The sequence below is a fragment of the Cervus elaphus genome, chromosome 27 (assembly GCF_910594005.1).
Source record: "Cervus elaphus chromosome 27, mCerEla1.1, whole genome shotgun sequence".
In the NCBI taxonomy this organism is placed as follows: Eukaryota; Metazoa; Chordata; class Mammalia; order Artiodactyla; family Cervidae; genus Cervus; species Cervus elaphus.
Window position 1 is genome coordinate 10,467,785 of NC_057841.1, and position 72,089 is coordinate 10,539,873.

The following is a 72,089-nucleotide window of genomic DNA, read 5'->3' on the forward strand; positions in this document are numbered from 1 at the left end:
TTAAAAGAGATGGTGATGTTGGAAAGAGAAGGCAATACTAATACAGCAAGAAGAGGAGAGAATATAACAGGAAGAAAGAGAAGCAAGTACTGCTACCTGAGATGATTATAATAAGTGAAACTCAAACATGAGATACAAACAGTGTGAGAAGATCCTTAAAATCATGCTAAGAAGTTTGTATTGAATACAACAAAGGCCCTTGAATGAGTTTTAAGAAAGAATGACACAGATGGCCTGTTTTTGCTCTAGAATTGTCACTCTGGTAGCAGAATGGAAAAATAAATCTACAGGAGTCAGTTTTAGAGGTGTGGATAACCATTATAAGACCAAAGCAAAAATCAAACCAAGGGGTCAAAACTTTGTGTAGAAAGGGTTTTTGCTCAGTTATCAACCACCAAATGCTTTAAATTCAAGACTACCTGGCGTGACTACAGTTCTGAATCCACTCCTCTCCCGTGAGTTAAATATCCCTTACTGCCATTCACTTCTCTTCCTTTCTGAACAATTTAGTCCAGTGGCACCTAGCGGGACAGAGTGGGTAGACACACTCTCTGCTGTTGGTTGGAGGGTTCCGTGATGTCGGTTAAATCCAATCAGTTGGTAATGTTGTACTAGCCTTGTAATCCTTAACGGCTTTTCTGCCTTCTACTTCTATGAAACATTTAGAGAATAATGTTGGTACAGATGAACTTATTTAAAAAACAGAAACAGACTCACAGATTTAGAGAAGGAACTTACGGTCACCTTGGGGAAGGTTGTGGGGAAGGGTGAGTTAGGGAGTTGGGATGGACATGTACACACTTCTCTATTGAAAATGGATCACCAACAAGGCCCTGCTGTGGGGCCCAGGGAACTCTGCTCAATGCCATGCGGCAGCCTGGATGGGAGGGCAGCTTGGGGGAGAATGGACATTGTTAGTCAGCTATACCCCATTACAATTTTCTTTTTTTTAAAGAGAATGGTGTTGAGGGCATAAATAATAATCAAAGACTTGCCTATTTTTTCTTGTACTTCTATGAGCATCTGCTTCATGTATATTAAAGCTTTTTTTACTAGAAGCCCAAACATTGAGGCTTGCCATGTCCTACAGATGAAATGGCAGCTCTATCATTAGGGAATGGTTTTCTTTGTCTCCTGTGATGCTCTTTGCTCTGAAATACATTTTGTCTAATGTTACTCTGGCCACACTTGCCTTCTTTAAATTAGAGCTAGCATGGTGTATCTTTTCTCATTCTTTGGTCATGTTTGTAAAACTGTGTTTAAATTCCTGTAAGTAGTATGTAGTGCAGTCTTAAATTTTTATTCAATTAGGCAATCTCTGCATTTCTACTTGGGGTAGTTTAATCATATTCACATTTAATATGATGTTTTATACTGCTGGATTTAAATCTACCATTTGAGTGTGTTTTTTCCTATGTCTCAACTGTTGTTTCTTTTGCCCATTTGTTTCATCAGTTGATTATTTTTGTTCATGATTCTATATTATCTTCATTGCTGACTTTTTTGTCTAGTTTCTAGCTAGCCAGCTCCCTATCGTCTAGCTATCTACTGATATGTCTATGTTAGTGATGTTTGCTGGTATAGTTTTGTTGTTTTAGTTGTTGTTTTAAACATCTCAGTTGATGATCATTTATTGTACGGCAATAATAAGTTAATGCAGTGGAGAAGGACATGGAAACCCACTCCAGTACCCTTGCCTGGAGAATCCCATCAACAGAGGGGCCTGGGGGGCTACAGGCCACGGGGTCCCAAAGAGTCAGGCATGGCTGAGCGACTGACACTTTCATGCAAGTCCAACTTCTCCCAGAAAGCATCCCCTGCTCACTCCAGCCAATTCAATCACTGATTTCCCAAGTTTACATACTATGTGCTATGAATGGGAATGATACATTCCCAATTTCAGGTTGCTCACAGCTGGAGGAGACAGGAGGTGATTAAAAAAAGAAAAGTTAATACAGTGACACCAGAGTAGGACCTTTTAAAATACCATTACATCCAGCATCTTCACTCCTGGGTATTTTTCTGAAGAAAATAAAAACACTAGTTTAAGAAGCTACATGCATCCCCACATTCATTTCATTATTATTTTTAATAGCAATATTATTGGATACAAATAGCAAACTAATTGTTGTCCCACATGTGAAAGTCAGACCATAAGAAGGCTGAATGCTGAAGAATTGATGCTTTCGAACTGCAGTGCTGGAGAAGATGCTTCAGAGTCCCATGGACAATAAGGTGATCAAGCCAGTCAATCCTAAAGGAGATTAACCCTGAATATATATTGAAAAGACTAATGCTGAAGCTGAAGCTCCAATACTTTGGACAGCTGATGAGAAGAGCTGACTCATTGAAAAAGACTCTGATGCTGGGAAAGATTGAGGGCAGGAGGAGAAGGGGGCAGTGGAGGATGAGATGGTTGGATGACATCAGCAATTCAACGGACATGAGTTTGAGCAAACTCCAGGTGATGGTGGAGGACAGGGAAGGCTGGCATGCTGCAGTCCACGGGGTTGCAAAGAGATGGACATGACTTAGTGACTGAAAAACAACGCCACAGTAAAATCCCATGGGCTGCAAAGCCTGGTGCAGTCAAATAAATATATAATTTTTTAAAGGTAATGTGTGTTGTGTGTGCACACTCAGTCATGTCCGACTCTTTGCAACCCCATGGACTATAGCCCACCAGGCTCCTCTGTCCATGGGATTCTCCAGACAAGAATACTGGAGTGTGTTGCCATTCCTTTCTCCAGGGGATTTTCCTGACCCAGGGATCAAACCTGTGTTTCTGACTTGGCAGGAAGATTCTTTACCATTGAGCACCTGGGAAGGTGTGAGGTAATGAATGCTAATTAGTTTGAATGTGGTGATCAGCTCACAATGTTTATTTCTATGAAATCATCATGTTGTATACCTCTAAATGTATGTAACTTGTCAGCTATAACTCAATAAAGCTGGAAAAATAATAAAAAATGATAAAATTTAAAATAACTATTATCATGCAAAATTATTATTACAAAAGCTATCTTAGAAAAGACTATATGTTCTACATACTGTCTTGCTTTGACTAAAAGAAAGCAATCATAATTTGTTTCAGTGAATATTCTATTTTAGATTGTTTTAATATTGTGAAAGATTAAGGTCTAATTTGTATGATTTATAATAGATCCTAGTTAAAACTAGAGTAACTCTGTTGCCTGGTGGAAAAATAATTTTTAGCCATGGGGGAAAAATAAAAACATAGTCTACAAAATGCCACACTCCCCAGGTGAGATACACCTGGGGAAAATATTATATATTCAAATATATCATAGAAACATATGGTTTCTATCTTTTGGTTTATACATATGTTGATCCATTACATTTTACCTGCAGCTAAATCTATAACATCAGAGTGTTTTGCTTATGAAATCTGGCTTTTTCTCAGCATGTTCATTTTAATAGGAGCTATAGTAATTTGTCAGTTCATATATAAATTTAGGAAAAACTGAGCCCAATTGAATAGGGAATATTCTATTTTACTGTAGCTCATTTCATCTCATTTATCCCACTAGGATTTATACATAATTTTTGGTCTTTATTTATGAAGAATATTATAAGTCATTTACTTTTGTTTGGATGATAATTAGATTGTTTTCTTTCTGCTTTTAATGACCATTCACTTTCGTATATGTGCTTGTAAGACAACAAACATAACATAAAATGCAAAAAATGTGCTTACCTATGTCTTTCAGAGGATTGCAGTATACAGTCCTGTTGTCTAAGAAGCATCTTATTTCATTATCACTTTTTTATTTCAATAAATTAATTTGACACGATCTCTAAAGTAGTAGGGCTTCCAAGGTGACTAAGTGGTAAAGAATCTTCCTGCACTGCAGGAAATGTGGGTTCTATCCGTGGGTCTGGAAGATCCCCTGGAAGAGGAAATGGCAACCCACTCCAGTATTCTTGCCTGGAGAATCTCATGGACAGAGGAGCTGGTTGGGTTACAGTCAGTGGCATCACCAAGAATCAGATATAACTGAGTTACTAAGAACTCACACTAAAGTACTAAGGCACTCTGAACTAAAGTAAGTGTCACAAAATACTAATACAATGTAGTTAAGAAATGTGGTGCTGGAGAAGACTCTTAAGAGTCCCTTAGACTGCAAGAAAATCAAATCCTAAAGGAAATCAACCCTGAATATTCATTGGAAGGACTGATGCTGAAGCTGAAGCTCCAATATTTTGGCCACCTGTTGTGAAGAACTGACTCATTTGAAATGACCCTGATGCTGTCAAAGATTGAGGTCAGGAAGAGAAGAGGATGACAGAGGATGAGGTGGTTGGATGACATCCTGGACTCAATGGACATGAGTTTGAGCAAGATCTGGGAGTTGGTGATGAACAGGGAAGACTTGCGTTCTGCAGTCCTTGAGGTTGCAAAGAGTCAGACATGACTGAGCAACTGAACCACAACAACGATGAAGTCAATGACATTGAGTAACAGAGAATTTTGATTCTCTTCAAACATACTTATAGAGATTGGAAAATCCAACCAGCAGAAGGGCAAAGTTCTGTGATTTCTGGGAATCCAACCTCACTTAAGCCCTTCAGGTAAAAAGGAAACATGCTTTCAGATCTCAGAGAGCGCCTCTCTGGGCTACCACCTCTGCTGCTATTGTGCCCCCCGGCCCCACTGTTGAGAAGAAATGAAGGTTCACCTCCTGATGATGCTGCGAGAGCCTCAGAGTTAGCAGCACTGCCTCCCTGCAGACGTGAGTTTTCCTGATGTCAGTGAGGATGCTAGAGTCATCAGTGAACCAGAGTGGCTCCTGCCTTGTCCTCGCCTGTCTCATGTGAAGATCTCACAAATCTTCGGTGGCAGAACTTGACTGGCACTCCACTATCCAGGAAAACTGGAAATGTAAGTTGGTAACTTCCAGACTGGAAAAGATTATAGAAGGGAAAACGTGGGACTGAATATCAATGGGCAATAATGGGCAGCGTGCTTCCTGCTTAGTGTACACGGAATGCCGATCACTGCTAATTAATTATGCTGCATTTGACACTTTGTTTTGTTGACACTTTCAGTGAAACTCAAGGTTACAAAACAGTAATCAAATAATCCATTTTAATAGGACTTCCAAAGCCGGTGGCAAACAGGCTCGGTGTGGTATAATGTGTTTTAGATTTGTCCTTATTATAACATTTGAAAAAGTCACCAAAAATCATAATGCCTGTTTGCATAGTAAGCCAATGTAAAACATGAAAGATAGGATTTGACTGATTCCCATCAAAGATCTAGTTTCTACCAATAAAATTCACATCATATCATTTCTCTCTTTTAAATCCCCCACTGATGCCTATTACTTTATTATAAGATCTGAAGTCATTTTCATGGCCGACAAGTGACATGATGCTAGGGTCAGTGTATAGTTTGAATCTCATACAATCCTTAACCATCGCTTTCACCAAGTCCACTGACGCGCTCCATAGAATCAACTACTTTTTAAGGGCTTTGTCATTGACTCTTCTCATAGATCTTTCCTGATCTGGGGCATGGCTGGTCCTTCTTGCATATTAAGTTTCAGCTCAAATATACCCCCTCAGAAGACCTCCCAGCCAAGCTCATTTTGATTAACCAATTCCACCAAGAGAGAGATTCTCTAGCCAATTATCTGGATTTATGTTTTGTAGCACTCAGTATTATCTGACTTACATTTTTGGCTTGTTTGCTTTTGCTCGGGAATTCATTGTCTCTCCCTCCTTGTGTGCGTGCTAAGTCGCTCCAGTCATGTCTGACTCTGTGTGACCCTATGGACTGTAGCCCGCCAGGCTCCTCTGTCCAGGGGGTTCTCCAGACAACAGTATTGGAGTTGGTCACCATGCCCTCCTCCAGGGGATCTTCCCAACCCAGAGACTGAACCTGTGTCTCCAGCATGGGAAGCAGGTTCTTAACCACTAGTGCTGCCTGGGAAGCCCCTCTCCCTCCTTACCATCATGTAGGTACCACCACGGCAATTATTTGTGTCTCTTGATCACCACAGTTGTAACTGCATCTAGATCAGTTCTTGTGGTAGGCAAACCATAAACATGGATCAAGAATGGTTAAGGAATCAGTAACCCCCCAGCATGTTTATGCATACCCAAATATTAGGCATTGTGATAGATATTGATAGCTCAATACTCAAATCCATTTTTCCTTTTCTTCCTTTCTTAAATCATCAATTAGAGTCACGATACTCCCAGTGAAATAGCACTTAATTTCCCAGACAACTTTGTAGTTAGTTTGGTCATGTTGTAGAGTCCTGATCAATGAGAGACAAGTGGACGTCTGTTTGTTTCCTCAATTTTCGATCATATGTGATGTTAACTGGGGAAGTTTCATTTCCTGGTAAAGTGCTGCTCCTTCTTTTTGTTTCTCTGGATAATCTCTCTGCTCCATTGATAGGAGACGGAAGGCTGTAATATGTGTCTGTGATATATGTCTTGATTCTCCCAAATTCTCCATGGCAGAGAGACACCTAAAACCTCTGTGGTCCCGTTTAAGAGTTCAACACATGAGCACACACATCAAGATTCAACATTTACCTGCTAGTTATCCATTTCACACATAATAAGAGGAAGGGGATATACATATATATACTTATGACCGATTTGTGTTGATGTATGGCAGAGACCACCACAACACTGTTAAGCAATTATTCTCCCACTTTAAAATTTAAAAAGAAAAAAAGAGGCAACATAACTACTCTGTTAATAGTTGTTGAATAGCAGGACTCTAAATCTTGGACTGGCACATCCTACAAACTAGGTAACCGATGATGGTTCGCTTCAGGCGAGAAAACTGTCCTCCCTCCATTTGAGTTACTAAATTTTAGCCTTCTATCACTCACATTAGAACTTAATCTTAATGGAGATACAGCTTATACTAAAAGTCAGGTAGAATGAGAGTCAAAAAATTATGACCCCAGGACCAAATTCAGCTGGCCATCTGTATTGGTAAAGTTTTAATGGAGTAAGAAACCACCAAACTGCGAGGAAGGTTAACCATGTGGAGAAAAATCAAGAAAGCCAATTGACAGTCCACATCAAGTCCTCAGAAATATGACCTCAGCAGGAACATCCTAGCGGGCTCCCAGCCATCTGAACCATCTGCCTGAGGCCTGAGGTCTAATGAAGTCGAGAGGGCTGTCCGTGAGAGAAAATAAAATGGCTGTTCTTTCAAGTTGCTAGGTTTAGGGTATAGTTAATGCAAGAACAGAGAACGAAAACCCAAGTGATTGGTTGCTTTAAAAAGCCCTTTGTTTTCTTTGGGCTTCCCAGGTGGCGCTAGTGGTAAAAATCCCTCTGCCAGTGCAGGAGACTTAAGAGATGTGGGTGCAACCCCTAGGTCAGAAAGATCCCCTGGAGAGGGGAATGGTAACCCACTCCAGTATTCTTGCCTGGAGAATCCCAGGGACAGAGGAGCCTGGTGGGCTACAGTCGCTATGGTCACACAGAGTCAGACACAACTGAAGCATGCACACGCATGACTTTCTTAAGCATAAACAAAATTGGAATGACTCTCTGACAGTTGAAATTTTACCTCTTGGAGTCTAGTTTCTTCTTCCCTCACAGCCTTCTATAGTTTATCCAAGTCTTTGTGCATTATTTAAAAAATATATTTATGTATATCCTTGATATACAAGTAAAAGTCACAAATCACCTTTGAAAAACAAGGCTAGTAAGTTCTCATGACATTACATTTGTTGACACAGTCTTCAGGGCAACACATTGCATTCATCCCAATTCATTTAACATTTCATGATGACTTATTTTAAACTTGCTCTGGGCAAAAATAAAATCCAGATGTTATGTTCTATACTTTTCTATAGCTCACAACTTGTCAGTGGAAAAAATCTTGTTTTTATATTCTTTTATTTTTTTATATTTATAATGCATTAAAGCTATGATAATAAGAACTAGAAAGTATATTGAGAATTTTCAATGCATTTTTTCCAAACATGCTTTTTCAAAAGTCCAACTCAAAAGATCTACCTTAAACTTGTGCTGAAATTCAAACCAAGTGGTCAAAGCTTTTACACTCAATGTAGACAGCCGACCCCAGGTCAAATTGATTGGATTCTCACATTTGTTAAATTTTTATTCAAACTCAGAGACTTTTGTGTATCTATTATACACTTGTAAAGGCCGTGTTTGGTCATCTGCTTTGAGACCTAGAGAAGACTGGTCTTTGAAAAGAAGGAACATGGGAAAAAGAGGCAGAAAGATTTTCAGACAAAACATCCTATGGGTCCTGAGAAAGAGAGAGGGAGAAAGGGAGAGAACGTATGCATGAGAGCTGAAGTTAGCTACCATTCCTGGTTCTGGTTCCACTTGAGGTCTGAAAACAAATCTGCAAGCCACCCCATGTCCTTCTAGCTCATGTCCCCCTTTTGCCTTAACTTGAGGAAATTCTCTTTTTCTATTCCAAATCTTATGCAAACGAACAAACAAAGAATAGATGCACAGATAATGGAGAAAAGAGGTATATTTCTTTTGGACAGCAAATCTGGGATAAAAGTAACCAAGCCCTTGAAGGTGAATGAGACCATCTAAGATGAAGAAAACTGGAGCTTGAAGAGAAGCTGAAGCAGGAACTCCACCGTATGCAACTTTGGGAAACACAGCGGTTCCTGCGTAATTGGCTGCAGGTCTGGGGCAGAGTGGCCAGAGGTGAGGCTGAAAAGTACGACTGACACAAATTTGAAGTGGATTATAAAAAACCACGCTAAAGAATCCAACAAATTTTTACTGGATCTGAGGAGCCACAGAAAACATTACAGAGAATGGAATGCCAGAGCATCTTCTGTTTTCTTGTAAGTCTAGAGTAAGGTGACTTTTGAGGTTTTATCACTGTAATTAGTACATATAAAACTCATGACATGATATGATTATGCATATATGAGCTTCTCATTGGCATTTGCATTCTGAGCTCAGAGTAGGGATATAAATAGGGTTTGGGATATAAATATTATGCAACTTCTCATGCAATATGTATAAACCAGAAATACTGCACTTTTCCACTCAAAGGTATGGCTGAAGGTCTTATTTATTTTTAAGGGACTAAAGGGATAAAGACCAATCATCTCTGATGCAATAACTTACTTATGTCAATATGCTAGGCTTCTTCAGCAATGTCTGTCTATGTTTCCTAACTGTGGATATATTTATAATGCTTAGCATTACTTTTTCTTTTATTTTAGTATTAATAGAAAGGGACAAGGGCTTACAGTCTCAAGGACAGACAGCCCCATCCCCCGATAATAACTAAGGATGTGATTTCGCTGAAGCACTTATTTGCCCATACATGAGGAGTTATTTGTCACGTACCACAACAATGCAGTAAGCCAACGTCTTGCATTTGCATATGGTTCAACACCGATGACGGATAACCTCATTCTAAACAGCAAACTGAGCTAAAAGCACCATTTATCAAATTCATCATACTTTGCATTATCTCCTTTCCCTCTTCCAGTTACTAACTTTGTAAAAGGAACAGCCTATTTTTTTTTTGTAAGTCTCAACATTAACCTCAGTATAAATGTCTTCATTAAGTGTGGAAACAAAGGCGCTGCAGAGTTCTTGAATCAAATCATGATCTAGTAATGTTGGCAATAATTCTTATACCCTTGGCCAAGGCACTCGTCTTTTTCAACTTTGTAGTAATGTCAGCAAAAGAACTGCTAACGTAGAGAGCTTAGACAGTCAGATTCATCTTCGGCTAACACCGTATGCTTAGAATTAAGATCTACTGCAGGTAGAAATAAATTTCTGCTCCTAATCAGAAGAAAACTGGAGAAGAGAATGGAAATACCCACTCCAGTAATCTTGCCTGGAGAACTGCGTGGACAGAGGAGCCTGGTGGGCTGCAGTCCATGGGGTCCCAAAGAGTCGGACACAACTGACCAGCTGGCACTTCCAATCACGTGACAAAGTTATACTTGGTTCATGTAACCCTTTAAAAGGGAAGCCAGGTCTAATTTAGTTTTCTTTACTCTGTTTTCTTCTACATTATTTTCTCTCTTGATTTTCCTATTTCCTTCACCCAACCTTTAAAATTCATCGTTTTCATAGTTGACTTTTTCTACATTTCTTTTACAGCATAGAAGTAAACTGGTTGATGATTAACTTGCTTATCTTCATTTAAGTAAGTGTGGTTAAGTAACGTGTTAATCTCTCAGTGGTGTCCGACTTGCTGACCTCATGGACTGCAGCCTGCCAGGCTCTTCTATCCATGGAATTCTCCAGACAAGAATACTGGAGTAGGTAGTCACTCCCCACTCCAGGGGAATCTTCCCAACCCAGGGATCGAATCTGGGTCTCATGCATTGCAGGTGGACTCTTTCATGTTTGAGCTACCAGGGAAGCCCTTATAAATGATTAAGTCTAACTTTAATAATATGCACTTAATATTGTATGCAAATAACAATTAGTTTGCATTTCTATATGAGCATTCAAGTATCTTGTTCCTTCTCATTTTGCCATGTTAACAAGATCATATTTCTCACAAACTATAGTCTTTACACATTTATCCAACAATTTCTATAGTAGCACATTGTGGCTATCCCTTCAATAATGTTATATGTTAAATGATATTTACTATAAGATTCCGCACTCTAGGCAAATAGTGTTAATACTGAAATTCAAAATAGCACACATTGATAAAGCTGTGTGAACATATTTTTATGATGTTGTATTGTATGATTATTTCAATCACAGTTTTTTTAAAAATTGATAATTCAAGAAGTCATTAACCTCTATTGGATCTGCAGCTGATTAGGGAAAATTTGAAAACTCTCTACAAAAATAGACTTCCTACAAAATAGAAACTGTCTGTTACATTATAGATAATATAAAAGCACTGCCCATATAAACAGCTCTAATGAATCAAATTCACAATATGCCTCAAACTCTGAAGTACAGTAAATAAGAATCTATCCATATATTTTCTTCCCAGACCTCTCTTGGGACACAATAAACACCCAGCAAAGCAAATCTAATACAGTGCTTAGGACTTATTAAAATTCTCATTGAAATTCATTGACTATCTACAAAAGAACGTATGCTATGAGAAAAGAAGGTATGTTCTAGTTAGACATTATTTGCAAAATAACGGAAAAATAAAGCAGGCGCTAATTTTAGCATTGATGGCCAAGGAACTCAGGATATTTTAATTTCAATGAAGAGGAAATGTGTTATTATTAAAGATATTTGAAGCCCCAGTTATGTAACTTTATTGCTTTACGTTATACAACAATAATACTGTGGCTGACACTGAAAAATATTATAATAATACAGGAGGTTATTATAATATCATATTAAAAAATGATAGCAATGTGTTGAACACTGAACAAAGCAAAACTTATAGGCATTTTTTTTTCTGCTGAAGGAATTTTTAGCCTACACAAAAATAGCTAAAATTTAGTTGGATAGGCCCTATTCTAAAACTTTATTTGCTTTACTTCATTTGTCACAGTAATTCATTTTTTACCATCATTTTTAAAGATTTTTATTTATCCATGTATTAATTTGACTGCACAATATGGGATCTTTATTCGTGGCATCTGAACACTTAGTGGGATCTAGTTCCCTGACCAGGCATCAGATCCGTGTCCCCTGCAGTGGTGGGAGGTCTTAGCCACTGAACCACCAGGGAAGACCCACGGTGACTCGTTTGACATGTGAAGAATCCAAGGTTCGGATCAGCGGTTTTCCTTAAATCTCATACCTAATATGTGATGCAATCTCAAATCATAACAGACTTAATTAGACAAAAGAAGATGTTTCTGCAGATACTCAAAAGAAGAAAAGACAAAACAGTAAAACCAATAAGAATTTCATTTGGTATTCAGTTTTTAACTAATCAAATTTGAAGATTCTAAATGTCTTGATGGAAAATACTCTTTGTGGAGTAAGAAAGGCAAAGAGTTACTAGATCAGAAGCTTGTGTAGGATAGAGACATTTTCATAGGAACATAGGCTAAAATGTAAATATATAGGGAAGAAATTTAAATCAAATGGGGTATAGGGTCCTAAGGGGGAAAAAAAATGAATCTTTAAACGATAATTTTGTTCATGATCATGAATGTCTAAGAGATCAACATTTTGGCTTTTTAAAACTGTTACAATTTATAATACTTATTATAAATACTTATATAGTTATAATTACATGATATATAATCTGTATATTTATATTATAATTATAAATAAAAATCTATAATATTTTTTAAAATATCAGGTGAGTAAAGTGTTTCTGAGAAACTTCTCGTGGTCCCAGGAGACAGGCCCAGTCTCATCTGGAGTTATCAGTAATGGTGGCGCCATCTTGCTGCCAGTCCAAGGATGAAGCCAGCACCCAGGGTATCGGGAAGAACCCGAGTCCTTCAGTTACGTTATCTCTGAAGATGTCTTTCCCGTGGACCAGGGCTTCCCAGCATTCTTATAATATAGATATAAAGTGGTAGTGTGTGTAAATCTCCCTGCCACTGGGGATCAGCTCAGTAGAGCCAGTCAGCCATGGTCTGCTCAGCTGCATGGTGGGCAGACAGACAACTGTCCCATCACTGCAGCTTGCAGGCCGTTTGTGTCACAATCAGAGACCACGAGATAACATGGTGCCGTCTCCCCACTTGGCATCCTCTGGTCTAGACTACGTTAAATCAGGGACAACAGATTTTATTTTTGTTTGTTTATCCACGTGGTCACAAATGGCAAGGTTTTCTCACACTGAATAATATTCCATTCTGTACCCCATCATGGGCTTCCCAAGGGGCGCTAACGGTAAAGAATCCACCTGCCAAAAAGCAGGAGACACAGGAGACGCAGGTTTGATCCCTGGGTTGGGAAGATCCGCTGGAGTAGGAAATAACAACACACTCCATTATTCTTGCCTGGAAAACCCAATGGGCAGAGGAGCTTGGCGGGCCACAGTCCACAGGGCCACACAGAGTCGGACACGACTGAGCAAATGAGCACATATCCAAAAATATCCCATCTACATTTCCTTTTGCGTCTATGGATGGACACTAAGGTCGTTTCCATGCCTTTGCTACTGCAAATAAAGCCATAATAAATATAGGAGTGCTGATGCTTCCTTAAGATACCGATTGCAATTCTTTTTGATGTACACCCAGAAATGGAATTGCTGGATCAAAGATGTCTTTAATTTTTTGAGGAACCTCTATATTGTTTCCAGAGCAGTTGTATCAATTTACATTTCAACAGACCGCAAGGGTTGCCTTTTCTCTACATTCTTGTCAACAATTGCTGTCTTTTGTCTTTTAGATAACCCCCTCCAGTATTCTCTCCTGGAGAATCCCCACAGACAGAAGAGCCTGGGGGGCTATAGTCCATAGGTTCATGCAGTGACTAGCACACACACATGTCTTTTAGATAATAGCCATCCTAACTTGTGTAAGATGCTCTTGTGGTTTTGATTTGCATTTCCCTGATGATTAGTGACACTGATCATCTTTGCATAGACCTGTTGGCCAAGAACTGAATAGACATTTCTCCAAAAAATACCCAATGGCCAACAGCTCTATGAAAAGGGGCTCAATAGTTTGTCTTTTTGAGTTCCACAGAAACTAACTTTTCTTCCATTTTTTGTAGCTGTTCCATATCTAGAGCTAAGTCTGCTGCAAAATATTGTCTCCTATTTTGTCTCTCCAATCTTACTCCATAAATGCCACACAAAATATATATCTTTCAAAAAGTCTCTATCCTGTGGAAATGTCCTTATATCCATGCATGCATTCATGCCTGCTCAGTTGCTTCATCTGTGTCTGACTCTTTGCGACCCCATGGACAGTAGCCCGCCAGGCTCCTTTGTCCTTGAGTTTCTCCAGGCAAGAATACTGGAGTGGGTTGCCAAGCCCTCCTCCAGGGGATCTTCTAGACTCAGGGTTCAAACCCACATCCCCTGTGATTCCTGCATTGCAGGTGGCGTCTTTACCTACTGAGCCACCAGGAAAGCCCCTTATATCTATACCTGCCTTCAACATGCCGCTAGGCACATCTAGACCCTCTGGTAGTCGGTTCAGAATCCACTCAACTGTGGCTCGCTTGCATACATCTAAGGAGCCCTATTATCTGTTGTTTATTAGCAAAGGGGACAAATTCCTGCTTGATTAGACTGACATATATTATACCATTATTTGAGATGTATTGTGTATATCAAGGTGCTTTCTCTGTTCAAGACGATTGTATAAATATGACATATTACTGTTAGTGAACATCTCAGTGTACAGTTTATTGGGCTTTTCTGGTCACCATGTTTGCAATAGCAGGTGCATTTTGATGGAAAAGAAAAGGCAGCACTGATATAAAATTTTCTCGACCACCTAAACGATGCGAGCCAGCTCAGGCTGCTCTGTTGGAGAGTCTGCCAGAGCCAAGCGCTCAAATTCACAGGCCTTGGCCCTGCGTGTAGGTGGGATTGTGACATTTAGGTCTTTTCTGAATAAATTTTGAAAAAAAAAAAGTCATCATAGGTTTTCCTCTGAAATACTTTTTTCACTTCATGTTGGTTGATAACTCTCCAATTCATTCCATTTTACTTTGAATAATGGGATTCAAAGATCTTCACAATTCTAAAATGAAACACATCTGAGGCTGCCTGGTATGGGGCTGAAAACATGAAAAGCCTTCTGAAACTTTTGAAATGGAAATGGAAAAAAAAAAAAAAAAAACGAGCAGATCAAAATGCATTTCATGTTCAAAATTTTTCCAAAGAAACAGACTTCCTGAAACTACTTTTCATAAGTTAGTTTTTGGTTTCAATTGGTCAGTATAGGATAATAGAATCAAACATTACAGTGTTTATTACAGTTTTCCACACACAAAAAAGGAAAGACAAAGAAGCATTATGCTTTTCCAAGCAGTTCTAAAGACTAAAATTGTTTGCAACACCATTATCTTATATTTGATGCAAAAATGCTTTTTATTGTTTAATTATTGAAAGTTAGCTCTCATTGACTGCTTTTTTTTTTTTTTAATACTTCCGGATACAACAGTCAGTAATAATGCAAACTGTAAAATAAAGTGAAATGCTGACATTGTATTATTGTGATGGCTAATGTTGCATTTCCATGTGGCTGAGTCAAGATGCCCAGAAATGTGGTTAAATGGTATTCCAGGGATGTTTCTGTGAGGGTGTTTTTCAATGAGATTAACATTTAAATTGGTGGACTTTGAGTAGAGCAGATGATCTTCCCTAATGTGGGTAAACCTCATTCAATCAGTCCAAGTCCTGAATGGAACAAAAGCCAGGCCTCCCTGGAGCAGGAAGCAGTTCCGCTAGGAGACTGCCTTTGGAGTCAGCTCCATAATTGCATGAGTCAATTGCCTAAAATAAATCTCTCTGTGTGTATGTTTTTCCTATTGGTTCTTTCTCTCTGGAAAACCCTGACTAACATAGTAATATAGGTGCTCTGTGCAAGCAAAAAAGGAGTGATTCTTAGAAATTGAATGATTTCTCATATAAAATCAGAACTTAGTTGAGTTCATTCGAAGTATCCAAAGGTACCTGAGCCAATATAAAATGTCATGCCTTAATGACGGGATGTGTAGGGCTCACACTACATAGTCACGTGTTGGTCTAGAAGGAATACTGTGCTATCCTCAGTTGCTAAGTCATGTCCAAATCTTTCGCGACCCCATGGACCGCAGTCCCGCAGGCCACTGTGTCCATGGGGTCTCCCAGCCAAGAACCTTATGTGCCAATTATTAAGTGAAAGAAGCAAAGCCACCTTACTCAGAATCACCCAAACTTGGCAGCATTGTGTCACAAAGAGAGCGACATGCCTGAACAGCTGAACAAGAATGACATTCTACACAAAGAAAACACATGAAGTCAGCAAGAGTACATCAGTGGTTGCCAGAGGTCTGGGGACGAGGATCCCGATGTAAAGCACAGGGTATTTGTAGGGCCATGAAAATACCCTGCCAAATCATGTGGAATAAAATCCATTTTATAACTTGCGAAAATCATTCAGTTCCTCTAAGCCTTAATTTTCTGACTGTGTGATAAAGGTTAAAGTGATCCTGCCCCAGCACTCCAAAGTGAAACCTGAGAGGTCAGTTTCTAGGTGTGAATTTGTCTTTTACTAATGTTTTCCATTTTATTTTATTTATTTATTTTTATTTTGGTGATAACACTCAGCATTAGATCTACTTCCTTAACAAAATTATAAGTGTACAATACGGTATTCGTAACTATAGGCTTGATGCTGCAGAGCAGACCTCTAGAACTTAATCATCTTTCATAATAGAAACTTTATACCCTTTGAGTGACACTGCCTTCACCATATTTGCATTGATGGATAAAGAAAATGTGATAAGTATACATCAATGGAATATTATTCAGCCATAAAATGAAGGAAGTCTTTGCCATTTGCAACAACATGGAAGCCCCTTGTGGGCTTTAAGCTAAGTGAAACAAACAGAGAAACACAAACATTGCATCATCTCACTTCTATGTGGAATCTAAACTACAAACAGACAAACTCACAGATGCAGAGAACAGATGGTGGTTGCCAGTGGTGGAAGCGGGAGATGGGCAAAATGCATGAGGGAGGTCAAAGGATACAAACTTCCAGTTATAAAATGACTAAGTCATGGGACAGTAATGTACCGTGTAGTGACTATAGTCAATAATATTGTATTGAATATCTGAAAATTGCTAAGTGAGTAGATCTTAAATTTTCTCATAACAGGAAAAAAATTATAACTGGTAACAGATGTTATGCACCTTAGTGTACTGATCATTTTACAAGATAGCAAACATCGAATCATTACATTGCACCCCTGAAACTAATATGATGTCATATGTCAATGGCAAGTCAATAAAACACAAAAAAATAAAAACAAAACACAACAGAAAATCAGTCTCAGTGACAAAATCTTTTCAATACCACATTGTTTCCCCCTCATTGTTCTATTTTTCTGCTCATCCTAAAGCAAACCTATTAAAATTGCTTGGTACCTATTCTTTCTAGTTTTTCTTATTGTTCATTCAAACATGTCTAACTCTTGATCTTGCTGACCAAAATTTGCATGCAGTTATTCTCAACAACAAAAACGTAAAAGGGAAAGTGTTCGTCACACAGTCGTGTTCAACTCTTTGTGACCCCTTGGACTGTAGCTCACCCAGCTCCTCTGTCCATGGGATTCTCCAGGCAAGAATACTGGAGTGGGTTACCATGCCCTCCTCCAGGGGATCTTCCAGACCCAGGGACTGAACCCAGGTCTCCAGCATTACAGGCAGATTCTTTATCATCTGAGCCACCAGGGAAGCCCTTTTCTCGATAGATCTATTTCCAAATGCAATGCCTACATTTTTCTCCTTAGGAGTAAGTCTTCCATTTCCTACCTATTTAACTACAGTTCAAAAGGCTCTGTTCTTTCTTGAAATCTCACTTTTGTTGCATTTTCTTGAATACATCCATCTCCCAGATACTTTCTCTGTTCTACATTGTCTCCATATTCTGCCTTCCTTCTGCAGACTGTGATTACTGAAGATTCTATAGGATAGGCTCCATCACAGATACTTCCTCCTTCTCTTCTCACCTCATTCTATGTAATCACACACATTCTTATGGCTTAAAACATGCCATTTATATTCTGAAAGAGAAGAACAAACTTGATAACCTAATTCCATATTGGATCTACTCCCTTTGCTCTGATTTTTGTGGTCTGTTGCTATGCTTAGTCATACTGGTTCTGCATTTTTGTGAAAGATGCTGCCTATATCCTGAAACATATGGATGTGAGAATTGGACCATAAAGGTGGCTGAGCACCAAAGAATTGATGCTTTTGGATTGTGCTAGAGAAAACTCTTGAGAGTCCCTTGGACTGTAAGGAAATCAAGCCTAAAGCAAATCAACCCTGAATATTCATTGGAAGGACTGATGCTGAAGCTGAAGCCCCAGTACTTTGGCCACCTGATATGAAGAGCTGACTCACTGGAAAAGATCCTGATGCTGGGAAAAACCGAAGGCAAATGGGGAAGGGAGCGGTAGAGGATGAGATGATTAGATAGCGTCACCCGATTCAATGGACATGAATTTGAGCAAACTCCAGGAAATAGTGCAGATGAGAGGAGCTTGCATGCTGCGGTCCATGGGGTCACAAAGAGTGAGCCACGACTTTAGAGACTGAACAACAACAGCTAAGTAGCCCTTTCTCAAGGCTCTGCCTCCCAGGCTTGACCTTTAAAGGTGTAACACTTTTTATTTATATAGAGATAAAAAGTTGCATAACAGAAAATAACATTTGTCTTGTTGGAGGTTTGTAGGAACATTGTAACCAGACCTAAGTGTTCAGCTGCCAGAACAGCGATTGCCACATCCGCATCAGGATTTGGAGGACTCCAAGAAGCTTGCAACAACCAGTCACATCCTGTCTCCCTTTAGTATAATAGAAGACTGAATTCTAACTCTGGGTAAGACGGTTCTTTGGGACACTAATTCATCTGCTGTCTTCTCAGTCTGCTGACTTTCCTAATAAAGTGGCTATTCCCTGCCCCAATACTTTGTCTCTTGATTTATTGGCCTGTAATTCTGAGAGCAGGGCTTCCTTGGGGGCTTGGATGGTAAGAAATACACCTGCCAACACAGGGGATGTAGGTTCGATCCCTGAGTGGGGAAGGCCCCCTGGGGGAGGAAAGGTAACCTATTGCAATAGTCTTGCCTGGCAGACCACAGTCCCTGGGGTCACGAGAGTCGGACACGACAGAGCAACTGAAACAGTAGCGGGACCTGCACGGGCAGCGGGAGCTCAGACTTGGCAGCACACTCTCTAGTCGGGAACTCGGCTGAGATTCAGGCCCGGGTTTGCCATTGACTCCTCATCTCTCACCCAGCCAGCCTGAAGAGCTCTGCAGGGCGTCCCAGGGGCGCTAGTGGTAAAGAACCCGCCTGCCAGTCCAGGAGACGGACAGAGGCTCAATCCCGGGTCAGGAAGGTCCCCTGGAGCAGGGCACGGCAGCCCACTCCAGTGTTCCTGCCTGGAGAACCCCGTGGACAGAGGGGCCTGGCGGGCTACAGTCCATGGGGTCACCAATAGGCGGACCCGACTGAGGGGACTTAGCACGCATCCACACACAAATATAACACACCCCACCTTCACTTCTTGATGGTTTTCCTCCATCTCCAGTGTGCTCCAACTCGATAAAATACTTTGCTTCTTGCAATTTTTATTTTTTCACTTTTTAGTTCTCTGTTTAAGTAAAAACCTTGGGAGTCCTCCTTGATTCCATTTCTCTGAACACATCCACATCCATGGCTAAAACTTGGCAAGCTGACTTTATCAATATGTATAACAATTTCCCACTTTTGTTTCCTCTCCATTACCACCACTGAGGGTCAAAATACCTGTGTTTATCACTAAGTTTATTAAGATAAACTATGTCTCTGTTTCATCTCCTGTAATGTTACAACCATACTCCATAGTGTGACCCTTTACAAATGCATAATTAATCATATTACCCTTCTCTTTGAAACTCATCAAAGGATTTCCAACTCCTGTTTAGATTTAATTCAGAATCTTCAGAGTAGCTGAGGTCCTCAATGGACTTCACTCTCAGACTTCCAAGTTCGGGTGAGGCCACGCTTCTTTTCCTGCTAGCCATAGTTGACATTTTCACTTCCCTTCTCAGAAAGGTCTCCCTCTACATAGTCTAAAGAGCCCCACTTTCCCTTAATTTCTCCTAGCTCTCCTCAGCCTCAACCTTATTGCCCTGTGTGCTGGAGAGCTTTCTTGGGAGGGACCTTCCTGGGCGTGGTTTAACCGCACACCTGCGCACTGACCACTAGAGGGCAGTAACACTCCCGCACCCCATCTCAGCGGCGCCCGCCAAAACGTCGCTGGAAATCGCCCTTGCTTTAGAACCACTGATTGATATTTTTAGCAGCATGCAGATTTTTTTTTAATCAGTTTTGCAACAGGGTTTGTTTATACTAGAATTTGATAATTTACTGTATACTGTGATGCTATGCTCCATAAAAATATAGAAAATATTTTGTTCATTTTTCATGAGATCTCACAATATCTTTATCACGATGATCTTTCACAATGTCTCACACATAAAGACACCACCTAAAATTATTTTTAGTAAATGAAAAAGATGGAAATACTATCATTCCCTGAGAATTAAAGTGGATTATAAACCCAAAATATTACAAAGCTGATCCGTGCAAACTCAACTGAGACAGAATCTACTCCCAGCAAACAAACAAAAATAGTAACAGTATTGATTTAATTAACATATATTAAAGGAAGACTGTGCGGAGCAGTTTAAGAACTGCGGAGCTAAGAGGAAAGTTAAGAAACTGAAACATTTGTATAGAATTGAATGTGTTCATGTCAAAATAATCAAACTGAAAACTGTACTTTTCTCTCTGCTGACAGCAAGAAATACATTTCAAGTGGACACAAATTTGTTTCATTTATTTCATTATGTCATTGAATTCTAAATTTAAAATATGACTAAATTGCAAAGAGCCACGTGCCTTGATGTTATTACACACTAATATGTGTTGAATATTTTGATGTATGCAAGTAAATATCATGCTACATAAACGTTTGTCTTTATATGGAAAATTACTGAGATACTAAAGAAATAGATTGCTTTACAGTATTAAAATGTTTAAAAGCATATGGCATATAAAAGAGCATCATTTTGACATATCAATATAGAATGGCTAACAATATACTAGCATTGCATTATATATAGCTTACACTGGTATTTCAATTGTTCTCAACTAAATTTCCTGTCCTAACTGCAACTGATACCCTCAGGGTAATCACTCCTTGTATTTGTGAGGTCTGTACTAAGTTGTCAAGCAGCTGGAGTCAATATAAAGAGACAAGAAGCATTTTTCTTTCTAAAGGTAAAGATACCTTTAAAAAGTTCAATATTTTCAGTTCTAGATATGATCATTCTATTTCATATTTTAATGGGATTGCAAGTTATTTTTATTCTATGAAGACAGTTCACTTGTCCATCATTTTCTATATTTTCTTCAATTAACAGAAACATATTTAATGGCTCAAATAGCCATACTTATGAATCAACCATGCAGTTTTCAGACCAAAAAGAGAATTTTAACTATTTTCCTCCATTTTATTTTTCTCAATTAAAAAGAAAAGAAGTCAAGTGAGTCAGAAAATCAAAAACCGGAGAAAAAAACTTTAGATTCACATTTGAACTTTGATGACTCTTGTGATTACAAGGGTCAACCCTCTACCTCTCAAGTAAATAATAAACGTGGTGTGTTGTAAATCTGCTTGAAATTTACAATATGAAACGTTATTGTCATAATAAGGCTATGGCAACATACTGTTTTCCAGTATATTTAGAATATGTGTGGCAAAACAGGCCTAGTTAGTATTTAATATTCTTTCTAGTATTAAATAGAATGTGGCATACATGGGTATCGATATAAATTTTAATGAATCACCTCCTCTGATATATAAGAGGAGCTGGATCTAGGAGATGGCATTAAGAGTCTAGAGCTGTCCGATTACTTCATGATTTATGACTCTGTAGGTAGATGCCTCCAGTGTTGTCTCCTCTCAGTTTTTTTCTTACCATTTCACTGTGTTTATGTCAACAATTACATGTCGGTCATTTACCTTGGAATGAGGGACCGGAAGAGTCAGCGATGGGTTTGTCCAATGGCCACTGACCCCTCCCGTGCGTCTGGGCCCTTTTGCTCCCAGACCGGATGTTCTGTGAACACGTGTCTGGACTGGAAAGGCTGGCTTATCACGGTGAAGCCTGTAGGCACAGCTCTGTCCTCAGTGCTCACAGCTCTGTACTCAGTCCTCACAAGTGCTTTCGGGAAGATACCTCTGTCTGGTCTAGAAAAGTTATTAGAAATAATTTTGAAGCCTATGCATTTATGAGGCGCAACTGTTAGGAGAATGGCCGTTAATCATGTAGAACTTGTAGGGCAAGAAAGAACAAGTGGTAAAAACAGAAATACTCCAAAACTCAGTGGTTTCCTCATATCATTCTCTACTATATACATCGCCCCTCATCACTCTGAAAAAGAGACTTGGACGCTGCAGCTGAAATATCCAGGGTATGATGCCTCACTTTTCTATACCATCATTAGTAAATGTTGTTGTTGAGTAAGACCTGTCATTTCATGTGAGTCTGTTAGACAGCATGGCCCTTTGTAGTAATGCAAAAAATAATATTTTTTATTTTTATTTTTTTAAAATAATATTTTTAAATACTAATCTAAGAACATCACTAAGAAAAGACTCAGATAGGTAAACAGACAATAGATAGAGATAAATATTTTATTTCTAGAAGCACAGGGCTTTTATTTTTAATATGCTGTAATTTTTTAAACACCATTAAAAAATAATATGGTCTCTTATGTTTCACCAAGAATAATATCTCCTTTTGGCAACTGGGAGAAGGAAAGTTAGATCTTGTTGTTTCTTTTTTTCCCCTTTTAATTTATTTATTTAATTTATGCCCTGATTTTTTTCTTTTATTTTCTTTCTTTCTCTCTTTTTTTCTGGCCACATAGTATGTGGGGTCTTAGTTCCCTGACCAGGGATTAAACTCACACCCTCTACACTGAGACAGTGGAGTCTGTGGCAGGACGTCCCTATAGCCTGACATTCTTGGTGCTCTCTAGACTTGGAGTTTATTGTCAAGCACACTGTTCCCCATCGGAATGAACAGTAGCCAATTTTAGCTCCAGTCATTAAGCTTACCCTCGACCACGATGTGCTATTAAACAGTGGGCAAGCATCTCAGAGGCAACAATAATCACATTCCAGAAGGACTGATGCTGAAGCGCCAATACTTTGGTCACCTGGTGTGAATACTTTGGTCGCTTTGGCACACCTGGTGTGACTCATTGGAAAAGACCCTGATGATGGGCAAGATTAAAGGCAGAAAGAGAGGAGGGAAAACACAGATGAGATGGTTGGATGGCATTACCAATTCAATGGACATGAACTTGGACGATCTAAGGGAGATGGTGAGGGACAGGGCGGCCAGGCGTGCTGCAGTCCATGGGGTCACAAAGAGTCAGACACCACTTGGTGTCTGAGCAACAACAACAAATAATGAAACATGAAACTACTGTTTTGCAGAGGACATAATAATGACTTTTCCAGCTGTGCTACCAGTTTTCTGTAAATTATTGAGTTTTATTTGACTTCTTAATATTCCTGAATTAAATTCTGTCATATGAACAAATAACCCTTCATCTTTAGCAATATTAAACTCAAAGAAAGAAGAGCTTATGTCTTCTGGAAAGAAAGTGTAAGTGATTTTGTTTAAGTACATAAGTATGTTCTTATATTCAAGTGTTTAAAATAGATTTTTAGAAAATATTTTATTACCTGTTGGCCCTCTTGAGCAGTTTTTCTCGGTCAATAAAAATAGTCAAGGAGATTTTGGCTAAACTGTTTGAAATTTATGAAAAAATATTAAAATGAAATTCTGTGAGGAAAAAAGAAAAAAAATGTGTTTGCAATTAGATATGGAGTCCAGCGTCCAGCTGCTGGACGTTCACAATCTGCAGTCACATTCCCCCGAAGGCCATACCCTTCCTGCGCTGTGCCCAGCTGAGAACTGACCCCGAGAGGAATGGCAGACCTGAGTCATCTGCGGCAGTAAAGGACCCCTCCAATGGGTGACCTTGGATCACGGCCTCCCCGTTGGTCTGTCCGTGGAGACCCCCCCAGGACTGCACTCCAGTCTGAGGTTCTCTCCGGCTCGTCCTCTTTCCTGCTCCTCTTTCAGGAGCCTCAGGCCATCACGGTCTGATGGCTGTCCTACTCCCCCTCCTTACAGTTCACAGACGATCCTCACCATAAATGCCTTGCCCTTCTAGTTCTTCCTTGGCATTTGCTTTCCAGACACCACAAACTAGAATAGTTGGAGCCAGGAATGGTCCAAGAATATAAAAGCCTGAGAAAAGCAGCGGCTCATAGTGGGCAAAGCAAATCCTAAAGAAAGATGATGCCAAAGTCTGGCTTCGGCGGGGGGGGGGGGGGGGTGGGGGTGGGTGATGGGATGGATATGCCATCTGAGACCAGAAGCTCTGCCCAAGGGGTGATGTTCCCCAGAAATGCACTGGGGAAGGCCCGGTGTCCGCTTTCCTCTGCCAGAAAGATGGATGGTCCCAGAGTCAGTGTGTTTATAGTAATGAGGATTATAGGGTTCCAAAGCAGTAGAGACCAGGTTATGGGTTTAACTGTCAGAAGCCAATGGTCACCATTATTTCCACATTGATCAAGGTCAAAGGAGAAGCTGGGCGCGTGGTCCAATAAGCGTTGTGGAGTGGCAGATAGACCACAGCATCACTAGAGGCAAAATAGAAAGGCAGCCAACAGAGATGGTGCTTAGAATCTACGATCAAACTAAACTAAGAATGGTGGAGACCCAGGGTGTCACTTTAATACGAAGTCTGGACCTCTTGCTCCATGCAGGAATTTGAGCCAGATCTCAAATGTGGCTCCCCTCCCTGAAGACACGGCTCTGCTTCCAAAAGAAAGAAACTTGCAGAATCACAGTAAATATATATACTGCGAAGATTCCCTATCAAGCAGTGTCAAGGAGTATGCATAATTTGATTAAGAAAAAGATGATGGATATATTTACACTTCTATCAAACTAGAAGGGTCTAGTTATAGACACCAATGTGTAAGTATGCAAATTAGTAGTGGAGCATACTAGAATCCCAAATGTACTTGGGATTAGCCAGGAACTCTTCTCAAAGGATTGGTATGGGCTTTCAAGGATAACTGTGAGTTCACTAAGTAAATATGAGGTGAGGTGAGGTCTCTAGAGGCACTGTGTGGGTGACATTTTGAATTTACAAATGGCTTCTGAAAACAATTCATTTTGGAAATACTATTTTAGTTTTGCCCATCAGGACTGAAATATATTTTGAATAAGAAAAAAATGTAGGCAACTTTATGAACACAAAACTTTACAAGATTTTTAGGTCCTATTCTCAGTTCTGTTGTTCTTTTATATACCTGATACCTACTCAACACACTTCTTGTTCAAAAGTAGCTGTTTGTTCTTGCTCAAGGGTATTGATGAAAAGTGCCATTTATGTACAAAGGAAAAACCAGCATCATATGAAATATATTCTTCATGAACTCCAAAGGTAAGCCAGAGTAAGTAGTTTAACCACTTAAAAATAGAGTGTTTCTTCTTTCTGCTACTAAGTTGTAGACAAAAACAGCTGCATGGATTCTGTGTAGAATATGAAGAAATAATATTACTGTATAGTCTTAATTTATTTTCAGATTCTCTGTTCTGCAAATGTACATCTATGAATACAATTTAAGTAAAATTAGGCTCCATTGTATTTTCCCCTGATAATGCCTCATTACATTTCTAAATATATTTTGCTAAGATTACAAATTTCAATTCTGGCTCTACTAAAGATTTTGAATTTTTACTAACCCAATACATCATTTATATTTTTTTCTGCTCATATTCTCCTCTTTGGTAGATATAAGGACTTTGCATTTATGTGAAGAATTTTCTCCAATTCTATTAAGGAATCACTTGAAAACCAGTAAAACAACATGCATAAAAAATAGGTATTATACTTAACATAGAATACAAACTGATGCTACTTATAAAACTTTCAAAGAAACAAAATGTAATAAATTTTATTTATATTTTGATTTAAATTTCTGCTTTATTCTACTTGTATATTTATGTTTTTTCTATTATAAATTATATAATACCAGCCATTAATAGGGTTGGAATATATATGAATGTATGCGTGCATATCTATATGCAGGTTAGGATGTTAAAAAGCTTATTGATAACAATACAAACAATAATTAAATGACTATAGTAATTTCTAAATATGATTTATTTCTTTGCTTCCTTGGTGCTAGTATTAAAAAAAGGAACAACCCCTGGTCTTGATGGATTTCAGGGAAAAGAAGCAAACTTTACTTTTGGCAATAAATTCCAAAAAGGATTTATTACATACATCCTTATAAAAATGAAAGTATGGCACAACCCTATTAAAATCGCAGTAAACTACTTTGTAGATATTGGCAATCTGATTCTGAAATGTACTTGGAAAGGCAAAAGCCTAGAATAGCCAACCTTATATGAAAGGTGAACAAAGTTGAAGGATTCACGCTATCTGGTTTCCAGAATTATTACAAAGCCACAGTAATCACACAGCATGATATTGGCCAAAGAATAGCACACACATCAGTGAGACGGAACAGACAGCCCAGAAACGCACCCACACAAATATAGTCAACTGACTTTTGACAAAGGGCACTGGGTACAGAAAGGACAGTCTTTTCAGCAAATGACGCTGGAACAACTGGATGTCCATATGCAAAAAATAAACCCAGACCCACACTTCACACTTTCCACAAAAGTCACTCAAAGCAAATCTGTACCTAAATGTAGCGTTATAAATTTTCCAGGAGAAAATCTATGTGACCCTGAGATTAATAACGAGTCTTTAGATAAAATACAAAAACAAAAATCATGCTACATGAAATAAAAAAGATGATTATTTGGAAGTTATTAAAGTTAAAAAGCTCAGCTTTCTGAAACACCCTGTTAAGAGAATGAAAACTCAAGGCACAGACCAGCTGACAATACTATCAAAAAATGTCTGGCAAAACATTTGTCCCAGAAATACACAAAGCACATTTAAAACTCAGCAATAAAAAACAAGCAGCCCAATTAAAAATGGGCCAAAGATCTAAACAGACATTTCACCAGAGAAGATAGAGAGATTACAGAGAACACATGAAAAGATGTTTGATAGCTTTTGTCATCAGGGAAAGCAAATAACAATGATGAGTTACTACTACATACCTCCTAGCATGGCCCCCATCCAAAAACTGACAGTACTGATCACTGGTGAGATGCAGCGTAAAAGGAACGTTCATGTATTACTGGTGGGAATGCAAACGGTATAGGAACCTGGAAGGCAGCTGGGCAGTTTCACATGAAGCCGAATTCAGTCATGGAGCACTATCCAACAGACATTCTTCTGAGTATTTACCCCACTGAAATGAAAATCTAGATCCGCACCAAAACCTATTTGCAAATGTGTACAGTAGCTTATTCTCAATTGGCAAAAAGCTGGAAGCAATCAAAATGTTCTGCAACAGATGAATGGAGAAATAAACGTTAGGATATCCCTAAAATACACCACCACTCAACAATAAAAAGGTGTGAGCTATGAAACCATGCATATATAGACATGGACTTATCTTAAATGCATGATGCTAAGGGAAAGAAGCCAGTCTGAAAAGGCTGCATGAATTTATTTATATGGCGTTCTGGAAAAGGTGAAAACATAGAGATGGTAAATAGACCTGGGTACAAGATATTCTGGGTTTGGGAGGATGCTGCAGGCTAGATAAAACACAGAATTTTTTCAAGACCAATGATGTAGTCTACTGTAAGGCATCCCAGGTGGTGCTAGTGGTAAAGAACTCACTTGCCAATGCAGGAGACATAAGAGATGTGGGTTCGATCCCTGGATCAGGAAGATCCCCTGGAAAAAGGGACAGCAACCCACTCCAGCATTCCTGCCTAGAGAATCACATGGACAGAGGGACGGTCTGGTGGGCTACAGTCCATGGGGTCACAAAGAGTTGGACACAACTGAAGCGACTTAGCACACACAGTCTACTGTAACGGTCTATACATGACATCACGCATCTCTGGAACTTAGAAAGAATGAATCTTGATGTATACAAATAATAATATATATTTTAAGAAAACCTTTAGGAAGTTGGAGAATCTCTTGATAGAAAGCAGAATGTGTCAGAACAATCTTACTGCATTAAAAATGCATGAAACAACCTCTTCACTAAATGGAGTGGGGGAAAGAACTGTTACCTAACTAACATTGTTGAATCTGTAAGACTAAATGCAAAAGAACCTTTACTCAAGCACTACATTGTAGGATGTAGTTATTTCCCCGGGGGTTCAGGTGAAAGCTGCTTATACTTCTACACATGAATCCTGAAAGTGAACCATGAACTCAGAGGTCTGCAGAAGGTGGGGGCCAGGTGTCTTACTGTTAGAGTGAGCGGTAACAGGTATTGGGGAGGGGGCATCTTTCTGTGGTAGATACAAGCAGTCTTTACATTTTTAATGGATAATAATGATAAAAAGAAGAAGAAGAACAATCATAAATAGAAGCAGCATTCCTACCAGGCTGTGTGGTCACAAAATCTAACGTATTTATTATCTGACCTTTAACAGAAAATGTTTGCAGATCTCTGACCTGAACATGTGGTTTTGTGGTTTCACTTTTCTCTTTTTATTAAATTATGACAACTCTGTCTATGAAGGCAGGATTGTGGTTTCAGGAAAACTGAAAATAAAAACAGATAGAACTAAAGTTGATAAATTGATGAGTAATACACCTTAGAAAACCACAACGTGAAAAAAATACAGTAAAAAGTCTTAATTACAATGGGGAGAGATTATGCTTGAAGCTTAGAAACTGTAAAGTTAGTCATTATCAAGAGAACTATTTAAAGAAGTATCAACTTTTGGGGAGTTATTTCCCTGACATGCCCTATAGATATATATAGATTCAAAAATGTCTTGCATCTTCCATACTTGGAAAAACACTAAAATCATAATGAGATATCCATTCTGGCAATCTGCTACTTAGATATGTGCTTGATTGCACTCACCTTTTTGCCAAAATCATATATATACTGACCCCCAACACACTTCTCCAAGGTAGGGCTCCTCAGAGCTATCTGAGAGGTGGTCTCCTGGGCTATAGTCCTCAATAAGACAGTGAAAAAGCTAACTTCAGAGCTCTTACATTGTGTTTGTTTTTATTTCTTCCCCCAAGTTGCCTTGGAGATTCCATGCCTCTATCCCTGCGGATGCAACTGCTGATGGTTAAGTCTGTTATTTATGATATGTAGGGGGGAAAAATAACCTTCACTCTATCCTTCTAAATTCTCAGCTAGACTCCTCTGTAATAAAAGAGAAATTAACAGGAGAAAAAAAAAACAAGTTTAATCACATGTTCACCTCCATTATACCTGGGAGATCACCAGGAAAACTGAGCAACACCCTGAAATGACCCAAGTCATCACCTTAAATATTGTCACCAGATATAAGAAGATGTTGGAGTGGGGCAGCCAGGGGAGTGAGGGGACCAGGAAAGGCATAATGAACACGGGCAAGGTTGTAATGCAGATTCAAATCCTTGAACTTCCCTGGTTGCTCAGATGGTAAAGCATTTGCCTACTATGTGGGAGACCCGGGTTCACTCCCTGGGTCGGGAAGATCCCCTGGAGAAGGAAATGGCAACCCACTCCAGTACTCTTGCCTGGAAAATCCCATGGACGGAGGAGCCTAGTAGGCTATAGTCCAGGGGGTCTCAAAGAGCCGGACACAACTGAGCGACTTCATTTCACTTCACTTTGCTGCATGGATTCCAGTTTCTAGAGATTTGGGCCTCTTCCTCTTCCTCTTGGTGCAGAGAGGAAGACCCCCTTCCAGATGCAATTGATAAATGTCAATTTCTCTTACAAATGGATAACTTCTGCTCTACTTTCAGAGCTTCTCTGCATTTGCTGTTTCTTAAAAAATAATGAGCCTGAAATAATCCATCTCCAGCAGAGGCGTATTTTGGGCCATCAAATTCTACTCTCCTCAGATGGCCTAATGAAAGATACTTGAATATGCCAGTTTTTAAAATAATAGATTTTCCATAAAATAGGAAAAAGTACTGTTAACACATTCTGAAGGGTTAATATGTAAAACTGAGATTTAAAAAATCTCACTTTTCTTAGTGGAGTTTGGAAATGTATTTTACAAAAATAATCATTAAAAAACATACCATATATTCTGAGGTATTGAAAATTATTTAAGGCTGTGGGGCCCCTCATGACTAATACAATAGAAAGAATAACAGTAATAAAATATTAACATGTTTCTCTATTCCTGGCAATCTTCTTGTTTTGGCTCAGATTTGGAGCCTCTGGAACATCCCTGAGCTGTAAAGGAAATGATTTTTGCATGTTTCAAGCCCATCTGAGTAATGTAGATTTCAAACCTAGAAATGAGTTTAAACTCCCAGGGGTTTGAGTTCCATTTACAGTTGGCAAAAATCTACCTTTCAAAAAAAAAGGGGGGGGGGAGCTGTGAGAAAAGCAAATTTCTACTACCTGAGCTGTTGAAAAATGTGATAACTGCTCTTTTGAAAGACCCGGAGCCTACATCAGCCACCTGCTATGCAGCCCAGCACTGCCCTGAGAAATCGGAATAAAAGAACACAGAGGCAGGAGGAGAGCTGAAAGCTGAAAACTCTCTGCAAATTGAAATCTGGATAAGAAGGATGGAAGATGTTCTCCGAGATAAAACACTCTGCTTTTATAAGAGCTAATCCCTAGTTCCGAATTACCTTCTAATTTATTTAAAGTTCAAAATTATCCCCTCTGCCCTCAGTTTATTAGCAGATTGAGGTAGGAGACACAATTTTGAAGCCAAATATTAAACCTGTGAAAATATCTTGTAAAAGTTTGAGAATAGACAAAAATGAGTTATTCGGCTTTCAAAAATGATTTCATATTCTGGAACAAGTCTAGGAGATGATGTTTAAAACACAAGAACCATGGTATCATAAAAACTTGGGACGCAAACTGAGTTTCCAATACAATTGCATTCCTGAGGTCTCATTACCTAACAAGATGATTAAAAATACTGATTTGGCTATGCTAAGGTACATCAATGAAAGCATACAGGAAAAACATGTTATAAACTCTGTGCAACTACCCTTAGGCAAGGCTGCCATTCAGCTGGGGTTCACTCTGGTCTTACCAATTGTTAATATCCACTGTCGGTTCTTTTATATATTACTGAAGTACAGTTGAGTTACGACGTTGTGTTAATTTCTGCGGTACAGCAAAGTGACTCAGCTATGCATATACATTCTTCTTCATATTCTTTTCCACCATGGTTTATCACCGGATATTGACCTTCCCCGTGCTCTGCAGTAGAACACTGTTTATCCTTTCCATGTATGCTAGTTTGCATCTGCTAATCCCAAACTCAATCCTTCCCTCCTCCACCCCGAACTGTCTGTTCTTCATTGTTGAGCCCCACATTGCTCCAGCTTTTGAACATTTTAAGTATTACCTTTGCTTAGTGGTATGTCCATTATCCCCCCTGTCTACTTGAGATTATAAAGCCCTTGATCAGCAAAAGCTTTACTTAATCACTGAGGAATCCTAGTGTGTGTGTGTTAGTCACTCAGTTGTGTCTGATTCTTCGCAACCTCATGAACTGTAGTTGGCCAGGCTCCTCTGTCCATGGGATACTTCAGGCAAGAATACTGGAATGGGTTGCCATTTCCTCCTCCAAGGAATCTTCCCAATCCATGTTTCTCTGAGCCCACGTCTCCCGCTCTGCCGGCAGATTCTTTACTGTCTGGGCCATCAGAGCAGTCCCAAGGAATCCCTACAGTACTGTGAAATGACTCAAATTGATGGGGTCTATGAACTGCTCCTAAAGCAAAAAATTTCTCACTGATTCCTATTATTACTTCCCTTAAAATACTATTAAAACATGTAGAAATGTGAAACTAGGTGCAAACGCAAACACTTATTCCTAAAATTTGTACTCAGACGTTCCTAAATGGTATCTCATAGTCCCCCCGCCCCCCATATTCCTCTCCAGGTCTCCTTCAGACCTGTAGCCTGCCCTGGAGCCTGCACCCACAGGGGGCATTGCAGAGAGGTGCCCTTGCTAGCAACACCCTTGGGGTGTCAGCTGAAGCCTATTGGGGAAGATAGGTTTTGCATAGAAGCAAAGTAGCTTACTTTTTTTACCCCCCTTCTTTTAAGGCTAGAAAGAGTTTTCACAGTATGGGAGGTGGAAAGGAGAATGGGCAGAAGGCTTGTCTCTGGAGCTTGGAGACTCCTATTCCTCATTCTGGAAGTACTCAGAGAGAGATTGACCCCAAAAATGGGATGGCTTTTTCTATAAAGCAAAGAGGATCACATCTTTGGGGGAGAAAAAAGACTTTCTCCCAGTTGTACCACAGAAGCAGTAGGGCCTTTAAACCTCACCAAAGAATAATTTCCAAATCATGATTTGTATGTCAATGATCAGAGAAGCCTTATGTTTAATAATCCCAATGGGAAGTAGTCCAAATATTTGTCACTAAGTGAATGGATTAAAGAAAAAGAACATGGTATAGTCAAACAATGAAATAGTACTCAGCAATAAAAAGGAAGTAAATAACAATTAGCACAACATGAATGAATCTCAAGATGATGATATTTTTCTCAGTCAACCATAAAAGTATTGCCATCTTTGTTCTTTCAGCACTGTGTTATATGAGTGGTAATCCAGTTTCCTTCTGCTTCCACACTTACAGCATTGTTCACTGGATTTTCATGTCCTATGAAGTTATCACTTGGATACTAAATGCAGTCCCTTGTTTCTTGATTTGCTAAGAAATAAAACATAGACTCATTTGGCTGCACACTGATCATAAACACAGGTGCAAAGAAAAGCGCTAGACTCCTATTAGCAATAAGACATTTGGTGGTCATTCTCACCATCCACAATAGGCTTATTAATCAGTTTTATACTATAATCAAAATGAAAGCATATAATTAAAAAAGAAACCTCTCAGAAAGAAAAATGAGCCAGAATATATCCTTGGAACCCAGTTTTAGAATCAGTATTACATTGGGAAGAACACACATATAATCTGAAATGCATCTGTATAAATATATAATAACTCCACAACTAAATACCTGCATAACCTTGAGAAAGTACTTAAATTCTTTGAGAACTGTTATCCTTGTCTGTTGATAAATATAGTATTACCTATCTCATCGGACTTGGTGTGAATTATATTAAACTGCATAGCCTTTAATTATATTAACTAGCTAAGCATTTCTAGATCCAAATACATTTATTAATATGCAAATTAGCACTGAATTATCATTTCCTTTCTGAAGTTAAATACCCATTTTAATAAATTATTATAGCTTGAGACGATTTAAAATGTGGGACTATGGTTCATCTAACACAAAGGCTTTTCTTGGTGTTTCCTTTTTATTTTATTTAAGAAACATTTAAGAAATAATGGAGCATTGAGTTGTAACCTCAAAAGCAGAAATTAGAATTTGCTCAATAAATTTTGGTCCTTAAGTTATAAGCAAGCTTACTTCTTCCTACCTGAGAGAATAGTGATATCGGTGTAGTGGTTTAGTCAGTAAGTCGTGTCTGATTCTTGCGACCCCACACACTGTAGCCCACCAGGCTCCTCTGTCCATGGGATTCTCCAGGCAAGAATGCTGGAGCGGGCTGCCATTTCCTTGAGCAGGGGATTCTTCCTGACTCAGGGCATGCAGTCCCTTGTTTCTTGATTTGCTAAGAAATAAAACATAGACTCATTTGGCTGCACACTGATCATAAACACAGGTGCAAAGAAAAGCGCTAGACTCCTATTAGCAATAAGACATTTGGTGGTCATTCTCACCATCCACAATAGGCTTATTAATCAGTTTTATATTATAATCAAAATGAAAGCATATAATTAAAAAAGAAACCTCTCAGAAAGAAAAATGAGCTAGAATACATCCTTGGAACCCAATTTTAGAATCAGTATTACATTGGGAAGAACTGCATTGCAGGTGAATTCTTTAATACTGAGCCACCAAGAAATCCTTCCTAGTGATATTATTAAATGTCAAATATATGTTTTATACTTTTCTAAGTTAACTTTACACAATATATAATTATAATCTAGAAGGTATGAGTATTTTTATTAAATAAAATGTTCTTTGAAACTCTTGAATAAACTAAATGAACTTAATAAAATGGAAGTAGTGTTTCACTGTTTTGTGTGTATTTGTGAAAAAAATACTGAAAATAGAATATGGAAAAAAAAAACAGAAAAAACAACCAGTTTCCAGAAAACTGACTATTTCCTGTGATTTGTCCTGTGGCATCTTGTCTTCAAATCCAACTTTGAAACGGACATTGAACAAACACTAGAGGGAAAAAGCGTCAAGGTGGAGTCAGTCAAAAAAAGCGTCAAGGTCCAGTCAGCCTCCTAGGGGAGGCTGACTGGACCAAGTGTACATTTAGTGCATCTTGTAGTTTGTTTCAATGGTTATTGAAAGTTTAATGTTTAATTTTTTCTTCAATAACGTTAATTTGTAGGAAATTATAAAAATATCCATTTGATAAACTTCATCAATGAGAAAATATTTAATGATGACAGTGCACTGAAATAAATCAAAGAGAGTTTACATGATAGTACATGAAAGTGTTAAAAATCAAAGGAGTCTTATTATTTAGGATCTTTATGAGAAGTAATGGAGTCCCATGACAGGCTTCATGAGTTCATGTGCATTATTTTCTTTTGGGTGATGACACTTTAACAGTTGGGTTATTAGGGCTGCTGGAAACAATTCTTAATGCTACTGTAATAATGGTACATTTTCATCTCAGAGGTGATATGGACACAAGTCTGCTTTGGGACACAATTCACCTGCCTACAGTTGCATTTTGTTAGTACTGGATTTAAAATACAGGAAGGATCGACTGACTTAATTGGTCCCAGATTTTCTCAATAACCATACACACTTGGAAAATTCATTCAACCTCTGTTGTTATTGTTTAGCCCCTGAGTCGTGTCCGACTCTCTGTGACCCCATGAACTGCAGCTCGCCAGGCCTCCCTGTCCTTCGCTTTCTCCTGGAGTTTGCTCAGGTTGATGTGCATTGAGCACTATCTGGTCCTCTGCAGCCTGCTTCTCCTTTTGACTTCAATCTTTCCCAGCATCAGAGTCTTTTCCAGTATGTCAGCTCTTCACATCATGTGGCCAAGTATTGGAGCAAGGTTTATTTTTTCCCATTGCTTGTGTGAAATGGAATGATCTCTTAAGATGCCTCATAGATCTAAAAATTCTAAGTTATGTAATTTTTCATGAAGTCATCCTGAATGATAAATGTATTATATTAGTCCAGGTGCCCCAACAAGCATGCACCAAGATGGAACTAAATTTGCAATAAATGTGGCAGGGGCTTGGTACCCATCTCCAAGGTGAGTTTGAGAGGAGACTGGGAGAGACCAGGAGAGCTATCAGAGGCTGCTCTGACCTGTGGGCAAGAGAAGGGCTGTAGATTGCAGCGAGGTCCAGGAAAGTCTTGGCAAGTCCAGTGGAGAGCCCTTGAGTCAAATTTCCCCATCACCGGGATCTCCTCTCTGCTGATGCGCTGTTTTATTGGCTCGGAGACTTGATCGAAAAGCAGTGCTTGCTGAATTTCAAAGCACTGTAACTGGAGTCCTTGATTGTACTCAGCATGGTAGGCACATCCTAGAGGCACATGTTATAACTGCTATAATTTCTTTTAGTAAAAATAGTACTTTAAAGCAAAATTACAACCTAAATGTACTAATGAATGCATACAGAAACTAAATAAATGCAACATAGATACCACTCTATAGTCATAGAGTCCTCAGTCACTTAGTGAAAGGTGTTCATACAGACAATGTGTGTGCGCTCTGTTGCTGAGTCAAGTCTGACTCTTGTGACCCCATGGACTGTAACCTGCCAGGCTGTCCATGGGATTCTCCAGGCAAGAATACTGGAGTGGGTTGCCATTTCTTTCTCCAGGGGATCTTCTCGACCCAGGGGTCGAACCCAAGTCTCCTGTGTCTCCTGCATCGGCAGGCAGGTTCTTTACCACTAGTGCCACCTGGGAAGCCCATACAGACAATATTGGACATGATAACGCTTCTCTTAACACTAATGCTCATTTCGGTGAAAATGGTACACAAGATTATTGCTAATTGCAAATGCATAAAATTTTAAACCATTTTTGATTCACACTCAGTAAACACTGAGTAACTAGACAAAACTAATTTTATGATACATGTTCTCAGGTCATAAATCCCTGGGGAGTACTTGTGTATTTTATTAAAAATGCAGTGTCCCTGATATGCAAAGTTAGCACCTCAATTATGTTACTTGGTTTCTTTGTCAGGTTGCTAGAAAATCCTCGGACATTATCCACTACAACTGTTGTCATAGTTTAAAGTATGTTATGTTACATTACCCAAAATAATTTGCTTGAATGATCACAGTAAAACTGAGCTTAATTATAAGGATGAGATTATTTTTCTTCAGCAAAATAGTAACTAGAACTTAATGCAATACACTTTTATATTCATTTTAACAAGTTTTCTAAATGCCATTTCGTTGGCATACAACTAAGCTTCCAAAATCTTGTAAGACATTTTGTATTATTTTCCTCATTAAGCAGCTACCAAAAAATATGATTTGACCTAGGTCAAACACTAATTGAGACTGGTGTCTTTATTTGAATACATCTGCCTTTGGATAGCCTCAGCTAGAATAAAATGTAGGACATTTTTAAACCACATTTTTTTCCCCAGGAAAATAATTGTCCCTCAGAATACTCTAGCAATGATATGTACTTATCAAATAAGTCTTTATAATTGATTTTTTTATTCTAGTAACTTTATATGTCCAAGTAGATCATAATGTTTTGAGGGCTTTGACTTGCATGTCATTGTGAAGTGATCTGATATAATTAATATGAATTATGTAGCTTTCCTTTCTACTTCTACTTCTACATTTTTTTCTAACAAGACTGCATCTATTGACTATCATAGGAAACAATCCTTCACAGATTTTTAAAATTTATATATTAGACTACAATTTTAATTAGACTACAAATGTCTAAGGGCATTTCTGTTAACACTGAATAATTTGGGTAACCTAGTTTTTCTCAAGGCATCTTTTTAGGCACTATAACCAAACTTTTCTAAAGAGTTTGCTGTGATCTTTTCTCCCTACTTTTCACATATTCCTCCTCGTACTCAAATTGCCAACCATTTCTCTGTCAAAACTGCTTCCACTAAGCTGGGAATTTACCTACAAAAGCCAATGGTCATAATAATCAGGGTTCTCCAGGGAAACAGAATATATGTGTATATATATATAAGTATAATATATATATAAAGATGTATATATGATTATATATACAATCATATATTATGATTCATATATATTCATATTATGCACATATATTATGCTTCATATAGACATATATATGATTTATATATTCATATAACATTATATTTATATATTTCATATATTATGATTCATATATATAAATAAAGAGATTTATTATGAGGAGTTTCCCACAAGATTATGGAGGCCGAGAAGTCCCCCTGCAAGACAGAGCCCCAAGAGAGTTGGTGGAGTGATTCTATCTGAGTGTGAAGGCCTGAGAACTAAGAGATCTGATAGTGAAAATTGCAATTAAACAGCAGAAGACCCATGAACCAGTTGAGATAGGCAAGCTGGAAACAGAATGGGACAAATGCCTCCTTCCTCAGCCTTTTCGTTATTTTCAGGCATCTGGCGTCTGGGGGTGATACTAGAGGAAACCAGAGGTGATACTAGAGGAAACAGGCAGATGGGAACCCCAGCTGCTCTGTTCCTCACTTTCCTTGGTTAACTATTCCCTGATGTGGATTTAAGTTCTCCCGGAATTTCAAAATACATTAAAGGCTACCTTCAAAGCTGCCAGGCAAGCCAGATCTCATGGCTTTTAGCCCAAGCTGGGAAGTGGCAGAGACTCAGGGTGTGTTAGCTACTGACCTGAATGACAGTCATTGAAATGGGGCCAGCATTACCTGTATTTCAGACGGTAAAGAATCTGCCTGCAATGCAGGAGAACCAGGTTCAGTCCCTAGGTCAAGAAGATCTCCTGGAGAAGGGAATGGCTAACCGACTCCAGCGTTCTTGCCTAGAGAATTCCAGGAACAGAGGAGCCTGGCGGGCTACCGTCCATGGGGTCACAGAGTCAGACACAACTGAGTGACTAACACTTTCTTTCACTTTCACTATGGAACAGGTGACTGACAGTTACTTTCCATATTGCCACTGCAGTGCTCTTTGCAAATAGAAATCTGATTATGAAAAAAGCCTGCTGTAATTAATTCCCACTGCTCTTTGACCGAAGATCAAAAAGTTAAGTGGTCTGCACTGGCTGACAGGGACCACCTTCTAGTCAGCGCTTCCCCACCACCTGGAATCCGCACCTTTTGCCCCACTGGCCGTGGACTACAAGTTTCCCTGAATTAGATCACTTCCTGTTTGCTTTGTCACCTCCCGCCCTTCTTTTTACTCATCATTTTCCCTGCAAAATTTCTCCAATTTTTCTTACTTTTAGTCTAAAATGTATCATCATATGGTCTTAGAAAATACAACTTTCTGGGATATGATTTTCAAAGTTGAAGCTTTATATTTATTTGCAATATTCTCTGACTGGTTGCTTTTCTGATAGGTCCTTCATAAGAAAGACCAAATATACCTGTTTTAACTCTCTATTGAACTCAATGTGGTTTCACCACTACCCAGCACAGTGAAACAGTAAATTTGAATACATGTCTTTGAATGAATAAATAACTTAAATTCTCACTTTAGAGAGTAAAACTGAGATAAGACATTTGACATTTCCTTAAAAAAAAAAAAAAAAGCATCCTAAGAGCAAATAGCTTCTTCATATTTATTTCAACCACAAAATAAACAAAATGTTTTACATAATTTTTTCAAATATTTTAACATGTCATAAAGATATTAATACTGGGATATAAAGGTATCAACTATTAAGCCACCAATATCCCAACTATTGGTTTAGATCCAGAGAAGTAAAATATTTTGATTTCTTTTCCTTCAGAGAGAATATATCCAGCTAGGAATTTTAATTGAAGCTGGTAGTTGGTCAAACAGCATAAACAAAGTAAGAGTGTTCTTTTCTTTGACTTAGGAAAGAAAATATCAGACCACAGATGTGATTTTTAATGAAACTATTGTAAAGAGTTGGCTACTGCCATTGATTTTTCCTAGCAAAATACCAATATATGGGTTGGTATAATTTGAAGCAATTGTGCTGTATTGTATTCCCCTTAAGAGCCTTTTCTCTGTCTAAATAGACATTGAGTTTCAACAAGAAAATGATCTTTGAACAAATCATATTTGGAAATATATTCAAAAGAATAAAATTGATAATATTTTGGACCTAATACTGTTTGTCTTGCTTTTGAGTACTATTTTATATGCCTTTCCATATTTATAGTTACATTCTCTCCCCCCAAATTGGCATTTAACTCACTTGAAATAACAATAGCTTGGAAAATAAACCTTTTTTAAAGAGCATGTTTTCTACAGGCAACTATAAACATTTGGAAAAAATTCATGTCTACCCTCTGAAATAAATACAATAAAGAATAAACATGTTAACTGTATTTCATATGGTTTAAAAGTATGTGTTTGGAATTTATATTAAGCCTTAGCTAGACTCAAAATCATAAACTGACTTGTTAAGCAAGGTATTTCTTGGTATCTTCCATTTATTTTCTTACTAATAAAACTTAAACCACATGTTAAAAATATTCTGTTCTATAGGAAATATTTTTGTGTGCTCCATCCAAAGTTTATCAAACTTCAGAAGGGTTTTTAGTCATTTTACAGTGATACATCCTTTCGTGGAATAAGGCTTGAATACTATGACTAGTATGGGAATTGTGTATAAACCTGATTGTCTCTAATATCTTTCACTATTTAAAACCATAGTTACATGGGCTGTTCTTTCTCTTTCATCTATCTTATAAACTGTTTTATAATAAGAAGCAAAGAAGTATACTGCTTTAGTTTATATTGTGTATAAACCTGATTGTCTCTAATATCTTTCACTATTTAAAACCATAGTTACATGGGCTGTTCTTTCTCTTTCATCTATCTTATAAACTGTTTTATAATAAGAAGCAAAGAAGTATACTGCTTTAGTTTATATTGTGTATAAACCTGATTGTCTCTAATATCTTTCACTATTTAAAACCATAATTACATGGGCTATTCTTTCTCTTTCATCTATCTTATAAACTGTTTTATAATAAGAAGCAAAGAAGTATACTGCTTTAGTTTTATCTACTTTTATTAAAAAACACTGCATTTTTAAATGATAGAAAAATTAGAATTACAACTTTCTGCAACATGGATGGGAAGCAAACCTACAAAGCTATGGGTGTTATTGGAAAGAACACTTTTTGAGTGCTTTTGCTAAAGTGAAATTTCAAACTATGAGGTTTACAGTCATCACCATTATCAGCAATATGCATATGCATGTTTAAAATTTTAGCTTATATTATCAAGCTAAGGTGTTCAATTATCTAAAAATGTTATAAATATTGAAATCTTTATTGATGTTTATCCAGCTATTTTTTCTAATCTTTCAAAACAGAAATGTACTTTTGAAATCTTTGTATTCAAATACAATCTTGGTATACTTTTACTAACTGAAATGATTTCAAACCACATCTCCATGACTCCCTTTTGCTCCCTGAGTTTTGCCCTTTCCTGCCCACATGGCTGCCTGTAGCCCCGCTATTTCCCAGGGCCCTGAGTGCTGAAACGCTCAGCGCAGCTCCACGCTCTGTGATCTTCATCCTCCTGGGAGGACCCCTTCTGCCCCATGAGCTCAAGGACTTGGTCCTTGAGCTTGACCCGGTGCCACGTTGTCCAACCTTGGGAATCGTTTCTCTTCCTCACTGAGCCGATTGGCTGGGTTCCCGCTTGTTCACCAAGTTTTGGAGTAAAGTTAGTTCTTCCGTGTTCTTCAGGCCTCTCACCCATCAACACCATCTAACTAGGGCTCTGAGGGCTGAGGCTGGGGCTAGAGCAGAGCAATGGGGATTTTGCCTGTGAGCTCTGTATTTCGGTTGCTATGCTGGATGCATTGGCATGCTGATTCCCACTAAGCCCCTCCCTGTCCCAGCCTTGCGGGCTGCCTCCCCCTTCTGGGACCCCGGCATCCCCGCTACAGTACAGGGCCTCCTCCTGGGGGGTTTCTCCGGGTCCCCATCATCCCGCAGGCCACCCCTGCCGCACCTCCAGGGCTTCTGGTCTCTGCTTAGACATCCCCTTCCAGCCTGAAGGCTTCCATGGACGGTATCGTCCATGGGGTCGCCAAGAGTCAGACACGACTGGGCGACTTTCACCTTCACTTCCAACCTCTCTTACCTCATTTGCTTATTTGAAGTCCCAAGGTCATCACACGGCCTGATGCGCGGCTCCTTCGAATCAGCCCTCTCTTAGCCCACTTTTCTCCATGGACGGGCTGTTTTCACCATCTAACGTGCAATATATCCCATGTATTTACTTTCTAAAGATTACTATGTGCTTCCCTCCAAGCATAATAATAATAAAAAGGCTGGGGTTTTTGTTTATTTTGTGAACTGCTGTTTCTCAGACCTGAAGCAGTGACTTAGAGCTACAGATGATAAACAGATAGCTGCTGGATAAATGCATTCCTTCAGCAGTACTAAAACAAACGATTTTGGCATCTAGTTAGCAAGAAAAATCTAGTTAAATAGAAGGACAGATGGTGAGTGTTATTGATTACACTGACCTGTGAGCCACATAATGAACTGCAAGGTGTCCAGAAGGTGGGGAATCTAGCTTGGTTTGTCCTGAGCATCAGAGTTACTGATCTGTTTGGCAGAAAATTTCCTCCAAATTGCTGTCACAAGAAGTGCAGTCTTTCACATCATGATCCCACGACTTTGGCCACTTTTTCTTATTTCACATTTCCCCCTGATACTGTTATGCCTGTATCATATTTTGCCCGGATGATGACAAATAAATATTTGACTTTCTATCAATAAGATGGCATATTTGAAAATACTCAGCATAAAAAGATGTATTTCAAAGTAGTTAATATATGATTATGTTATACCAATCCATTTTCTAATAATTAAGCAGAGATACAGAATAACTGTTTGGCCTTGCTATTTTATTCTTTTAATGTAGTTCTCCATGGTTTATTTTATACAAAGTGACTAGATGACTTGTTTATTAAAAATTGTACAAGAAAATATACAAAATATTTGTATAACAAATATTCACCATAACAAATCTCATAAAAATTTTTAATGAAGAGCAGTCAACACTTATCAGAAAGGGATACAAATGGATGTATATAAAATATTTGGTTGAAGTATATTAAAGAAGCACAATGACAAAGGCAGAACAACAAAAGAGCACTAACAATTCCCTACAAGTACTTTTATATGACAAAACACATCATAAAAACTGAAAAAGAAGTTTAAAAATTGGAGAAAGAGTAGTTCCAACATTGCAGAGCAGAGGGGACTTTGCTGGTGGTCCAGTGGTCAAGAGTCTGCCTTGCAGAAGGGAGCACAGGTGGAACCCCTGGTTGGGGAACTAAGATCCCACAGGCCACAGAGCAACTACGCCTGGGCATTGCAGCTACGGAGCCCTTGAGCCACAAGTAGACAACCCAGGAGCCCCAGGGAAAGATCCTACAGGATGCAACTAAGACCTCAAGCAGCCAAATTAAAAAAAATAATCACAGAAAAGGCATTCCCAACTTTGAAAAATCAGACAGTTCAGTAGAAAGATGTAGATTTAGTTGTAACCTGTCACACACACACAAAATGTAGATGTAAATAGGATAAAGGTACAAATGATGAGAAAAAGGAATGCACCTTCTAAGGAGCTTGTACAAAAGTTGTTCGACATCCTTAATCTTGTCACTAAATGCAAGTAGAACCATGTTCTTTCTGATATTAGCAAACAGATATAATTCCAATGGAATGCTGAGAAACAGTCACTTTGGGGCCCTGACAGAGTGCAAACTGACCTGTGAATTCTGAACGGTTTTCTTTCTATGATTTCCATTGGTGCATGTTTTCTAGTCATTTCTTTTCAGTAAATAATCTCTGACTTCCCTAAGATTTAGTTAAATGGGAACACAAAGAGTTGGACATGACTGAGCGACTCTTTCACACACTTTCATTGCAGCATATTAGAGTAAATTTTTACTATTAATACGTCATAATCACAGTTCTGAGAACTTTACATTATTAACTAACTTAATCCCCAGAACAAAACTAAGGTCTAGATTTTATTAAATGAAGCTAAGGCATAAAGAAGTTATTATCCCAAAACCTACATCTAAATAACCAGAAGAATGGTGATTCAAATTCCACAAATTTGAATTAGAGCTTGTTCTATGGATTGGATAATGTCAGATCTCAAAGACAAAAAACAGATAAAATCTTGGTAACCTGCTTCATTATTCTTGCCTGAGAAAACTCATGGACAGAGGAGCTTTGTGGACTACAGTCCATGGGGTCACAGAAATTATGGGACATGACTTAGTCACTAAATAACAACAGCAACGGTATCATTGGTTTGATCATAGGAGTTCTATGTAACCATTGAAGTTGCTTTACATAAGAATATGTATAAAATTAAGTAATGTTTAAATAAATATTTTTAAACTCATATTTACTAAATTCAGTTATATTTAACTATATTTAACTAAAATTATGTACTGAATATGAGATTGTCATTATTTTTTATATCTATTTTTGCTTTACTCTCTAAAGTACAGATGGCTTCATTGAGATACAAATTTTTTTATAAAAGAAAAAATAAATCAATTGAAGTTTTTTTTTCCTAAGTTGTAGATTTATATTCTACTATTTTAAAAATATTCATAAGTCATGAGTTTACTTTGGAATTATAACTAACAACCCTATATAGCCTGGTAAAGCTGGTCATGATTGTTATAAATAGAAGTTATCAAAGGTCTAAAATCTTTCTTAATTTTGCCTATAATGTTCATTGATTTCTTTTTAAAATATTTAATTGAACTAAACTGTCTGGTAATTTCTATCAGTTTTGTAAAATAGAAAAGAATTCTCATTTAACATACTGTGAAGAATAAAAGTCATTTCAACATAAAACTGGAGTTATTTACAAAACCTAGAGAATCCCATGGACAGAGAAACCTGGCTGACTATAGTCCATGGGGTGGCAAAGAGTCAGACAGGACTGAGCAAATAAACACACAGGGAGCTTTGATTCAGTCTGAATAATATCATTGTTTACCTGGGAATATATCCTAAATATGCAAGTAAATTCAAGACTTAAACTACATAAAAATTTATGAATGCAAGCAGAATATTTTAAACAAGTGTTTGTTCAAATCAGATCATAATTCTAATGAAAACATTAAGGAATTTTGACCCACTGGGTTGTTAGCAATATGGAATAACTAATTCCAGAAAAAAATTTTTTTCAAGCCATTATTTCACAGAGGAGATCAATGAGGACAGTGTAAATCATTGACTCAGCCAACAGGATCACATCATAGGTTTTTTTTTAAAGTATAAATAATACACTTAATATTAAAAAATATTAAAAAAAATATTAAGAAGACTTCATGCCTTCAAACTGTGGTGCTGGAGAAAACTCTTAAGAGTCCCTTGGACCACAAGGAGATCAAACCAGTCAATCTCAAAGAAATCAATCCTGAATATTCTTTAGAAGGACTGATGCTGAAGCTGAAGCTCCAATACTTTGGCCACCTCATACCAAGAGCGGATTCATTGGAAAAGATCCTGATGCTGGGAAAGACTGAAGGCAAGAGAAGGGGACGACAGAGGATGAGATGGTTGGATGGCATCTCCGACTCAATGGACATGAGTTTCAACAAACTCCAGGTGATGGTGAAGGATAGGGAAGCCTGGCGTGCTGCAGTCCATGAGGTCTCAAAGTTGGACAAGACTGAGCAACTGAACAACAACAAGAATACACTGCTAAAATTTTGTCTATTAATTAAAACCAGAACAACGTACATTAATACATCAATCCTTTTGCTTGACTTAGTTTTCCATATTTTTAATTTATGGCAGGATTTATTTGAAAGTAAATAAGCATGATTTATTACATGATAAAGTGTTCTTTAATTACTAGATGGGTGGCCTTCCTGGTGGCTCAGTGGTTAAGAATCTGCCTGTCAATGCAGGAGACTCGAGTTCAAACCCTGGGTGGGGAAGATCCCTTGGAGAAGGAAATGGTATTCCCACTCCAGTATTCTATTCTTGCCTGGGAAATCCCATGAAGAGAGGAGCAGTGGGCTCCAGTTCACGGGGTCACAAAAGATTTGGAATTGACTTAGTGACTAAACAACAAGAAAATTACTACATGAAAACATTTTATTTACTTTTATACATGTTAACCTAGATTTAAATTATAGAGGAATATTAAAATATGTCTCTTTTAAAAATTAAAAAATTTTTTTTCTATTTTCATACATCTCAGAAGAAATAATTGATTTCCATTTGCACCCTGCTATTTGAATTTATACCTACAGGAGTGGTGGGGGAGAGCTAACCTACCCTCTCACTACTGTTTCTCCTGGTTCTCCCATGTGATCTGTCTAGCCGTCTATTTCATGTCATTGTAGCTTCAGATTGCTTCCTGAAGGATGATTCTGTTTTTCCAGTTCTCTCATTCCTCAATTTTGGCAGTGTTCTCACTTTAAGATAATCCTATCCAACCAGAAAGGTTTAACAAATCCTGCATTTCATGTATTATACAGAAAACTTAGAAATTCCCTCCTGGGGCAGATTGCTATCCTCTAGTCTTCAAAATTTGCACAATAGTGACCTAAACAACGGATCAGGCAATAATGGTAATCAGGAGGTATACTGAGAGCAGAAAAATAATTTTACTGCCACTGTGATTTTTCTATGATCTGAAGCTTTTCTGCAGTAAAATCTTTTATTATGTGTAATAAAGAGAGATGATCCAAAGAATATCTTAATGCACTGACTCTGGGTCATTATAGCCACATTTCCACAGAGACATCATTTCATTATAAGAAAGCACTCAACTTCATATACATTGATTATAATTTCAAGTCCTTTGCTAAATCATATAAGTAAGTATGGGAGTTTTATCACTTAAACAACTTTAGCATTTTTTAAGTTATTCAACTTAAAAAATTAAAGAGGATGTTTCAAATAACCTGCCCTCTACCAAATATAAATCTTAGTAATGACATTAAAAACATTAGTAACATCTCCCAGTTATTAAATATTTACTCATTTTAAGCTCAGAGTCATTATATTATGCCCAAGTAAGATTATCGTCCAGCAAAATAATTATCCCTATTTTCAAGATTAAAGAAAAAAAGATGAAACTAAAAAAAAAATGATGCTTAGAAACATTTTGAAAAAGTGTTATGGGAAACATGAACCTGATAACCTGAACCTTGAATCTGCCTTCTACGTCGTGACTCTCTAAACACCTCAACCAGCTTTGACACATCCTCCAGTTGCTGGTCCAACAATGCTTGGAGGCTATGGAACAATGCATCAGAGACAGTCGGCGACTCGCTTTTACTCAACTCCCCGTTCTTCCTTCATCTCGATCTTTTCTTCAGTTTGTTGGAAGCATTACCACTCTAAGTCTTTACTAGTGGGGCGGTTCATCCTTCCCAAGGACTCAGCATTTCTCTCAAACAATTCAGTCCATGGGAGAACAGAACAGCCTAGGAAACTGAGGCATGGAGACGTCTCTTGTCCAGGGTCACCGAGCCGGTGAACGCTGGAGCTGAAATTAGAAACTGGGTGGTGTGAACTCAAAGCCCGCGCTCTTAATCTCTCTGTCCTAGTATCAGCTCCATCCCTGTGCACGTCCATCTCCTTGCTGGGGAGATTTAGTGGTGTTCCCACTAGTCTTTACTAGTGGGCCAGTTCACACTTCCCCAGGGACTCAGCATTCCCCTCAAATAATTCAGGCCACAGGAGCAAGTAATAAAAGTAGAACAAAAAATATTTCCTATCTTGAGTCTTTTCCTTTCCTACATATCAATAGGTAATCCCTTCCTATAGTTACAAAAGCGATTACTTCAACTTAGTTTCAGAATGTTTTCTTTCCGTCTGAAAGTGACCACTAATATTTTCCAGCTCTTAAGGGGATGATGGGAGGTGCGCACTATAATCTCTTTGTCTGAGAACAGCGCTCTGGGGGGAGGGCGAGCGAATTTTTCACTGACACTCTTACAAATTATGATTGTTTCTTTCTGTGTCAGTACTCAAAAGGAAGCCTGGAAATGATAGCTTTACAGATTTAGAAAATAATAAATAGAGTCTCCCAGAGAAGACTCCCATGGGGGCCGTTTGCTCACTTTAATGATGACATTTGACAGCAGTTTTGGTTTAGCACGAGGTTCCCTTGGCAACTGTTTTATTGGAAAACTGGAAACTTGCACTGAAAAAAAAAAAAAAAAACCTGGAAAAAAGAAAGCACTGAAATATGCATTTTTATTTTAAGAGCGTTGTTGATTTTTTTTCTCTCTCTTATTATTGCTCCTTTTTACTGTGGTGTAATAATTTAGGAAGATTGACCATTAATCTACCATTAATTTGGGCAAACATAGCTCTATTTTTAAGGAATGAAGAGAGGCAGGAAGTGCTTGGGCTTCCATACATTTATTGCAATGTGCGTGGTTCTTCTTTAGGATTGCAGCTGTCATGATAATAACGGTGGGAGGTCATGAGGTTCCCCACTTCCCATTCCAAGTATGACAATGCAGATTTATTTTTCATTGACTGGATGTGTGCTGTAAATAATAACTATGAAAGCCATATATGCCAGGGAGGATCCAGTCTTTTCTTTGAAATTTGGATCACTGCAAGAAATTACTTTTTGTGTTAAAAAGAAAAAGGTGAAAATGATTAATGAACAGTAGAAGCAAGCATTGCAACATAAAGCCCAAGCCGAAGTTTTAATGTGGGTATTAAGTCTCTGTGTAATGAGACTGCAAGCCAGAGTATAATAGAACATTTCTTAATTATAGTCAATTTAAATTGCTTGCTGGTTTTATCTTTGGTCTGTATGTAAAATATGCTTGCCAATGCCCTAGGAAAATAAACTTCTTACAGCAGGTAGATGACTCTCTAGAGCGAGTGTATATACTCCTGAATTTAATACTTGAGTTACATGCCTAAGATTCAGTTGTGTTTGTTCAAAACGTGTCCGTGTCAGTTGAGTTTGTTATTTCTAATATTAACTGAATTAAATATTTTATAATATTATGAACTATATATTCAAGAAGAGATCATTATTCTCCACGAAAATTAAGTAGAATCTGTTGGAAAAGAATCAGTTAATGTAAAACTCTCAAAAAGGCAGTTCTCAAAATAGATGTTGAAGGTACAACCTTGGTAAAATCACTGGTGAGGATGTAAAATGATGTAACAGAAACTACCCAGGAACAGATTGCTGGGATGGAAAAATCTGAACTTTAATGGATGAATTGCTACAGGCTCAGTATGGACAATTTTGAGTTAAACATTCCAGGGGACCCACGTATAGGGAGGGCCCCACAGTATCTTGGGGTTTAAGGCTAGACCTTAACCAGATTCCCATGTAAATATCAGAGAAAAATCCCCTTGGGCTTCCTGAAGGAGGAAGAGAAAAGGAACTGTTTTGAATACACCAGAGCACTCTGTTATCACAATGCCTTAGCGTGAGCATTATCAAGTTGTCATTGTTTCTATAATTTTTGAAGAATTTTGTATCATTGAGAAACAATTTACAGTAAACTATATATATTTAGAGTGAGTGAAAGTCACTCAGTCGTGTCCAACTCTTTGCAACCCCACGAACTATACAGTCCATAGAATTCTCCAGGCCATAATATTGGAGTGGGTGAAAGTGAAAGTGAAGTCACTCAGTCGTGTCTGACTCTTTGCGACCCCATGGACTGTAGCCCACCAGGCTCCGCCATCCATGGGATTCTCCAGGCAACAGTACTGGAGTGGGTTGCCGTTTCCTTCTCCAGAGGATCTTCCCCACCCAGGGATCGATCCGGGGTCTCCTGCATTGCAGGTAGATTCTTTAGCAGCTGAGCCATCAGGGAAGCCCACATATATATTTAAGGTGTATGATTTAATACATTTTAGCATACATACCCATGTGCATGCCAATGAAAATGAGCATAATCAAGCAAATGGTAATATTCATCATTCATAAATGTTTTCTCATGCCAGCCCCTCTAGGTGATATCTCCCTCTCCTCTTTCCCCCTCCCATCTCAAATAAATATATAAAACAAAGAATACTTTACATCTTAAAGGTTTGATTTAAATGAAATCCTAGAATTCTTGTTCTGTCTGTCATGTTTCTTTCATGGAGCTTAATTTTTTTGAAATTTTTTTTGTGTGTGGCACAGATTCATTCATTTCCAATTGTAAGTAGGTTCTGTTACTTAGGTAAAGCATGACCCCTGTGTTCACTGACTTGTTGGTAGGTGTTTAGGTTGCTTCCAGGTTTGGGTGTTACAAATAAAGTCACAATGGACATGCAAGCACAGGTTATTGTATGGCCTGTGCTTTCATTATTTTCAGGCCCATAGGAGTAAACTGTTTGGATTATGTGTGTTTAATTTTTTAAGAAATTGCTAAACTGTTTTCCAAAGAGGTCCTCCCACTTTACATTTCACTAGTTGTGTTTGAATTTCAGTTTTTCCATATCCTCACTAAAGTTGACACGGTCTGTCTTTTCAATTTTAGCTATTCTAATGCAGGTTCACTGGCATCTCATTGTTGTTTTAACTTTTATTTCCCTCCTGATTAATGATGTTGACACATATTTTTGTGTGCTTATTTGCCATCCTTATGTATCTGATAAAAGGGCTATTCAAATTTCTTGACTGTTTTTTAATTGGCTTGATTGCTCTCTTCTTATTAAACTTTACACATTATGGATACAAATCTTTTATGCTATATACGATTTGCAAATATTTCTCCCAGACTCTGACAGGTCTTCTCATTATCTTAGTAGTATCTTTTGAAAAGCATAGATTTTTAGTTTTGATGATGTCCAATTCCCAATATCTTTTCTATTTGATATTTTACCTTAAGTGTATGTGCCTAGCCCAAAGTCTTCTGTCTGCTTTTAAAATGTGTGTTATCTTAAGTTCTCCAGTTAGGGTTATGATCCTCTTTAATTTACACATGTATGGTATAAAGGTTAATGTTCATATTTATACATAAAGAAGTCCAGTTTTTCAGCAACATGTGGCTTGAAGAGACAGACTCTGTCTTGAAAGAGGCATGTGGATGGGCATGTGGTGAGGGGGACAAAGTGTAAACATCTTCATATCACATGATGAAGCCCACTGGAACAGACCCCATGAGAGAGGCTGACAGAAGTAATGCCCCAGTGACGCCCCTCAGCCTACATCATCCACTCTGGAAGTTTCAAAAGGGCCTCCTGGGTGTAGAAATCACACGGCCAGCAACAGGACCAATGTGTAGGCCCAAAGACGCATGGCCCCACTCACATAGACTGACTTAGCCACTGCTGCTGAAGAACGTCCATGCTTCCAGCCATTTAACCCAATGCTAAGCCCTTACGTGACACTATCCCACTGGGAAACCAAACCACTCTCCGGTGGCAAGTTGACAACGTCAGGCCCCTTTCATCCTGCAAAGGGACAATGATTCACTCTGACTTGGATATGACACCAAATCCAGACAAGAACTTGTATTTCCTTCCTCCGGAGTCTTGGCCAACTAGGCTGAGGACGTACAGAATGTTGGGTCCACTGAATGTCAGGTCCTCTATGTCACTGTCTTTGGACCAAGGGATTCCCCGTTATAGCACAATAGGGACACCGTTCTCTAGATAACACACTACTTAGTGATGATGGCCTGTTGCAGGCAAAGCATTAGCCTTTGAATGCTGAAGCTGAGACATCAGCTTGAATATCAGTTCAGTTCAGTTCAGTCACTCAGTCGTGTCTGACTCTTTGCGACCCCACGGACTGTAGTACACCAGGCTTCCCTGTCCATCACCAACTCCCAGAGTTTACTCAAACTCATGTCCATTGAGTCAGTGATGCCATCCAACCATCTCATCCTCTGTTGTCCCCTTCTCCTCCTGCCTTCAATCTTTCCCAGCATCAGGGTCTTTTCAAATGAGTCAGTTCTTTGCATCAGATGGCCAAAGTATTGGAGTTTCAGCTACAGCATCAGTCCTTCCAATGAATATTCAGGGCTGATTTTCTTTATGACAGACTGGTTTGATCTCCTTGCAGTCCACGGGACTCTCAAGAGTCTTCTCCAACACCACAGTTCAAAAGCACTCCTTGGGCGTTCAACTTTCTTTATAGTCCAATGCTCACATCCATACATGACTACTTGAAAAACCATAGCTTTGACAGATGGAACGTTGTCAGTAAAGTAATGTCTCTGCTTTTTCTTCCAAGGAGCAAGCATCTTTTAATTTCATGGCTGTAGTCACCATCTGCAGTGATTTTGGAGCCCCCCCAAAATAAAGTCTCTCACTGCTTCCACTGTTTCCCCATCTATTTGCCATGAAGTGATGGGACCAGATGCCATGATCTTAGTTTTCTGAATATTGAGTTTTAAGCCAACTTTTTCACTCTCCTCTTTCACTTTCATCAAGAGGCTCTTTAGTTCCTCTTCACTTTCTGCCATAAAGGTATAATCATCTGCGTATCTGAGGTTATTGATATTTCTCCCGGCAATCTTGATTCCAGCTTGTACTTCATCCAGCCTGGTGTTTCTCATGATGTACTCTGCATATAAGCTAAATAAGCAGGGTGACAATATACAGCCTTGACATACTCCTTTCCCAATTTGGAACCAGACTGTTGTTCCATGTCCAGTTCTAACTGTTGCTTCTTGACCTGCAAACAGATTTCTCAGGAGGCAGGTCAGGTGGTCTGGTTTTTCCATCACTTGAAGAATTTTCCACAGTTTGTTTAAATCCACACAGTCAAAGGCTTTGGCATAGTCAATAAAGCAGAATTTGACATTTTTCTGTAACTCTCTTGCTTTTTTGATGATCCAATGGATGTTGGCAATTTGATCTTAGGTTCCTCTGCCTTTTCTAAATCCAGTTTGAACATCTGGAAGCTCACGATTCATGTACTGTTGAAACCTGGCTTGGAGAATTTTGAGCATTACTTTACTAGTGTGTGAGATGAGAGAAATTGTGCAGTAATTTGAACATTCTTTGGCATTGTCTTTCTTTGGGATTGGAATGAAAACTGACCTTTTCCAGTCCTGTGGCCACTGATGAGTTTTCCAGATTTGCTGGCATATTGAGTGCAGCACTGTCGCAGCATCATCTTTCAGGATTTGAAATAGCTCAACTGGAATTCCATCACCTCCACTAGCTTTGTTCATAGTGATGCTTCCTAAGGCCCGCTTGACTTCACATTCCATGATGTCTGGCTCTAGGTGAGTGATCACACCATTAGGATTATCTGGGTCATGAAGATCTTTTTTGTATAGTTCTTCTGTGTATTCTTGCCATCTCTTCTTAATATCTTCTGCTTCTGTTAGGTCCATACCATTTCTGTCCTTTTTTGTGCCCATCTTTGCATGAAATGTTCCCTTGGTAGCTCTAATTTTCTTGAAGAAATCTCTAGAGTTTCCCATTCTATTGCTTTCCTCTTTTTTTGCATTGATTGCTGGGGATGGCTTTTTTTTTTAATCTCTCCTTGCTATTCTTTGGATCTCTGCATTCAAATGGGAATATCTTTCTTTTTCTCCTTTGCCTTTCACTTCTCTTCTATTCAACGCTATTTGTAAGGCCTCCTGAAACAACCATTTTACCTTTTTGCATTTATTTTCCTTGGGGATTGTCTTGATCCCTGCCTCCTGTACAACGTCATGAACCTCCATCCATAGTTCAGGCACTGTATCAGATATAATCCCTTGAATCTATTTGTCACTTCCACTGTGTAATCATAAGGGATTTGATCTAGGTCATACCTGAATGGTCTAGTGGTTTTCCCTATTTTCTTTAATTTAAGTCCGAATTTGGCATTAAGGAGCCACAGTCAGCTCCTGGTCTTATTTTTCCTGACTGTATAGAGCTTTTCCATCTTTGGCTGCAAAGAATATAATCAACCATCTGGTGATGTCCATGTATAGAGTCTTCTCTTGTGTTTCTTCCTGGAGGGATGGTTATAGGACCTTAAGACTATGTAAAGCCTTTTGTCTGATCTTAATGGAAGTGTTTACTTTAGTCTATTTCTTAGACCCAGTCACCTGTGGATAGAATAAAAGTATGACATTGCCCCAAATTCCATGCCCCTTAATTAAGTGGGGAAGACTGAGGGAGGGCAGAGAGTAACCCAAATCTGTTGTCTATTAACTACAGGACTAAATTTTCAGTCAATCGTTTTACATTAGGAATAAACAGATTTCAGCAGGTTTACTACACTGTTGTTGATCATGATCTTATTTTCTACCACTGTTTGAAGAAATATGATAAAAATAACTTAGCAAGAATTGTTTCTACTATCGATTTTTAAATGCCCTTCGATTTTGGACAGATTCTGACTACGGGCCAAGTTATGTCAAAATTACTTAGACTTTTCACTTGATAATGCTTTTGGAAATTAAGCTTTTACTACCATCAAGGATCAATGAAAAGAGGTCTGCTCTTGTGCATACCCAGATAGAGAGATCAATAGGTAAAATACATTTTAAAGCATCCTACATACCATTCCAAATATTATGTTAAATATTTTAAAACACTTTAGAAGAGTCGGACACATTCCCATCAAGGAAAGATAAAAGAAAGATAAACACTCTCCTTCAATCTAATGCCATCAATTTATTAATGTAAAGCAGGCAGTGCAGCAAGGTAAAAGGTTGTCCTCAGTATTTTAGGCATGAAAGAAATCGCCAAAGATAAAGATATGACTCTCGAGTATGACATACATAATTCAGAATTCAACTGATGGATGGGATTAATTGTACCCAGTTAATTAGTGTCATCACTTACATTGTGCTGTCTTTTCCAGCTACTTGCCTCGGTCGGCAAGTGGGAAACAGAGTGGCTGGGAGGGACGGTCTGTGGAAGCCCTGCTGGGCGGGCCTGGACCACGTGACGGGATGCGGCTGACACCTGCTTTGATCTGTTTGCAGGCCTACGTTCTCTCTCCCCTGCTGAACGGGTGCAACACGGGGTACTCAGTCAAGCGTTTGTGTAAGAGTTCGTTCAGCGCACGCTACTCCCGGGCCGACTCCTCGCCCTGCTGTCCCGGAAACCCCGGGGCCACACCGCCACACACCGGCAGTCTTTCCATTTTGGAAAGAAAAATAATCCTCCTGCTCGAGATAGATGTCACTGTTACCACCTGCTTATTTGCTCTTCCAAGGGTAAAAGCCGTCACTAATTATTAATAGCAACACAGAACACCGGGGAGTTATTTTATCAAAAGTGTTCAATCGCTAACTCTAAGCATGTTATTTTATAATAAAGTATGCAAACTAGAATAATGACTTTATTTTTGGATTCCACAGTCCTAGAAGTCCTAAGTTATGGAGAATTTCATGATAAAGAAAAAAGTATTCTTCATATAAACTGTACTTTCTTTTATAGGGCCTACTTCTAGAAGTAACTGAGGATTCCATTAAAAGATAGTTGATAAGAAAGTGAAAGCAAAAGTGTTAGTCTCTCAGTTGGGTCCAACTCTTTGTGATCCCCATGGACTGTAGCCCGCCAGGCTCCTCTGTCCATGAATTTCTCCAGGCAAAAATTCTGGAATAGGTAGTCATTCTCTTCTACCAGGGAATCTTCCAGACCCAGGGATTGAACACAGGTCCCCTGCATTGCAGGCAGATTGTTTACCATCTGAGACATCAGAAGGAAATCACATATTCTCTTCCAGAGTAGTGTTGGTCCCATGCTTCACAACTAACTCATATTTCATCAACCTGGTTCTTTTGGCAATAATGGAGAATTATTGCCAATTACTTAATTTCTCTGCACCCACAAATGAAGAATTACATAAACTTGCTTCAACAAAACATTTAGTTTTTTAACCAAAGACCTCAAATAACCTGGGTTGCAGTATTATTTTTTTATGAATTTGCCATTATACTTTATTTTAATTTAGTATTTAAATTTAAAATAATTACTCAGAAAATAATATGTCATTAAAAAAGCACAACTGAGCTTCACCACACATGCAAAAATCATACAATACCCTTTGGCTCCAAGTGGCAGTAACTTTACATGCTGTCTCCTGCTAATACAGAAAAAGGATGAAATAATGGTTTTAATTTGCATCTTTTGCTCCTGGCATCTTGAGCTCTAAATATGATATTAGTTAGTCATTGCTTTCAGTGTTTCGAAATGAATTATTACATGCACACTGGATCAAATGTTATCATTTCTCCAGGAGAAGAATGTAAAAGTTAGGAATGTGCCTGTCATTAAGAGACCTGAAGGACTCTTATGCAAATTATGTGATCCACAGCATTAAATGGATGCATATTCAGCATTAACGCTTTTCCTTGTTCTTCTCAAGTGATATTAATATAAAAAGAAAGCATCAAAATTAGCATTGTATTGCCACACCATCTTAGGCAAGCTTTGCCATTGGTAAAATCATGCATTACTAATCCTATTTTAAAATAGTTACATTATTTTTTAAACTAATTTAAAACCAAAGAGTTATGACTATAATTAGATTTTTGCATTCAAAAATACATTTGACTCCTTATCTCTTTCCACTATTAACTGGTTCTGGAGAGCCTTCTAGCCTTTTTAAATTGGTTTCTTTGTCTGTGAAACAATAAGAATAATAACTGATTTTTCCTTCATTAAATGTGTGTTTAACATTTGCCATGGGCAACTTGATAGTCACCAATATGGTGGAACAATAAGACATATTTCCTTTATAGTCACACAGCTTAAAATCTGGGAATACTGGTCAGTAATGTACTATCTAAGGCTTATAAACATGCACAAAATGTGAGTTAATATTATATATAACTATGTTGAGCCATCAGTAAATAGATACCTGTAGAGTAGTTGCTATGTGTTAATGAAACATCAATAAGCTGCTGCTGTGAAACAAATAGGCTACCTGATATTTTTCCAGCAAAAGTTGCTATATTCAAGATCAGCAGAGAATTGCTATTCTGGGGTCTGCAAACATGGAGAGCCACAAGCAAGTCCCCTCATGGGCACGGAAGGAAGACACTTTACCTAGAGGACAAGGACATTGGGAGTGTCCCAGCAAACAGAGTCCATGATTCTGCATCGTCTGGGTCCTTGCCAGGAAAGACAAGTCTTTCTTCTTCCCTTTGGGCTCAGCTATCCTTATAGGATGAGAGAGCTCCCCTTTCTGGCGGTCAGCTCTATTTAATTGAGACTTCTACATTTTTCTCAAAACAAAACAAAGATTATCCCTCTTGTGGCTGTCAACATTCTGGCAGGGAAAGGTAAAAAATAATCAGTAGCCACTATAATAAAGTGTGGGCTTTCCCAGTGGCTCAGTGGTAAAGACTCTGCCTGCAATGCAGGGAACATAAGTTCGATCCCTGGGTCAGGAAGATCCCCTGGAGAGGGAAATGGCAACCCACTCCAGTATTCTTGTCTGGAGAATCCCATGGAGAGGAGCCTGGTGGACTATGGCCCGTGGGACCACAAGAGTCAGACACGACTTAGCGACTAAACCACCACCACCATAAATAAAGTATGTACTATGCTGGAGGGTGATGAATACCATGTGAAAAGACACAGAAAAGAATTGAAACTGTAGAGGGTATGGCAGTTGACAGTGTTCAACAGAACAGTCAGGGAAGTGCTCATTGAGAAGGTGATTTGAATGAAATACTGGAAGGAGGTGGGAGAGTTACTCAAAGGATGGTTGAGTGAACGGGGCTGGAGGGAGGGGAGAGCCTGGGAAAAAACTCTCAGGCAAGATTCTCACCTATGTGTCTCAGGAACCACCTGGGGGCCCATGTAGCTGAGAAAGTAAGCAAAGTTCTGAGTAGTCAAGGTTGAGACCAGAGAGGTAGCTTGGAACCAGGTTGTGTGGGACCTAGAATAGCATTGTCAAGGCTTTGACTCCTCTCTGAACAGAAACAGGGCCCCACTGTTAGATTTTGCACAGAGGAGTAAGATCTGCATACATTTTGAACCACGGTGCAGCAAGGGGAGAAGCAGGGAGAACTATTATCTCCTAAAAACCCAAGGGCTGTTTCTTGAGATAAATTTGAGAAAGCTAGAAGATCCACATTGTGGCTGAGTCTTCACGGTCTCCCCAGGCGGTGCTATTGGTGCAAAGAATCCAGCTGCCAGCGCAAGAAACATAAGACACAGGGTCAGTCCCTGGATCAGGAAGATCCCATGGGGTAGGAGATGGCAACTGTCTCCTGTATTCTTGCTTGGAGAATCCCATGGAGAGAGGAACCTGGCGGGCTACAGTCCATGGGGTCTCAAAAGAGTCAGTAACGACTGAGCACCTGAGCGCACTCACACACACACACAGACACACACATACACAGACACACAGACACACACACACATTCATATTATGGTCTCTGAAGAGAATGCCAAAGCAATTGGCTTCTTAAATATGTGTCAAATACACGGTCACAAGAAAAAAGATCTTTAAAGTAGTATATAATGTAAACTCATTTGGGGAAAGAAGAGAAAATCATAAAAATGGAAAGTGTTTTTGATTAATGGGAAATAATTCTAAATGTGTCCTTTATATATAACATCAATAAATAGAAGTTTATTCCAGTATTCTTGCCTGGGACATCCCATGGACAGAGGAGCCTGGCAGGCTCACAAAAGAGTCAGACACTATCTAGCAACTAAAGGAACAACAGACTGTTCTTCAGACATTGCTTTAGGTAAAAGTCTCAGGGACAGTTTTCATTAGCTTTCCTTTAGAAAATATAAAATAAAACACATTAAACAGACTGATATGCATTTATATAAATTCACTTAAGTTTATTCAAAACTCATTTTCTAAACATTTTGAAAGTCAGGTCGATTCAAATAGCACTCAGTGCCCAGAAACAAGCCACATGAACAGAATAGTGCTTGACCTCAAGGCCAACTTGAAAGACTGTGTGCAGAGTTCTAATTTACTCCAAAGCTTGTAGCCTCATAGATTCAATTTTTTCTATGCTTTTCAAAGAAGACCTACATTCCATATCATTTTGAACAAAGGAAATGAAGCTTTCATTTCAAGAAGGACATTTATTTTTTTAAAGAGGGAGAAGATATTAACTTTAGGATGTATTTCTGAGCACAATGTGCAAACTTGTTTGTTTTTTAGCTTGATGCACATTTCCGTTGTTAAAAAAGATTAATAAACAAAAAAGTGTTAGTAGTTCAGTTGTGTCTGACTCTTTGCCACTCTATGGACTGTAGCCCACCAGGCACTTCTGTCCATGGGATTCTCCAGGCAAGAACCCTGGAGTGAGTTGCCATCGCTTTCTCCAGGGAATCTTCCCAACTCAGGGATGGAACCTGAGTCTCCTTCATTTCAGGTGGATTCTTTACCCTCTGAGCCGCCAGAAAATGAAAGTGAAAGTCGTTCAGTTGTGTCCAACTCTTTTCGACCCCATGGATGATACAGTCCATGGAATTCTGCAGGTCACAATACTGGAGTGGGTAGCCGTTCCCGTCTCCAGGGGATCTTCCCAACACAGGGATCAAACCCAGATCTCCCGCATTACAGGCAGATTCTTTACGAGCTGAGCCATCAGGGAAGCAAAATATTAGTGTTAGTTGCTCATTCGTGTCCAACTCTTTGATGGCTCAGATGGTGAAGAATCTGCCTGGATGCAGGAGACCCAGGTTTGATTCCCTGGAGAAGGGAATGGCTCCCCACTCCAGTATCCTTGCCTGGAGAATTCATGGACAGAGGAGCCTGGTGGGCTACAGTGCACGGGGTCGCAAAGAGTCAGACATGACTGAGCAACTAAACACTAAGGAGCCACTAGAGAAGTCATGAAGTCAATTACAGAAATCTTAATAGACAGACTCTTGAGAGTCCCTTGAACAGCAAGGAGATCCAACCAGTCCATCCTAAAGGAACTCAACCCTGAATGTTCCTTGGAAGGACTGATGCTGAAGCTGAAGCTCCAATACTTTGGCCACCTGATATGAAGAGCTGACCCATTGGAAAAGACCCTGGTGCTGAAAAACATTGAAAGCAGGAGGAGAAGGGGGTGACAGAGAATGAGATGATTGGACGGCATCACCGACTCAAAGGACATGAGTTTGAGCAAACTCCAAGAGATAGTGGAGGACAGGGAAGCCTGGCGTGCTGAAGCCCATGAAGTGGGAAAGAGTCGGACAAGACTGAGCAACTGAAAAACAACAATAAACAGAAGTGTGAATTAAATAGAATGGGGAGACCTTCCAGAAGGGGGTACTTTCATACCCTGTGAGGACAGCCGAGCCCAGCGGTTGGAAGAAAAACTCCTTTCCTGGAAAGGGCTCAGCCAGTGAAGAACCAAAGACTCTGGTCACAGAATCCCTCCCATCTCCCTTCATGAATGTGTCCTTCCTCCCTTGCCATGAGGGGATTTACCTGTGAGTTTCCACGGTTGCAGACCCCAGAATTGCAATTTTCTGCTGATCCCGAAAACACCCATTTTTACTGGAGGGAAACCTTACAGTCTATTTGCTTTAGGTCAACAGTCTTGGAAGGAGTGGAACATTGGGATCGAGAGTATAAGGGGCTGTACTCAGGTCTCCCTGGTCCCTATTATTCTCTCAATAATCTTTCATTAGAGAAGTGAATCACTGCAGACTTTTTGTAGCCTTAAAGGCATGAGTAAAGGCCACTATAAGATTTGACAAGGGCTCTCAACACTTTTAATAAAAGTATTAGCTGGCAGTTACTTGTGGATTTGTTAGTTCACCACTGGTTAAAGGCACATGACAATAAAAATGATGAAAATACATAGCAAGCCACTTTCAGATATGAGATGTACAGTTCTTACAGGAGGAAAATGGATTTCAGAGCTTATAAAATGACTCTTCTGAAATGGGAGCACCCTTCTTTCATCTCCTGTGCTGATGGTAAATGGCTCATCCGTTTTCTTTCTTTTTTTTCTCTTGACTAATGTGAAATAATGTTACTTTTCCCTGTTTTTCATATGGTGTCCCTTTTATTCTTTCCTCTGTTCAAACACCCTTCTTAACTATTTCCCCTCCTCTTTTGCTCTGGGCAAGAGGGAAAAAAAAAAAAGAAAAACTGGGTGACTGACAGAGGAACAGAGTTGGTTAATAAAACAAGTGTACAAATTAAATGCAATATTTCATATTTCTATCACTCTTGACTATTTCAGCTTTGCTGTCAACCTATGGGCATGACTATAAGCTTCTTTGAAAATACTCAGGAAGATCAGGATCAGAGTAGGTTTTGGTGTCCATGGTGTGTATAGGTGAGAGTATCCATTTGGGCACTTGTGTAACTGAGGTAGGCCAGCTTTAACCAGAAATTCTGAGTGCATTCTCCTGACAACTTTGTTTGCAGACTTACCAATAACTTCAAGGTATGTCATTACGCTGTCTTTATCAAGGGTGCAATGTTTCCAGAGAATGATCTGAAAGCCAAAGTGTCAAGAGACATTTCATACTCAGGGATTCTACAGTATTTCAGCTCCTTATTCAAAGTCCACTTTATTTTTGAGAGCTGCAAGTTCAGCATCTTTAACCAGGCCCAATTAAGAGAAAGCCTAAGGAAACTCTAAGGAAAACAGAGAACAATGATATAAGTAGAAGAAAGTTGTTCCCTTGGCAAGTTTCAAAACTGATCATAATTTAAGTTTGGAAAGAATTTTTACAAGTGACAATTTTTGTTGTAGTTTCTTAGATTTTTATAGATAGCTTGCAGTTACAGTTTTTAGATAATAGACTGCAAAATAATATGTACTTGATATTTACAGGAACTGTATCATCCATTTTCAAAATAGCCTTATTGAGATATGATGAATATACCATACAATTCATCATTTTAAGTGTAAAATGTAGTGCTTTTAGTACATTCACAAAATGGTCTAGCCATTGTCACTATCTTATTCTAGAAGCTATCAAACTCCAAAACAACCCCGCACACATCAGCTGTCAGTCTTCTGCGCCCAGGATTTCAGCAACCTTAATGTCATTTTTGTGTCTATGGATTTTTGTTCCCAGAGGTTTGTATGAATCCTGCTTCGGCAGGTTGTCTTTTCACTGTGTGATGTCTGAGGAAAGAAACTTTCTATCAAATGTCTTGGTAGTTCCCCAGATCAACTGGCATCTACTAGGTGTTCAATAAATGTGAAATGGACAATATGAATGCAAATCATACATAGAAATACAACAAAATGACAACTATAGTTGTAAAAAAAAATCACATTTGCTTTGTTTAAATGTGCATATAGCTAGATTACCTATTGCCATGAATATCTTTCCAATATGACTGGATTATTTTTCATTCGCAGAAATTTTAATTTGCCATAACCAATAAAGCCACATCCTATTTCTTCTTTTTAAAGGAAATATTGTAAGCATTTGGCATAAGTCTGTGCCATCCCCTATCGGTGTGAACATAAGACCTGCCCACTCTTTAAATAGGTAGGTCATTTTTGGGTTATTTCATAGAAGTATATGTGTGTTTTTCTGTGTGTGTCTGATTTTAAATACTTGCATAACTATAATTTGACAAAGGCTTCAAAGAAGTACCTGCCTGACACAGTTCAGCATACTCCTAATGATCCACTTCTCGGGGAAGGCATCATGATTCACTCTCACTGTCAGCGGGAGAGAGCATCTTCCACGGCCACCAACACAATGCAACTTGATAGCATGCCCAGAAATGCCATCACAGGCAAATGTCTGTCTTTCAGCACTAAAACATTATTGTGTAAGTTCCCCACAGTGCTCTTTGCGAAATTGTCTGAGAAAGTGTAGTGGGAATTACTGAAGAGAAGAATAAACGCTTCTCTTATCCTTGTGGCTGGCGAGAAGAAAGAACTGAATTGTTGGAAGATGGGTCTAGGAGAGCAAATAGGAAATCGCCTACATTTATAACTTGCATTTTTCTAGATGCCCTCAGCTGGATTTACTTTGCACGTTTGCCTTTCCAGATTTTCAAAGCATTTCATTTCTCTGTTATCAACACACGTGGAGTTCTTGTGAGAGCAGGAATTGTTATTTTTTAGAGACCATATACATGCCTTTTGTCAGCTTTGTATGTGGAAACCTTATGTAAAGTGAGATTTCGGGTGGTGGCGTTGACTGTCAATGAAAGCCCTCCCTTGCTGCTGAAGTTTCAGGCTTAGTAAAGTGGAGTTTCAAGTATTTATTGTTACATGTGGCTGTTGTTATACAAAGAAACATATGAGAGGAGGGAGAAATGCATGTAGCTGCCCTGGGCCATTGTTAATGCCTGTGACTTGCATTTGTGTGTGTGTGTGCTCAGTCCTGTCCAATTCTTGGAGGCCCCATGGACTGTATCCCGCCAGGCTCCTCTATCCATGGGATTCTCCAGGCCAGAATGCTGGAGTGGGTTGCCATGCCCTTTTCCAGGGGATCTTCCTGACCCAGGGATCAAACTTGCTTCTCCTGGAGCTCCTGCATGACAGGCAGATTCTTTACTACTGAGCCACCTGGGAAGTGCTTTGATTGGCATTGGTCACATTGTGGTCACCCATGGTGGTTTCTGTTCTATGAAGAGATGTGTGCATTGTTGGATGGAGGAGACAAGAATGTCAGGAGTGAATGTGCTCATTGAATCAAATGCCTTCAATGTTCACGTGACCTTCATCCCTGCTTTTTTGCTTCTCCCCATAAATGGCACCTGAGGGAAAAAAACATAGTTTCATGTAATAAAAATCTAGCCTGAGTCCACTTTAAAGTTTAAATCTTGTCTTTGATCCAAGTGTCTCCTCTTTCCCACCTCAGCAAAATTAGTAGAAGCAGAAAATAACTGGATGGAATAGGAAAATGTTGTTGTTTAGTCGATTCTTTTGTGACCCCACAGACTGTAGCCTGCCAGACTCCTCTGTCCATGGAATTCTCCAGACAAGAATACTAGAATGGGTTGCCAATTTCTTCTCCAGGGTAACTTCCTGAACAGGGATCGAACCTGCATCTATTGTATTGGCAGGCAAATTCTTTACCACTGAGCCTTCTGGGGAGCTCTGAGTAGGAAAGTAGTCACATAATAAGCAGAATGTACTTTATTTCTAAAATATGGGGATAGTTTGGCTAAGGAGAAATGGTCAATTTTAGATTCTTACAGTGAAGGATCGTTTCAGTGGTCTTCCAGTCCAAATTCCTTAATGTATAGATAGAGGAAGTAACACCCAGGGGGATGAAGCATGTTTCACTCAGCTCCTACACTAAGTTAGAGGCAAAGCTTTGGTGGTGGTTTAGTTGTTAAGTCGTGCCTGACTCTTGCAACCCCATGGATTGTAGCCTACCAAGGCTCCTCTGTCCATGGGATTCTCCAGGCAAGAATACTGCAGTGGGTTGCCATTTCCTTCTCCAAAAGACAATGATAAAGGCATTTGAGTGGAACCCTGGACCTTCATAGTCCTCAAGACTATGTTTCAGATTCATGCTTTTTCCAGTGTTTTTATCCATTTTCTCTCTATTCCTCTATACGTTTCCCAGTTCTCAAATTCACAAGGAAATAATACTAGATGGGCAATCACAATGGCCCTGTTTACCAAGTGTTGTGTGTATGGTTAGTGATCAAAAAAAGAAGTGTACATTTGTCTTTTCCTTATTAGTTTCCTTATTATAATCCACCTGCAATGCAGGAGACCCTGGTTTGATTATTGGATGGGGAAGATCCACTGGAGAAGGGATAGGCTACCCAGCCCAGTATTCTTGGGCTTCCCTGGTGGCTCAGATGGTAAAGAATCCACCTGAGTGTAACTCTATGGCTGATTCATGTCAATGTATAACAAAACCCACTGAAATGTTGTGAAGTAATTAGCCTCCAACTAATAAAAAAAAAAAAGAAAAAAAAAAAAGAATCCACCTGCAATGCAGGAGACCTGGGTTCAATCCCTGGATCTGGAAGATCACCTGGAGAAGGGCGTGGCTACCCACTCCAGTATTCTGGACCTGGAGAATTCCACAGACAGAGGAGCCTGGCAGGTTATAGTCCATGAAGTTGAAAAGAGTTGGACATGACTGAGCGACTTTCACTTTCACTTTACTAGTTTCTTAGTTATGATTGAGGATAACCTGTTAATGGAGCACCATTTGTCTAAAAGCATAACTGTAAAATATGTGATATCTTCTGGAAGATGAAGGATGATCAATATTCCTTTGATGCCCACTCCCCAAGGACAGAGTGGTGACCCTATGGCCTTCTTCCTTCAGTCTGGTTGGCCTGTGTTCGTTTGGTCAATCTAGTGAGTCTCTTCCACTTTCTGGGCTGTTTTGCTAACATACTAGGAGCTGCCTTTCCCTCTGCCTGAAAACTCTCACCCTCAGAACCCTGATCCATTGTGCAAGAAGGCCAGCAACTTCAGTGAGAGGATGGGAGTGGAGGAGAGCAGTCCAGCTGAGCTCAGGCACCAGACGTGACTGACGCCATCGTGGCGTCTGCTCTCCATCCACCAGCTGTGTCCCATCAGTGCCCCACGATGGAAACGACGGTGCTGAAGAATTGCTCACTCTGTCCCTGGCCAGATTCCCGGCCTCTGTATTTGTCATGTATTTGCTTCCCAGGTGGCACTAGTGGTAAAGAACCCGCCTGGTATAGCAGGAGACATAAGGGATGAAGATTTGATCCCTGGGTCGGGACGATCCCCTGGAAGAGGAAATGGCAACCCACTCCAGAATTCTTGCCTGGAGAATTCCATGGACAGAGGAGCCTGGCAGGCTACAGTCCATGGGGTCGCAACGAGTTGGACACAACTGAAGTGACTTAACATTCATGTTTGTCATATAGGGTAAAATAACTTTATTTTAAGCGACAAATATCCAAGGTGGTTGCGATGTAGCTGGATACCTAGAATAGCATATCCTGAATCATGAGGCTCTGGCTTCTGGGATGGGGAACAGACATAAGCTAAAGGGCTCTGAGGAGATTGTCTGTAAAGCACTGTTATCTCTTCTACCTGGAATATTCCCCCAGATTTCTGGATGACTAATACCTGCAGATGTTTACCTCAGTTATGTCCTTCTCTGTGTGACCTATTTCACGTATCACGATGCCCTCCAGAGCTATTCCTGCTGTCACAGATGTCAGGATTTTTTTCTAATGCCTGTATAAAGTGCTCCATTGTATACATACCACAATTTCCTTATGTGTTCCTCCAGCAGTGGGCACTTAGGCCGTTTCTATACCTTGGCTATTTTGAATCATGCTGCAGTGAACATGGGAATACAAATATCTCTTTCAGAGACTGACTTTGTTATTTTTGGACTTTGTACCCAAAAGTAGGCATGCTGGTAAGGTGGTTCTACTTTTGATTTGTTGCGGAAATTCCATACTGTTTTCCACAGTGGCTGAACCAACTAACACTCCCACCAACAGTGCACAGGGGTCCCCTCTCTCCACATCCTCACCAACACTTGTTATCTGTAGTCTTTTCGAGAACAGTCATCCTTACAGGTGTGAGGTGATGTCACCTTGTGGTTTTGATTTGCATTTTCCTGTTGTTTATTTTTAACTTTATCTAGGCTCCAGTGGCTTTATCCCAGAACTCATGTGGCTCAAAATACTCCACATTCTTCTGTCTTTGATTTCCTGAGCAGCCAGGGTTCCTGTGACTGTCTCCACATGTGGCTGCTTTAATTGATTCTCAAAGTGTATCTGAGCTTCACGTAAGTGATTATTTTATCATGAGTGGGGAAAATAGAACCAAAACACCTGAGATACCATATTCTTTAACTAAAGTGTTAATGTCTAAGAACGAAGCTACACTTATTCATTCATAATTCAGTGTCTTGCTCTTGTTGACTCACTGGGTCATGTCTGACTCTTTTGTGACCCCACGGACTGTAGACCTCCAGGTTCTTCTGTCCATGAAATTTCCCAGGAAAGAACACTGGAGTGGGTTGCCATTTTCTTCTCCAGAGGATCTTCCCAACCCAAAGATTCAATCCCGGTATTCTGCTTTTCCAGCGCATTCTTTGCTGCTAAACCACCAGGGAAAAATTCAGAGTCCTAAGTTTTTACCAGAAGAGATGCTTTGCTCTAAGTATTTCCATTAATTTATTATGAATACATTTTAAAACATATTATCTTAGTTGATATTAAGTTAAAAATGAGAAATTAATTTGCTATTATAATAAGGTCAAGCAGTTTATTTTCCCTAAAATTTATTTCCCTTCATTCTATATAGACACCGAGACCTTCCACCACAGACATGTATTCCATCCTCTGTATGCTCGATAAGAAGTTCTGCTAGGGTTGGGAAGATCTCTTGGAGAAGGAAATGGCAACCCACTCCAGTATTCTTGGGAAATCCAATGGACAGAGGAGTCTGGTGGGCTGCAGTCCATGGGGTCGCAAAGAGTCAGTCAGCCACGACTGAGTGACTGGCACAGGGGCTCATTCTATATGTTTTATCGACACATTCAAACTGATTTAGAAGAGATCTACTTTAAATCCAGGCCAGTATCTATATTACAGTATCTGAGTTTTTTTTTGTTTGCTTCCTTTTTTTTTTTTCATTCCTATCCCTCTGAGTGTGTGCTCATCAATCATACTGCGAAGCTGACTTATATTCTCCACACTTCACCACTAACTGAGTTACAGAGCTGAAAAACTTACTCAAAGTTTAAAATGTGATAAACATAATCAAATTGCTCTAGTCAAATTCTAACAGTGCTGAATAGATGACACTAATTACCTTTTCTTATTATGCTACAAATGTGGTTTACTCCATCTTTATTCATGAAGAAATATCTTGCCTGCCACTAAGGGGATTGTAGCAGGATGCAATATTGGCTTATTTGTTTCCTTAGTTTTACTTCTTTCTTTTATCAGCATCCAAGAGATGTAATTTTAAGCTGTAATATATTTATATGCAGTATTTTTTTTTTACCCACTTTGGAAGATAATTGTTACTCACTGCAAAGATTCACAGTTCTAAAGAGACAAGTGCTTTCAAAACTCCAGTAAAGTGATAACTTTGTGTGTATGTGGAAGCTTATTTTTGTTTTGGAGGGAGTTAGATTGTTTCAAATCAGTTAACACAGAAAACAAATGTGGCCTTGGCAAGGAAAATGCATCACGATGAGAGAAATGGTACCATTCTTTTCAGATAAAAATGTAAATATACTACTTTTCAAATGTATCTTATAGTATTACATGGGGAGATTTCTCAGTAATTCACCTTGAAAATAGTTTACAGAAAGTATCTAGTCGAACTTGCTTACATGCAATTTGGCTTAAATAATTTACATCCTATTTCCAGTGGTCAAAACTTTCACAGATTTGTCACTTGGTGATTATACCCTCCTTCTGCATATCAAACGCTATACAAATGAAATATTTCTGTGAGTTCTTGTTTCTATTTGCCAGCTAACCTCCAGTCTGACTACTTGCTTGCAAGGTGAAACCTCCTGAAATTTCCTCAGGAGTCTCCAAAACTTAATATTAAAACAATACATATAATAACAGAAATAGAGTTTAATGAATTTTGGAATCTTGGAATTTTGAACATGCCAGTGGAAAGTTCATTTGCAGTTCAATGGAGGATATTTAAATAAAGAGGAAATTTGGAAGTTGTTAACACTTGGAAATTAAATGGGTGTGAGTGATTTGTGATTCCCCTAGAAATAACTCACATAGGGATACAAAATAAGAACTAAAAATAAAACAAAACTCACAAAATTACTTGCAGCGTAGAGAAAATATACAACCAAAACACACAGGGTAACCTGGTTTTACAGTTTTATACCTGTAGTTCTAGCTTATTACCAACACTTTCAATTTTAAAAATGGCTTGGCTCAGATGCTAAATTAGGCAGACACTCTGCTTACAGACAACTACAATGGAATCATATTTTGTTCTCAGAGGGAAGGAAGCCTTACTATGGTTCTTAAAAGAAAGTGATTTAATATTACCCATACTGAAAATCCACTTGACCCTGGGTAGATGGTAGATTGGATGAACCAGAGAACAGAATGAGGCCAAGAGTGAAAGTGACTCTAACACCAGGAGGATGGGGTTAAGGTGGTAAGGGACCCTGGTCTTGTCATCCTTGATAAACCATGATAGGAAGTTTGAGTGTTTTTTTTTTTTTCACTTTATATAATGCAAAGGTTTGGTTAAGGATTAAGTAGATTAACGATAATATCAAAGTCGTGCTTCTGTAAAGAATGATTTTGGTTTCCGTGTGGCGATGAATTATAGAGACACAACTGTGAATAGAGTGTGCGGATGACAATGGTTGTGATGCTCCAGCCAGAAGCAGGGGGGCTTGGACTGGGACCATAATCACGGAAAGCTGTGGATGGGTATGACGTGCGCGCTGGAGACGGAGTGGACAGGAGACACTACTGGGGCGGTGAGGCCGGCAGGAAGTGGTCTCGAGGACACTCCTGGATGAGATGGGTGTTCTTTAGATGATGGCATAGGGATGGATAGGATTTAGAAGTAAAAATGTCATCTGGTTGTAAAGATAACTGGTTAAGCATTGAGCTGGGTGGTACCCACACATTACCCCAAACCTTCAGACAGGACGTTTCTGAGAACAGACCTCAAAAATGTCAGCCACTTTGCAGAAGAGAAGAACAAATACTTGGAGGACATGTGGGTCCAAATGCTGTTCTCCTCCGGCCACCAGCAGGTGAGTCCTGGTATTATTTTCAGAGGCGTGAGGAGGAGCAGCCAATCTAAAGAAGCAAGCAAAACGTGTTAATGCAGGAGACACGAGTTCAATCCCTGGGTCAGGAAGATCCCTCTGGAGAAGGAAATGGCAACCCACTCCAGTATTCTTGCCTGGGAAAATTCCATGGACAGAGGAGCCCAGTAGGATACAGTACATGAGGTCACAAAGAGTCGGACATGGCTTAGCGACTAAAGGAAAACAACAGACACCTTATCACACACAATACCAATTTTGGGAGAGATATTTGGTGGTCTTCTCAGCAGAGAAAACTGAATCTGTCCCCTTAGTGACCGGCCTCTTCCAAGATCACCTCATCTTTTCCACATCATCTCTGCAACACACCTTCCCACTCAGCATGTATTTCTTTATTACTACTTCCATCCTCTCCAACACCCAACACAAAGAAGATCATTACCACAGACTGCTCACCCTGTCCACCAGTTGGATTGGTTTCAAGTCCATTCTTTGTCTCCTTCCCGCTCTCCCTACAACCAAAGCCAGGCTTCGAGGTCTCATCATGGCTTGAGTGAATTATCCCAAGTCACCTTGATGTGACAATCTTTCCCAGGCCATGACAAAGCTCTCTGCTTAGAATGTATGTCTATATGTAAATTCTGAGCTACAAGTGAACTGCACTGAGTCACACAAGAATATTCCCAATCAAGGCAACAGAAGAAATAGTCTACTGATCTCTATTAATTTCCAGGTTCTTTAGTCCAAGTATACACTGAAAAATATGGCAAGAAAACATACTTGGCAAAAATGTGGAAGAAGATTTCAGGGAGTAATAAAGACTAAACAATACTGAATTGCCTATTTTCACTTTCATTTTGATACTAATATACTGAAAAATACTAATATACTGGAAAGCTTATGTTATACAACCACATTTTCGTGCAAATATACTTTGTTAACTTAACAGTCTTATCTATAAAATATATGAAAGTAGAAGCACAAGACACTTGCCCTCTTCATGGACAGTGAAACTGACAAACAAAATCCCCCAGACAAAATGAAAATCAGATTCGCAAATATCATAAACGCAATTCTACTCTTAAAAGCATCCCTTTTCTTAACTTAGACACAAATACTTAAAGGTTCCTCAAAGTGTAAAGATATCCATTCATCTTTAACTGTGCTTTATTAAAAAAACCAATCTTTTCTTAATGCAAATGGGGAAAATAGATCCCATAGATACTGAATCTTAACCAGGGTTTCTCATATGAGTGTCTATCATAACAACATCTGGCCTTGAGCAGGTAGGGGGGAAAACCACTTAGGTGCAAAGTATACTTTAATTAACTGTGAACACTACTCAAGGCCATCTTTAAACACTTGTACTTCATTGCAAGACAGAGAAACAGTAATTAATAAAAGAGTCTCTCTAGAAAAGAAATTAGTCAGAAAGAATTTTTTGTTAAAATTCTGGGGCTGATGACATCCAGTGTGACAGGTGCTGGCTGCCACCATCTGCTGTTGGGCCCCGTCTCTGCTCCCAGGACATTGCTCTAAGATTGCCCGTCATGCTCCTTCCATCCAGGTACAAAAGCAATAACCAACAACTCCATCGAGTGAATGGAGGTTCAGCTAGCGTTGGATAGGCATGAATAGCTGGGTAAAATCATTGCTTGCATCGTCTCTTTTTTTCCCTTTCTTTTGTATTTGACAATATACATGTTAGACACAGAAATCACCTTCCCCCAGCAACTGCGACATTGGATTCCAACGGCTTTTTCTGTTTCATTAGAAGTGGAAAAACGTGTTCACACTTAATGACTGACCACCTAATTCACCAATTTAATCAATGACAATAAAATCCTGTTGACTTGATTAGTAAGTTATTGCTTATGACACACGAACCCTGAAAGTCACACTAAATATAATTTGCCCTAAGCTCCAAGAACACGAAGATGTTTCAGCATGTTCTCAATTGGTTTTACGTTTATTTTATATTGAAGAATACTTGATCCTTCTAAAGTGAGTAGACGACTCCTCCTGTCTTCCTAAAATTATTCCATTAAGATGCTCTAATATGCCTCAATTACAAAAAGAAAAAAAACAAAACACTGAATATAGATAAATTTACTCCAAAATGAATTTGAAGTGTTTCAAAAAATTTAAAAGCCTGCAGAGACCTTAACATAAAAATCTTCAATACATATAAGTTAGTTGTAAGAAGGGGAAAAAAAAGCATGGTAACCAGAAAGTTGTATTTTACCATAAACTTGAATGTCAAAGCAGTCTTCTTTTAAAATTCTCACTTCTAAGGGTGTTTAAAATAACAGGTGTTGTGAGAATTAATATGAAAATTAGATATTCTAAAGAGGGTTGGGTGTCCATTTTGAAACATCAGTTTTTGCTTATGGTGGCCACACAGTAAAGGTAGAAGAGCTCTGTGGACTTTGCTGTCATGATGTAATTTCAGTTCAGTTCAGTTCATTTCAGTCACTCAGCCGTGTCCGACTCTTTGTGACCCAATGGACTGCAGCACTCCAGGCTTCCCTGTGAGTCACCAACTCCCAGGGCCTACTCAAACACATGTCCATTGCGTCGGTGATGTCATCCAACCATCTCATCCTCTGTCATCCCCTTCTCCTCCCACCTTCAATCTTTCCCAGCAAGCATCAGGGTCTTTTCAAATAAGTCGGATCTTCATTGTGATCCACGCAAAGGCTTTGGCATAGTCAATAAAGCAGAAGTAGATGTTTTTCTGGAACTCTTTTGCTTTTTCAATGATCCAACAGATGTTGGCAATTTGATCTCTGGGTGGCTGTGTGGTGCTGGGGCAACTGTGAGGAGATACCCTGCGTCCAAGGGAGAAGACACAGCAAGATGGTAGGAGGGGCAAAATCACATTTAGAATCAAACCCCTTACCCACCAGAGGCGCTCAGAGGCTCAGACAAGCCTTGTGCACACCAGGACCCAGAGGCCCCACAGAGACTGAGACAGATCTGTGTGTGAGTGTCTCCTGTGGAGGCGCGGGTCAGCAGTGGCCTGCCGCAGGGGCCGGGGCTCTGGGTGCCGCAGACCCGGGTGTGGCATAACCAGGTCGCCATTAACCCCACAATAGAGCCACCAGAACTTACTGGTGGGACTGGGAAACAGACTCTTAGAGGGCACAACAGAAGCTTGTGCACCAAGACCCAGGAGAAAGGAGCAGTGACCCCACAAGAGACTGACCCAGACTTGCCTGCGAGTGTCCGGGAGTCTCTGGCGGAGGCGTGGGTCGGTGGTGGCCCGCTGCAGGGTCAGGGGCATTGAGTGTGGCAGTGCATGCCTGGGACCTTCTGAAGGAGGTCGCCATTATCTTCATTACCTCCACTGTAGTTTGGCCCCAGGTAAATAACAGGAAGGGGACACAGCCCCACCCATCAGTGGAAAATGGGATTAAAAATTTACTGAGCATGGCCCTGCCCATCAGAACAGGACCCAGTTTTCCCTCTCAGTCAGTCTCTCCCATCAGGCTCCCATTCCATAAGCCTCTTATCTTTCTTCAT